This window comes from Triticum aestivum, chromosome 5A (assembly GCF_018294505.1).
Source record: "Triticum aestivum cultivar Chinese Spring chromosome 5A, IWGSC CS RefSeq v2.1, whole genome shotgun sequence".
Taxonomy (NCBI): domain Eukaryota; kingdom Viridiplantae; phylum Streptophyta; class Magnoliopsida; order Poales; family Poaceae; genus Triticum; species Triticum aestivum.
The window spans coordinates 234,989,575-235,061,663 of NC_057806.1; positions in this window are offsets into that span (position 1 = coordinate 234,989,575).

Consider the following 72,089-nt stretch of genomic DNA (forward strand, 5'->3'; position numbering starts at 1 on the left):
ATTCTCGCCGTGTGGCATGTCGTAACGTATGTTTGTGACAGCCAATAATATGAGGGCATTCCTGGCATTGGCCAATATATATGTGGAAACCATATCTCCACTATGGAGGACACAAAATTTTTGGGTGGCGCGCCAGAACGCGTCACGAGAAATGAATTTCTTTCAAGGACTGTCATATGAAGGACCGGTGTTCACTAAAACGGTAATAACTTTGTCATTTGGAGATCGTTTTGCAGCCACAAGTAATCAAAATGATCGCGACAAGCATGGGAATCTAGAAAATTCTTTCGGCTTGTGGTGGAGTCCCGAAGGACCCTCAAATTCGGCCCCTAAACAGGACTTTTTCCCCAAAAGTCAAAGAACATCATTTGTGCTACTTTTTAGACAAGTTTCTGAACCCATTGGCACACCTTTGGAAGGAAATCCGAGAGATTATGGTGAGTATAAACATTACTCCGACTGGTAAGCACAAACGTAGCATTTTGCACATGCTCTATGATCTGGGGAATCCCATTTGGTTGTAAATTCAAGAAAATAAGGTGACTACAAGCCTTATTCTCCTTGTTTTGCCATGTGGCATGCCGTAACGTATGTGTGTGAGAGCCAATAATAGGAGGGCATTCCTAGCATCGGTCAATATATATGTGGAAACAATATTTCCACTATGGAGGGCGCAAAATTTTTGGGCGGCGCGCCAGAACGCATCACGAAAAAATGAGGTTCTTTCAAGGACTGCCATATGAAGGATCGGTGTTCACTAAAACGGTCATAACTTTGTTATCCCGAGTCCGTTTTGGACCCACAAATAATCAAAATGATTGCGACGAGTGTGGGAATCTAGAAACTTCTTCCGGCTTGTGCAAGAGTCCCGGAGGACCCTCAGATTCGGCCCCTAAGGAGGACTTTTTACCCCCGAAAGTCAAAAACATCATTTCTCGCTGCTTTTCATACAAGTTTCTGAACGCATTGGCACTCCTTTGGAAGGAAATCCGTGAGATTACGGTGAATATAAACATTTTTCCGCCTGGTAAGGACAAACGTTGCATTCGGCACATGCTCTATGACCCGGGGAATCCCATTTGGTTGTAAATTCAAGAAAATAAGGCGACTATAAGCCTTATTCTCCTTGGTTTTGTCGTGTGGCATGCCATAACGTACAAGTGTGACAACCAATAATAGGAGGGCATTCTTTGCATAGGTCAATATATATGTGGAAACAATATCTCCACTATGGAGGACACAAAATTTTGGGGCGGCGCGCGAGAATGCGTCATGGGAAAATTAAGTTCTTTCAAGGACTGCCATATGATGGACTGGTGTTCACTAAAACGGGCACAACTTTGTCAGTCTAAGTCCATTTCAGACCCACAAGTAATTAAAATGCTCACGGCGAGTGTGGGGATCTAGAAAATACTTCCAGGTTGTGCGGGAGTCCTAGAGGACCCTTAAATTCATCCCCTAAGCAAGACCTTTTGCCCCTGAAAGTCAAAGCACATCATTTTTTCGCTGCTTTTAAGACAAGTTTCTGAACCCATTGGCAGTCCTTTGGAAGGAAATCCGAGATATTATGGTCAGTATAAACATTAGTCCGCCTGGTAAGGACAAATGTTACATGCTGCACATGGTCTATGATCCACGGAATCCCATTTGGTTGTAAATTTAAGAAAATAAGGTGACTGCAAGCTTTATTCTCCTTGTTTTTGCTGTGTGGCATGCCATAATGTACATGTGTGACAACCAATAATAGGAGGGCATTCTTGGCATCGACCAATATATATGTGGAGACAATGTCTCCACTATGGAGGACACCAAATTTTGGGGGACGCGCTAGAATGCGTCATGAGTAAATGAAGTTCTTTCAAGGACTGCCATATGAAGGACCTGATGTAGTGTAGAACCCTAGTGGCCTATCTTTCATGAAAGGAGCAGATCCCGCGAAGAACACGAAGAACATGAGGGGAAACATGAGGGTAAACGCGAGAGAATCACTCAAACCAACAAGATTTAGTCACACATGTGCTAGATCCTCAAAACACAGAGAGATACACAATCCAAATCCAACAAAGGACGATACATAGTGTAATCGGTTCTTCTCCGTAAGGAGGTCTTGAATCCACAAGGGGATCTTCCCGTAAAGGGGTCTTGAATCCAAGGTGGATCTTCTCCGAAGAGGGGCCGCAGTCTCTCTCAAGGAGTAGATCCGATATAGAAAGAGGGACGAGGAGGAATTTATATAGTCTAGGTGGGCGAAGGGGTATACATGCCTCGAGCCCTTACACTGTGCGCAAACAGGGGAGGCCGGACATCCGGGCATCGGGCCGAATGTCTGGGCTTTCACGCGGGGCCAGACGTCCGGGCTGGGGGCCGGATGTCCGGGCTAGAGGGGCTGGCCTTGTTGCTCTCTGGAATGGCAAGGTTCGAATTTCCAGGCTGGAGGCCGGATGTCCGGGAGCTAGGGATGCGGCGGATGTCCGGGCTGGACGACGGATGTCCGGGCCCCGTAGACTTGGCTGCTGGCTGCTTGCTGCTAGAGACACTTCCCGCTGTTAAGTATGGCCCATCCAATATGCATATGGGAAGATGGCACAAAGGGAAGGAGTTCACCTTTATGAGGATGTCAAGAATGTTGGTGTTGCACATCATATATGCCTTCACATAACCAATATGTCTCATGATGGAAATGCCTTGAGAATCCTTCAAAATGAAAGAACATGATAAACACTCGGAAAAAGAAATGAGGTTAGTGGAAATTCAAAACCTATCATTCGTGTGGTAAGATACCCAATAAGTGTATGCATCATGATCATCATCATAAGATTGGACAAAGGAACATTTCATAGTATGGAGGCATAAGATGCTAGAAGAACCAAAGTGATTAAGCTCAATCAAACAAGCATGCATCACAAGTAATATATCCAAGTCTCCATGATCAATAAGCATAGGGGATATGAGAGATGCCACTAATGGAGACAAGAGACAATGATCAAGACAAATCAAGTGAGAGGCAAGAGCATATATGTCATCAACCCAAGAAAGAGAGTAAGATTTGAACATGGGTGATAGAACAAAGCACATAATCATAGCGATCAAGTGATGTGTGCTAGTAGTGCGAAGAAGCAACATACTAGAGGTAATCATGGCAATCATGTCATGTGCGCAAATAGTATGCATGAATAATTCACATGCCATAGCAAAAGCATGAAAGCACGATATGAGAAAAAATAGCATCAATAGCATGAGGCACATGATAAACATGGCAATAGCAACAAGGATCTCCACACAGGATGCAAATACACATAGGAGTAGCATAATGGTGAATCATGGGTAGATGCAAGCAAGGGTCACAATTGCATGGTAAAGAAGCAAGCATAGCATGCAAAGTGAACATGGTAAAATGAGCATGAAGCGACAAGCGGTATATAGCCCATAGCCGTGTGAGAGTCAAGTGAGAGAGATGCGCGTAGTCATTGCGCGAAGAGAGTGGTGGGAAAGATAGTTCACGGGATCCCATGTCATCTTTGCTCTCAAGAGCTCGTTGCGTCAACTCTTGGGATTGAGAGGTTGACGAGTATACGTGAGTACCTACGAAAAACAAAGACAAAGGGAAAATTGTGTGTGCATGGTACATGTACACATCATCCATCATGATGCGCACGTGCTTGTGTTGGTTAGCACAAAATATCCAATGCTCAAATAAATGCGATGCATGATATAGAAACATGTCATCCATCATGAGAGGTTTGTTATTATGTAGAGCATAAATGGAGACTCAAATTGTGTAATGCATCACAAGAAATATATAGAGCATTGTTATTCATGGAATGCATACGGTGCAAGCAACTATGGGAATCATGCAAAGTATGGAATGCATAAAAATCTCCTAATATGTATGAGGAAACTATGAGGGTCTCCTCATGATCATTAGTGGAAACATCACATGGAGAATATTGACAACATCCAAAACAATGCATAGCTGGAACATTGTGATCATGGCACGGTATAGTAGATGAATTGTGCAAATCATGTAAAGGAAGCAGAGCAATATCATCACATGAAAACAAAAGCCAATGACCATCATCTCGTCATCTATGCCATAAGTGCAAATGGGATTTATTATAATGGGGCATGCATAGCTACTATGTTGAGATTGAAATGATGCAATATGGGATATCTCACTCATAGCATATGACAAGTTCAATGCATTGTCAAACATGATGTGACCAAAAGAATTTTCACATGATATCCTATGGAGCATAACATCACAACTAGGCAACTTGACATGCTCATCATCATATTCATCATAAATAGGTAAGTCATGACATGAGGATGTCATGCTAGCATGAAGCAAGGGAATAGGTGTGTCAACATCATGCAAGCAATCATTCGTAAAATAATCCACTAGTGGGACAAGAGAAGCACCATCACCTATGTTACCTTTGGAGCATCGCTCATGTATTGTAGGTGAGGTGTCGAAGACCAAGTCGTTGTCATCTTCATCTTGATGGAACCATGTGGGGGGTGCATCATCGTCCACCATGGCCATCGTCGCCTCCATTGGAGGTATGGACTCGTCGAGGATAAGCGTGTCTTCATGTAGGAGACCTAGCACCAAAAAAGAATACACACTCGGAGTAGATGTTAATTCGTTATAAATCATAGTGGCCTCACATGCCGTCTCAACTACCTCACTCACTAGGTGTTGTGGCTCACTCACTCCCTCAAGGATGGTGTCACTCGTATGGTTGGTGGAGTCGTTCAAATGGCGCCCAACCTCACATAGGGTGTGTGGCATGCTCTCATGTGTGGGGCTAGTGGTGGTCACACTCATCCTCTCATAGGAAACGCACTCCATGTCACGTATGGTCGAGTCACTCATCTCACTCATGGGGTGGTGTCTCTCCTTACATGTCGGGCATCTCATCATATGTGGGTGTCAGAGAGATGTAGGTGCAAATGTCTCCATGCTCAATCATCTCGTAGTCGTAGCCATGGATGAAGGCCGAAGATGGCACATCATCACTCTCCTCTAAGACCAAAGATAAGGTCTCATGTGCGGTCTCGTAGCTTGAGTCAAAGAATGAGTCCTTTTGGAGCGCCGTCTTCATGTAGATGAAGAGGTTCATGCTCGTCGCCGTGGTCGAAGGGGATGGCCCTTGCTTGATCTTCTTGTCATCGTCTTGTTGTTGGAGGTCCATATGATGTGGCACCTCGGAGCTCGTCTCCATGACTGAAGTGAAATTCCCATGTTCGACCATCTTCCTTGAGGGGCTTCCGAAGATGGAAGTGTCGCCCTCGCTCGTAGGTGGTCGCCTTGGACTTGATGAACTCAATGTAGGCGTACTCGTGGGAAGTAGGCGAAGATGCCGTACATCCAAAGGCAAAGATGCCTTGATATCACTTGGCGAAGATGCCGAAGTGGTGGTGGTAGTAGCCGTAGCATCCTCTTCATGGTGCTTGTCTCACGGTCTTCTCTTGTGCTCATGAAGTTTGGTAGTACCTTGATGTAGAGCTTGTTGGAACTTGTAGGTAGGCGCATCTCGAGCATCTTCATGTTGATGGTGTCGTTGTCGTGCTTGAGCTCGATGGCATTCATCGTCGTCGTGCACATGATGCTTGGAGGTGACTTGCCCTTCATGACGATGTGGATCAAGAACATGATGGTGGTCGCCATGGAGATGTGGACGTGGACGACTTACGCTAGCATCATTTTTGCGCTCCAAAGACTTGTGACTTGAACGTTGCCGCCTTGAGGATGATGAAGGGGAAGAACGGTTGATCAACAAGGTCCGAATCTCCTCCATCCTTGCATCTTGCTCCTCCTTTTGTTCGGAAATCTTGCTGTCGATGTAGTCCCTTTTCCTTGCTTCAGAGTGACGAATGTCATGGGGAGGTTCTCAATGCGCTCTCACAATCTTGATTGTGCGCTTTTCATTTGTCGTTGTAGATCGAAGATTGACGCTTTGGTGATGTAGTTGTTCACTCCCTCATTTTTGTGGAAGACCTGAGATGAAATGCCTTGCCTATCCATCAAAATACTCGAGCAAATATGAGTGGAGAAAGGAGAAGAACTATACCAAATGTACCTTGACCTATGTTGAAGATGGATCAATGATCACTCAATGATGTAACAAGGAAATAGCACAATTGGTACCAATTCTTGTAGATTTCTCACACCTACACAAATAAGGCTTATGGTGGAGCTCGGTGAGGATAGTGGCACAAAAATTTGATGCAAAATGTTAGCAAGAGTCAATAATGTTGAAAGAGATTCACAAATTCGCAAGTGAAACAAGTAGACCAATAGCAATGAATGGCACACGGAAACACACACACACAGATAGATAAATGGGGTCATGCAACCAAGGATGAGCACAAAATGTGGGATCCACGGAAAATGCTCGTGTTGCACAACTCAAGAGAGACTCTAGCACGATTGCTCAATAGGCAGATACGACACTTGTGCACAAACTATAAGATGCAAAAATGCAACGACTTCTATCCTGAGTATGCTATGTATATGATGTTCCGATGGTATGATCCAAGATGATCGGATATGACAATCTTATGCAATGTGGTATGATGCTATGGCACTTGCTTACAAGCTCTGTGTTCACTCTTTTGCTTTGCTTAAAATCTTATTCTCTTTTGTGTTTTATGGCCACTATGCACAAACCAATATAGCAATAATGTATATGCGGGAACAAACTTGTGGCACACAAGATGATATGATGGTACCAATAAGATATGGTATGTATGCAATGGATGGTGTAGATCACTAATGTGCACAAGTAACATTGCCAGCAATACTCAAATGGCTAGTCTCGATAGGCAAGTGACGCAAAATGGGCTTCGGGTTATCAATGCAATGGCAAAGGAATATACAATGGAGGGATACCACGATACCAAGATGATATGGAGGTTACCGTCCTTGGCAATGACGAGTGGCGGTGATCTTGATGGAGATACCAGGATGATGGATACTCATCCCTAAGTAGCCGAAACACCTTAGGAAACGTAAAAACCGCAAGCTCACAATCTCAAATGTCAAATGTCAAAATGGTGGTAGCGGGAATGCGGTGGTGGTTGTGTGGAAGCTCAAAGGAATTGTGGAATGGCAATGATGGGTTGTGGAGTACGCAATGCGGAAGTCGAGGGTAAGGTGGTAGACTATAAACAGTGTCGGAGTTGTAAGCACGGTCCCTAAGTAGCCGAAACAACTTAGGGGACACAAGTCACAACACAACAAAATTGGGTTAAGTCGGGGGGTGGAAGTGTATGGTGGGCAAGCCTATATGGGAGTTATGGTGGTGGTGGTTGATGAAGAAGCAATCGTCCCTAAGTAGCCTAAACACCTTGGGAGACTCGAATCACTACTCAAGCAAAAACAAATGCAATGGGGAACAAAATTGGTTAGGTTGCGGAAGTATATGTGGGCACCAGAACAAAACTTGGCAAAATATGGATGAAAAACGAGCGATGGAGAGGAAGTGGTGCTGCCAGGGGCCGGATGTCCGGGGTGCCGGATGTCCGGGGTGCCGGATGTCCGGGCTCTGGAACCGGGGATGAATTCAAAGATCTTCGCGAGGAGAGGTTAAATCCGGAAATACTCGGAGGAATTTGTGGATGGAAATTGGGGAAAATGGATGGAAAGCTAGATCTACCTGCAACACACGAGATCCGTGGATCAAATCCAACAAAACTTCATCACACCAACAAATCAAAAAAAAAGTTGGGGCTATTTTTATGGGGAATTTTTGAATTAGGGACAAAATCAACAAAACTAGGCTAGCAACACAATGGGGAGGCTCCGGAATCGTGATCAACGTGGCTCTGATACCAAGATGATATAGGGTAGAACCCTAGTGGCCGATCTTTCATGAAAGGAGCGGATCCTGCGAAGAACACGAAGAATACGAGGGAAATCACGAGGGGAAACACGAGAGAATCACTCAAACCAACAAGATTTAGTCACAAATGTGCTTGATCCTCGAAACACAAAGAGATACACGATCCAAATCCAAGAAAGGACGATACATAGGGTAACCGGTTCTTCTCCGTCAGGAGGTCTTGAATCCACAAGGGGATCTTCCCATAAAGGGTTCTTGAATCCAAGGTGGATCTTCTCCGAAGAGGGGCCGCGGTCTCTCTCAAGGAGTAGATCCGATATGGATGAGCGAAGCTCTATCTCACAAATGAGCTAACACAATGCTAACCCTAGAAAGAGGGACAAGGAGGAGTATATATAGTATAGGTGGGCGAAGGGGTACATGGGCCTCAAGCCCTTACACTGTGTGCAGACAGGGGAGGCCGGACGTCCGGACGTCGGGCCCGATGTCCGGGCTATCACGCGGGGCCGGACGTCCGGGATGGGGGCTGAATGTCCGGGCTGGAGGGGCTGGCCTTGTTGCTCTCTGGAATGGCGACGTCTGGATTTCCCAGCTGGAGGCCGGATGTCAGGGAGCTCTGGACGCGCCGGATGTCTGGGCTGGATGCCGGATGTCCGGGCCCTTTAGACTTGGCTGCTGGCTCCTTGCTACTAGTGACACTTCCAGGGGGCCGGATGTCCTGGGAGGTGTTCTTGACTCCTTCTGTTGGTTCTCTTCATCCGTGAACTTGGGGACTTGTCCGTCTTCACGTGCATCTTCGGGAGGTTCCTCTTGATACCTAATCATGCATAATGTTCTGTACTTAGGTAGTAGCCATGTCTCGAGTGGATCATATGTGATATCACTAAGTAAAGAAGTCACCTCGTTCTCGAGAGCTCTAGATCGTGCTCGTGTCATGGCTCCTCTTTGGCACTTGATGGGACGGTGGTAGGTCCATGGGGATGACCATAGGATTCTCCGCATCCGGACCGGTGTTAACTAAATCGGCCATAACTTTGTTATTCAAAGTCCGTTTTGGACCCCCCAAGTAATCAAAATGCTTGCGACGAGCATGAGAATCTAGAAAATCCATCTGTCTTGTGTAGGAGTCCGGGGGACCCTCAAATTCGTCCCCTAAGCAAGACTTTTTTCCCCGGAAGTCAAAGAATATCATTTGCCGCTGCCTTTTCACACAAGTTTCTGATCCCATTGGCACTCCTTTGGAAGGAAATCTGAGAGATTATGGTGAGTATAAACCTTACTCTGCCTGTTATGGAAAAACATTGCATTCTGCACATGCTCTACGATCCGGGGAATCCCATTTGGTTGTAAATTCAAGACAATAAGGTGACTGTAAGCGTTATTCTCGCCATGTGGCATGTCATAACGTACGTTTGTGACAACCAATAATAGGAGGGCATTCCTTGCATTAGCCAATATATATGTGGAAACAGTATCTCCACTATGGAGGACACTAATTTTTGGGCGGTGCGCCAGAAGGCATCACGAGAAAATGAAGTTCTTTCAAGAAATGTCATATGAAGGACCAGTGTTCACTAAAAGGCTAATAACTTTGTCATTCAGAGACTGTTTTGGACCCACAAGTAATCAAAATGATCGCGACGAGCATGGGAATCTAGAAAATTCTTCTGGCTTGTGGAGGAGTTACGGAGGACCCTCAAATTCAGACCCTAAGCAGGAATTTTTGCCCCCAAAAGTCAAAGAACATCATTTGCGCTGCTTTTTAGACAAGTTTCTGAACCCATTGGCACACCTTTGGAAGGAAATCCGAGAGATTATGCTGAGTATAAACATTACTCCTGCTGGTAAGGACAAATGTAGCATTCTACATGACACGGAGCATCCTACGATCATCCCCGTGCACACTCGAGCATATGCCATTAGACCTAAGGTGAACTCGCTCCTTTACGAATCTTCCCTTTTCGCATGTAAGACATGGATGCTACTTCAAGAGTTGTGCATACTCAGGTACACCCGAGGAGACGATGGAGAGCCCAAGGACCAAGGCCAAGCGTGTGCAGAAGCGAAGGAAGGAAAAGGAAGAAGATCTAGCTACTACAACGGCCGGACATCCGGCCCTAGCCTAGACATCCGGTCCAGGCCGGACATCTGGCCCTTGCCCCAGAAATCCGGCATCGGCTATCCACAAAACACCCGAAAGGACCAGCGTAGCCCATATATCCGGACATCCGACTCCTCCCGAAGTCCCGGACATCCGGCCCCTGCCTCGGAAATCCGGCCCCTCCATCACCGAATGCAACTAGAAGACACAGGCCAGCCCGGACATCCGGCCTCCCTGCCTAGACATCCGGCCCGTCGCGAAGCCCCGGACATTCGACCCCCGGCCCGGACATCCGGTGCCTGTCTGCGCACAGTGAACGGGCCAAGGGCCCATGTATCCCCCCTCTCACTTACCCCTTCGTGGGCTAACACTATATATAGAACCCCTCCTCCTCATAGTTAGGGTTAGCGTTGTGATAACTCATTTCAGAGATAGAGCTTCGCTCATCCATATGGATCTACTCCACGAGAGAGACTGCGGTGATGCGGAGCATCCCAAGGTTATCCCCATGGACCTACCTACGTCCCCTACGACACCACTTGGACCAATGTCAAGAGCCCGAGCGAAGGCTATCGAACATAAGGTGAACTCTCCCCTCTCCAAACTTCCACTTTCTATGCATGAGACATGGCTACTACCTAAGTCCGAGTTGTTGTGCATGATTAGGTACCATGAGGACCCTCCCGAAGATGCACATGAAGATGTACAAGTCCCCAAGTTCACGGATGAAGAGAAACGCCGAGAGAAGAAGAAGGCAGCTCCAGGACCCGGACATCCGGCCTCTGGAGACTTCGACCACAACAGCCTACCAGCCGCCGTGCATCTATAGGCCCCGGACGTCCGGCCCCAGCCCGGACATCCGGCCCTGCCCGGAAATCCGGCCTCGAGCCCGGATATCCGGACACCACCTTCCGGAGAGCAACATGGCCAGCTTCACCAGCCCGTACATCCGGCATCCGCGAACGCCCGGACATCCGGCCCCGCGTGAAAGCCCAGACATCCGACCTTGCTGTCTGCGCACACTGAAGGGCCGAGGCCCGTGTACCCCTTCTACCCCTAGACTATATATACTCCACCTCGTCCAACTTTCTAGGGTTAGCATTGGTTTAGCTCATATTTAGAGATAGAGCATTGCTCATCCACATCGGAGCTACTCCACGAGATAGACCGCGGCCCCTCTTCGGAGAAGATCCCTTTGGATTCAAGACCTCCTTGCAGAGAAGATCCCCTCGTGGATTCAGGACCTCCTCACGGAGAATACCAGTTACCTCTTGTGTTTTCTGTTGTTGACTTTGAATCTTGTATCTACCTTTGTGTTCATGGATCTAGCGCATGTGTGATCATACTTGTTGGTTTGAGTGTTCTCTTTCTGTTCCCCTTGTGATTTTCCCCTCATTTCCCTCCTCGCCTTCTTCGTGTTCATCGCGGAATCCGCTCCTTTCGTGAAAGATTGGCCGATTAGGGTCCCTACCCTACATCATCTTGGCATCAAGAGGCACGTTGATCATGATTTTGGAGCCTCCCCGTTGTGTTGCTAGCCTAGTTTTGTTGATTTTGTCCCTAATTCGAAAATTGCCCACAAAAATAGCCCCAAATTGTTTTTTGTGATTTGTTGGTGTGATGAAGTTTTGTTGGATTTGATCCGTGGATTTCGTGTGTTGCAGGTAGATCTAGCTTTCCATCCATTTTCCCAAATTTCCATCCAAAATTCCCCTGAATTTTCCCCGGATTTGACCTCTCTCTCGAAGATCTTCTCATTCATCCTCGGATCCAGAGCCCGGATATCCGGCCCGACAAGCCCGGACATTCGGCACCCCGGACATCCGGCCATCAGGCCTGGACATCCGACCCCTGGCAGCACCACTTCCTCTCCACCGCCCGTTTTCCGTCCATATTTCGCCAAATTTTGTTCCGGTGCCCACATATACTGCCGCATACCACCACCACTTCTGCATACCACCATCATCGCTTACCAACACCAACTCCGAGAATTTTGGTCCAATTTTGCTTTCAGAATTTGAGTTGCGGTACCGTGTCCTACTTGTGTTTCGGCTATTTAGGTACGGTTCGACATCAACATCACCGCCGCTCATCTTCGCCACGGACGCGTCATCAACAACAACCACCTCGACTACATCTTGGTATTCGTTATTGGATCACCGTCATCCGTTCTTGCTTACGGACGAGGAACCAAAGAAATGATAACCTCATCTTGGTATTGGACATATCACTCTTGCCATTACATTGATAGTCATCATAGCCTTACTCCTTTGTATCGCTTACCCATCGAGACTAGCCTCTGAGTATTGCCGGCAACGAGACTTGAGCACATTAGTGATTGATACGTACATTTTGCATCATGCTTTTATATCGATATTTATTGCATTATGGGCTGTTATTACACATTATGGCCCAATACTTATGCCTATTCTCTCTTATTTTACAAGGTTTACATGAAGAGGGAGAATGCCGACAGCTGGAATTCTAGGCTGGAGAAGGAGCAAATATTAGAGACCTATTCTGCACAGCTCCAAAAGTCCTGAATCTTCACGAAAGTCATTTTTGGAATTAATAAAAAATACTGAGCGAAGAAAGTACCAGAGGGGGCCCACACCCTGGCCACGAGGGTGGGGGCGTGCCCTACCCCCTGGGCGCGCCCCCTAGCTCGTGGGCCCCTTGGTAGCCCACTGATGCCCATCTTTTGCTATATGAGGTCTTTCGTCCGAGAAAAAATAATAAGCAAGCTTTGGAGAAGAAACCCCGCCGCCACGAGGCAAAATCTTGGCGGAACCAATCTAGGGCTCCGGCGGAGCTGTTCTGCAGGGGAAACTTCCCTTCGGGAGGGGGAAATCATCACGAACGATTGTCTCATCGGGAGGGGGTCAATCTCCATCAAGATCTTCACCAGCACCATCTCATCTCAAACCCTAGTTCATCTCTTGTATCTAATCTTTGTATCCCAACCTCTGATCCATTATGCATATTAATACCCCTCTGATTATGACCATGAATATGATTTGTGAGTAGTTATGTTTGTTCCTGAGGACATGGGAGAAGTCTTGCTATAAGTAGTCATGTGAATTTGGTATTCGTTCGATATTTTGATGAGATGTATGTTGTCATCCCTCTAGTGGTTTCATGTGAACGTCGACTACATGACACTTCACCATTGTTTGGGCCTAGATGGAGGCATTGGGAAGTAATAATTAGATGATGGGTTGCTAGAGTGACAGAAGCATAAACCCTAGTTTATGCGTTGCTTCGTAAGGGGCTGATTTGGATCCATATGTTTCATGCTATGGTTAGTTTTACCTTAATACTTCTGTTGTAATTGCGGATTCTTGCAATGGGGGTTAATCATAAATGCGATGCTTGTCCAAGTAAGGACAGTACCCAAGCACTGTTCCACCCACATATCAATTTATCAATGTACCAAACGCGAATCATATGAACATGATGAAAAATAGCTTGATGATAATTCCCATGTGTCCTTGGGAGCGCTTTCCTTCATATAAGAGTTTGTCCAGGCTAACCCTTTGCTACAAAAAGGATTGATCCACCTTTCTGCACCTTATTTACTTTTATTACTTGCTACTTGTTACAAATTACCTTATCACAAAACTATCTGTTACCGATAATTTCAGTGCTTGCAGAGAATACCTTACTGAATATTACTTATAATTTCCTTCTGCTCCTCGTTGGGTTCGACACTCTTACTTATCGAAAAGGCTACGATAGATCCCCTACACTTGTGGGTCATCAAGACTCTTTTCTGGCGCCGTTGCCGGGGAGTGAAGCGCCTTTGGTAGGTGGAATTTGGTAAGGAAAAAATTTATATAGTGTGCTGAAATTTACTGTCACTTGTTACTATGGAACATAATCCTTTGAGGGGTTTGTTCGGGGTATCTTCACCTTGTTCGGAACCACAATTAGCTACCCGTCAACCTACTGAACCTACTGAAAATGTTTACTTTGAAATTCCTTCGGGTATGATAGAGAAACTGCTAGCTAATCCTTTTGCAGGAGATGGAACATTGCATCCCGATTTACACTTAATCTATGTGGATGAGGTCTGTGGATTATTTAAGCTTGCAGGTATGCTCGAGGATGTCATCAAGAAGAAGGTTTTCCCTTTATCTTTGAAGGGAGATGCGTTGACATGGTATAGGCTATGTGATGATATGGGATCATGGGCCTAGAAGCGATTGAAATCGGAATTTCACCAGAAGTTTTATCCTATGCATCTTGTTCATCATGATCATATTATATACATAATTTTTGGCCTCGCGAAGGAGAAAGCATCGCTCAAGCTTGGGGGAGGCTTAAGTAAATGTTATATTGATGCCCCAATCATGAGCTCTCAAGAGAAGTGATTATTCAAAAAATTTATGCTCGACTTTCTCTCAGTAATCGCTCCATGCTCGATACTTCTTGTACTGGATATTTTATGATGAAGACTATTGAATTCAAATGGGATTTATTGGAGAGAATTAAATGCAACTCTGAAGATTGGGACCTCGACGAAGGTAAGGAGTCAGTTATAACACCTAAATTTGATTGTGTTAAATCTTTTATGGATATTGATGCTTTCCATGAATTTAGCACTAAATATGGACTTGACTCTAAGATAGTAGCTTCTTTCTGTGAATCATTTTGTACTCATGTTAATCTCCCTAAGGAGAAGTGGTTTAAATATAATCCTCCCATTGAAGTAAAAGTAGTTGCACCTATGAAAGTTGAAGAAAAGACTATCACTTATAATGATCCCGTTGTTCCTACTACTTATGTTGAGAAACCACCTTTCCCTGTTAGAATAAAGGATCATGCTAAAGTTTCAACTGTAGTCAACAAAAGTAATATTAGGACACACAAACCCCCTGAGCAAGTTGAACCAAATATTGCTATGGTTAAAGATCTCTTGGCCAATAATATTGATGGGCATGTTATTTACTTCTGTGATGAGACTGCTAGAATTGCTAGACCTGATACTAAAACTAAACATATACCTGTTGTAGGCATGCCTGTTATTTCTGTTAAAATAGGAGATCATTGCTATCATGGCTTACGTGATATGGGTGCTAGTTCAAGTGAAATACCTCATTCCTTATACAAAGAAATTATGCATGATATTGCACTTGCTGAGATAGAAGATATCGATGTTACCATTAAGCTTGCCAATAGAGATACTATTTCACCAATTGGGATTGTTAGAGATGTTGAAGTCTTGTGTGGGAAGGTTAAATATCCTGCTGATTTTCTTGTTCTTGGTTCCCCACAAGATAGCTTTTGTCCCATTATATTTGTAGACCCTTCTTGAATACTATTAATGCTAAGATAGACTGCAATAAGGATATCGTTTCTGTTGGTATTGGGGATATGTCTCATGAGTTTAATTTTGCTAAGTTTCGTAGACAACCCCGTGATGAGGAATTGCCTAGTAAAGATGAAAGTATTGGTCTTGCTTCTATTGTCGGGCCTCCTACTGATCCTTTAGAACAATATTTGCTAGACCATGAAAATGATCTGTTCATGAATGAAAGAAGGGAAATAGATGAAGTATTCTTTAAACAGGGACCTATTTTGAAACACAACTTGCGTGTTGAAATCCTAGGGGACCCCCCTCCACCTAAGGGTGATCCTGTGTTTGAGCTTAAACCTTTACCTGATACTCTCAAATATGGTTATCTTGATGAGAAAGAGATATATCATGTTATTATTAGTGCTAACCTTTCAGAGCATGAAGAAAAGAAATTATTGAAAACTCTGAAGATGCACTGTGGTGCTATTGGATATACTCTTGATGATCTTAAGGGCATTAGTCCCACTCTATGCCAGCACAAAATAAAGCTGGAGAAAGACGCTAAACCAGTTGTTGATCACCAACGACGGTTAAATCCTAAGATGAAATAAGTGGTAAGAAAAGAAATACTAAAACTTCTGGAGGCATGTATAATTTATCCCGTTGCTGATAGTCAGTGGTTAAGTCCTGTTCATTGTGTCCCTAAGAAGGGAGGTATTACTGTTGTTCCTAATGATAAAGATGAATTGATCCCACAAAGAATTGTTACGGGTTATAGAATGGTAATTGATTTCCGCAAATTAAATAAAGCTACTAAAAAGGATCATTACCCTTTACCTTTTATTGATCAAATGCTAGAAAGATTATCCAAGCATACACATTTTTGCTTAGATGGTTATTCTGGTTTCTCTCAAATACCTGTGTCAAAAGAGGATCAAGAAAAGACAACTTTTACTTGCCCTTTAGGTACCTTTTCTTATAGACGTATGCCTTTTGGTTTATGTAATGCACCTGCTACCTTTCAAAGATGTATGACTTCTATATTCTCTGACTTTTCTAAAAAGATTGTCAAGGTATTCATGGATGATTTCTCTGGTTATGGGACTTCTTTTGATGATTTCTTAAGCAATCTTGATCGAGTTTTGCAGAGATGTGAAGAAACTAATCTTGTCTTGAATTGGGAGAAGTGCCACTTTATGGTTAATGAAGGTATTGTCTTGGGGCATAAAATTTCTGAAAGAGGTATAGAAGTTGATAAAGCTAAGGTTGATGCTATTGAAAAGATGCCGTGTCCAAAGGACATTAAAGGTATAAGAAGTTTCCTTGGTCATGTTGGTTTTTATAGGAGGTTCATTAATGACTTCTCTAAATTTCTCGCCTCTGAGTAATCTCTTACAAAAAGATGTTCCTTTTGTCTTTGATGATGATTGTGTAGACGCATTTGAAATACTTAAGAAAGCTTTGGTTTCTGCACCTATTGTTCAACCTCCTGATTGGAATTTACCCTTTGAAATTATGTGTAATGCTAGTCATTATGCTGTAGGGGCTGCTCTAGGACAAAGAGTTGGTAAGAAATTAAATGTTATTCAATATGCTAGTAAAACTCTAGACAGTGCCCAAAGAAATTATGCTACTACTGAAAAATAATTTTTTGCAATTGTATTTGCTTGTGATAAGTTCAGACCTTATATTGTTGATTCTAAAGTAATTGTTCACACTGATCATGCTGCTATTAAATATCTTATGGAAAAGAAATATGCTAAACCTAGACTTATCAGATGGGTTCTCTTGCTACAAGAATTTGATTTGCATACTATTGATAGAAAGGGAGCGGAGAACTCCGTTGCAGACAACTTGTCTAGGTTAGAGGATGTTCTTGATGACCCACTACCTATTGATGATAGCTTTCCTGGTGAAAAAATAGCTGTCACAAATGCTTCTCATACTGCTCCATGGTATGCTGATTATGCTAATTACATTGTTGCTAAATTCATACCACCTAGTTTCACATACCAGCAAAAGAAAAAGTTTTTCTATGATTTGAGACATTACTTTTGGGATGACCCACATCTTTATAAAGAAGGAGTAGATGGTATTATTAGATGTTGTGTACCTGAGCATCAACAGGAACAGATCCTACGCAAGTGTCACTCCGAGGCTTATTGAGGGCACCACGCTGGAGATAGAACTGAGTATAAGGTATTGCAATCTGGTTTTTATTGGCCTACTCTCTTCAAGGATGCCCGTAAGTTTGTCTTGTCTTGTGATGAATGTCAAAAGAATCGGTAATATTAGTAGACGTCAAGAAATGCCTATGAATTATTCACTTGTTATTGAACCATTTGATGTTTGGGGCTTTGATAATATGGGACCTTTTCCTTCCTCTAATGGGTATACACATATTTTAGTTGCTGTTGATTACGCAACTAAGTGGGTAGAAGCTATACCGACTAGTAGTGCCGATCATAACACCTCTATTAAGATGCTTAAAGAAGTTATTTTTCCGAGGTTTGGAGTTCCTAGATATTTAATGACTGATGGTGGTTCACATTTTATTCATGGTGCCTTTCGTAAAATGCTTGCTAAGTATGATGTTAATCATAGAATTGCATCTCCTTATCACCCAGCGTCTAGTGGTCAAGTAGAATTGAGTAACATAGAGCTGAAATTAATTCTGCAAAAGACTGTTAATAGATCTAGAAAGAATTGGTCCAAGAAACTTGACGATGCATTATGGGCATATAGAACTTCATATAAAAACCCTATGGGTATGTCTCCGTATAAAATGGTTTATGGTAAAGCATGTCACTTACCTCTTGAACTAGAACATAAGGCATATTGGGCTATCAAAGAGCTCAACCATGACTTAAAACTTGTCGGTGAAAAGAGGCTATTTGACATTAGCTCACTTGATGAATGGAGAACCCAGGCCTATGAGAATGCCAAACTGTTTAAAGAAAAAGTTAAAAGATGGCATGAAAAAAGGATACAAAAGCATGAGTTTAATATAGGTGATTATGTATTACTATACAAATCTCATTTGAGATTTTCTGCAAGCAAACTCCTCTCTAAATGGGAAGATCCTTACGTCATCGAGGAGTTCTATCGTTCCGGTGCCATAAAAATCAACAACTTCAAAGGCACAAATCTGAGGGTGGTGAATGTTCAAAGAATCAAACATTATATCTCAGGTAATCCTATAAATGTTGAAACTAATGTTATTGAAACCGTAACCCCAGAGGGATACATAAGGGACACTTTTCGGAACGTTTCAGACTCCGAAAAGGAATAGGTATGTGGTGCGGTAAGTAAACCGGCTCGAAAATAGTTCTAATCGCAATTTTTCTCCGTTTTGGAATATTTAAGAAAATAGGAAAATAAGAAGCAGACCGAAAAGGACACGAGGCTTCCACGAGGGTGGAGGGCGTGCCCTACCCCCCTGGGCGCGCCCCCCTGCCTCGTGGGCACCTCGTGTGCTCTCCGGACTCCGTTTTCTTGCACGATACTTCTTTTGGTCGGTAAATATTCACTATATAATCTCACGAAGGTTTTGACCTTTGTATCACGCAAATATCTCATGTTCTTGTTTCGAGTTGTTTCTGCTGCAGATTCAGAGCAAGATATCTTCTCAAGAGTCATTCGGGGAGAGTCGGGTGTCTCATCCGACACCGGGACCAAGAGCAAATAGTGATGCTGACCACTTTGGGCCATCAACGGAAAAAGAGATGGAGGCCGACATGAAAAGGATAGATGCCATGGAAGAGGATCAAGAAGTTACTTCTCATTTCTGATCTGGATTCACGATGGGGGAACTACAGAGCTCAGCCATTCCAAACTCGGTCATCCCTTCCAATGTTAGATTGCTTCCTTATGAAAATATGAAAAAGAGTGTTACTTGTTCTCCCACAACTATGCAACATCCATGGGTGAAAGGAGCTTTAGCCATCACTAGCAACCTCCGAAAAGAAATAATGGGCCTCAAGCAGCAAGTCAATAAGCTTGAAGAAGAGAATCGTATCTTGAGGGGCATCATCGCCAAGAATATCACATCACCACCCCCGAAGAAGGAGACATAAACACATGGGTATGGGCACTCCCCTTGGGAACTGCCAAGCTTGCGGCAGTGCCCCGGTATCATATCACCATCACTTTTAGCTTTACCATTTGTCTTAGTTTGATCCTTTTGATAATATCTTGATCTAGTAGAATAATGTTTTAGTATGATCTAGTTGTGAGTTTTGCTTTATGATCCTTCTATGTAATCGTGTCTGTGAGCTATATATAATAAAGATTAGTGTTGAGTCAAGGGATTGATTACCTTGCTATGATCTTGAGGGAATAAAATAAAAGAGAAGAAATAAAGAGATCATATGGATCTTATGGAGAGTAATGAGCTCACATATAAAGAGTATGATGAATAAAAGTTGTTGAGAGTTGACAAACATAGTTTTGGTCATCGTTGCAATTAATAGGAAGTAATAAAGAAAGAGAGGTCTTCACATATAAATATACTATCTTGGACATCTTTTATGACTACAAGAACTCATTAAAGTATGATATGCTAAAGAGTTGACGTTGGACAAGGAAGACAACATAATGGGTAATGTTTTCTTACATCGGAGATAAATTATATTGTCATGGATCATCCAACATGTTGAGCTTGCCTTTCCCTCTCATGCTACACAAGTTCTTTGCACCAAGTAGAAATACTACTTATGCTTCCAAATATCCTTAAACCCAATTTTGCCATGAGAGTCCACCATATCTACCTATGGATTGAGTAAGATCCATCAAGTAAGTTGTCATCGGTGCAAGCAATAAAAATTTCTCTCTAAATATGTATGACTTATTAATGTGGAGAAAATAAGCTTTATACGATCTTGTGATGTGGAAGAAATAGAAGTGACATACTGCATAATAAAGGTCCATAACACAAGTGGCAATATAAAGTAACGTTCTTTTGCATTAAGATTTTGTGCATCCAACCATAAAAGTGCATGACAACCTCTGCTTCCCTCTGCGAAGGGACTATCTTTTACTTTAATCTTCTACCTTATATAAGAGTCATGGTGATCTTCACCTTTCCTTTTTACATTTTATCCTTTGGCAAGCACAATGTGTTGGAAAGATCTTGATATATATGGCTAATTAGATGTGGGTTTGCATGAACTATTATTGTTGATGTTACCCTTGAGGTAAAGAGTTGAGAGGCAAAACTATAAGCCCCTATCTTTCTCTATGTACGATTAAAACTCCATACCCATAAGTATTGCGTGAGTGTTAGAAATTGTGAAAGACTAAATGATGGTTGAGTATGTGGACTTGCTGAAAAGCTCTTATATTGACTCTTCACTATGTTATGATAAATTGCAATTGCCTCAATGACTGAGATTAGAGTTTGTTAGTTTTCAATGAAGTTTATGATTCATACTTGGAATTGTGATTGAATTGTTACTTTAGCATAAGAGACCATATGACAATATATATACATATATATATATATATATATATATATATATGGGTTGCCGTTCTAAGAATGATCATGATGCCCTCATGTCCGTATTTTATTTTTATCGACACCTCTATCTCTAAACATGTGGACATATTTTTCGATTTCGGCTTTCGCTTGAGGACAAGCAAGGTCTAAGCTTGGGGGAGTTGGTACGTCCATTTTGCATCATGCTTTTATATCGATATTTATTGCATTATGGGCTCTTATTACACATTATGGCACAATACTTATGCCTATTCTCTCTTATTTTCCAAGGTTTACATGAAGAGGGAGAATGCCGACAGCTGGAATTCTGGGCTGGAAAAGGAGCTCCAAAAAGTCCTGAAACTTCACGGAAGTTATTTTTGGAATTAATAAAAAAATAATGAGCAAAGAAAGTACTAGAGGGGGCCCACACCCTGGCCACGAGGGTGGGGGCACGCCCTACACCCCTGGGCGCGCCCCCTGCCTCGTGGCCCTCCTGGTGGCCCTCTAATGCCCATCTTCAGCTATATGAGGTCTTTCGTCCGAGAAAAAATAATAAGCAAGCTTTGGAGAAGAAACTCCGCCGCCATGAGGCGGAACCTTGGCAGAACTAATCTAGGGCTCCGGCAGAGCTGTTCTGCCGGGGAAACTTCCCTCTGGGAGGGGGAAATCATCACCATCGTCATTACCAACGATCCTCTCATTGGGAGGGGGTCAATCTCCATCAACATCTTAAACAGACCATCTCATCTCAAACCCTAGTTCTTCTCTTGTATCCAATCTTTGTATCCAAACCTCAGATTGGTACCTGTGGGTTGCTAGTAGTGTTGATTACTCCTTGTAGTTGATGCTAGTTGGTTTATTTGGTGGAAGATCATATGTTCAGATCCATTATACATATTAATACCCCTCTGATTATGAACATGAATATGCTTTGTGAGTAGTTATGTTTGTTACTGAGGACATGGGAGAAGTCTTGCTATAAGTAGTCATGTGAATTTGGTATTCGGTCAATATTTTGATGAGATGTATCTTGTCATCCCTCTAGTGGTGTCATGTGAACATCGACTACATGACACTTCACCATTGTTTGGGCCTAGAGGGAGGCATTGGGAAGTAATAATTAGATGATGGGTCGCTAGAGTGACAGAAGCATAAACCCTAGATTATGCGTTGCTTCGTAAGGGGCTGATTTAGATCCATATGTTTCATGCTATGGTTAGGTTTACCTTAATACTTCTATTGTAGTTGCGGATGCTTGCAATGGGGGTTAATCAAAAGCAGGATGCTTGTCCAAGTAAGCATAGTACCCAAGCGCCGCTCCACACACATATCAAATTATCAAAGTACCGAACGCGAATCATATGAACATGATGAAAACTAGCTTGACGATAATTCCCATGTGTCCTTGGGAGCGCTTTCCTTCATATAAGAGTTTGTCCAGGCTTATCCTTTGCTACAAAATGATTGAGCTACCTTGCTGCACCTTATTTACTTTTATTACGTGCTACTTGTTACTAATTACCTTATCACAAAACTATCTGTTACCGATAATTTCAGTGCTTGCAGAGAATACCTTACTAAAAACTGCTTATCATTTCCTTCTGCTCCTCGTTGGGTTCGACACTCTTACTTATCGAAAAGGCTACGATAGATACCCTACACTTGTGGGTCATCAGTGATCATACTTCCCATATCATACATACATCATTGTTGCATATCTTGGTATCATCTCTTGTGTCACAAGGTTGTCATCGCATACACAATTTCTATCTTGGTTCTTCAAGCATTGCATGAGAAACGAGCTCAAACAACAAAGAGCCAAACAAGCTTTTAAGCAAAAGGAAAATATAAGCAAAGAGATTTTAAGGAAGCTGAGGGAGTCCAGGATTAGGGTGTCTCCGGACAGCCGGACTCTATCCTTTGGCCGGACTGTTGGACTATGAAGATACAAGATTGAAGATTTCGTCTCGTGTCCGGATGGGACTCTACTTGGCGTCGAAGGCAGGCTAGGCAGTACGGATATGGATATCTCCTCCTTTGTAACCGACCTTGTGTAACCCTAGCCCCCTCCGGTGCCTATATAAACCGGAGGGTTTTAGTCTGTAGGACAACATACAATCATACCATAGGCTAGCTTTTAGGGTTTAGCCTCTCCAATCTCGTGGTAGATCAACTCATGTAATACCCATATCATCAAGAATAAATCAAGCAGGACATAGGGTTTTACCTCCATCAAGAGGGCCCGAACCTGGGTAAAACATTGTGTCCCCTGCCTCCTGTTACCATCCGCCTTAGATGCACAGTTCGGGACCCCCTACCCGAGATCCGCCGGTTTTGACACCGACATTGGTGCTTTCATTGAGAGTTCCTCTATGTCGTCGGCGTTAGGCTTGATGGCTCCTATGATCATCAATAGTGATGCAGTCCAGGGTGAGACTTTTCTCCCCAGACAGATCTTTGTGTTTGGTGGCTTCGCACTACGGGCCAACTCGCTTGGCCATCTGGAGCAGATCGAAAGTTACACCCCTGGCCACCAGGTCAGGTTTGGAAGCTTAAATTACACGGCCGATGCCTGCGGAGACTTGATCTTCAACGGATTCGAGCCCCGGCCTTGTGCGCCACGCGGTCACGATGGGTACGATTTAGCTCTACCATCGGACCGTATTCAGGAGATCGCATTGGCAGCCGCTCCGAGCCTCAATTTGGAGCTAGTTGCACCATCCATGGACGGGTAGATAGATCCCGTCACGGAGGCCATATCCTCAGCGGCGATCGAGCCGAATATCGACCTTACCCTTCACGAGAGCCGTGTTGTCAAATTGCCGGATCCTTCTCCAGCCACGGACTCTGAACCACCTGCGCCCGTTCCTATCGAATCCGATTGGGCGCTGATCATGGAGTTTACCTCTGCGGATATTTTTCAGCACTCGCCCTTCGGCAACGTACTGAACTCATTAAGGTCTCTCTCCCTGTCAGGAGGATCCTGGCCGAACTATGTCCGGCAGGATTGGGATGTGGATGACAAAGAAATTCGCCGCCCACCCACCACCCACTTAGTAGCCACTGTCGACGATTTAACCGACATGCTCGACTTCGACTCTGAAAACATCAACTGTATGGATGACGATGCAGGAGACGAACAGGAACCACTGCCCACAGGGCACCAGACGCCCACTTCATCACATGATGTATACATGGTGGACACACCAAAAGAAAACGACAATGAGGAACGGAATGACGCAACGAAGGGTTGTCCCCTAGAGAAGCAGTCAAAGGGGCCGCCCCAAATCCTGCCTCCGCAGAAACAACGATCATATAGACCCAATGTTAGAGCAGGGTGAACAATCGCCGGACCACGGCAACACGGAGAATTAAACGAAACAACCTGACTCTGTCAAAGATAATAATCCCAACGACATCACACCGGACAGACACCCGGGCCAACAGAATGCCCATCAAAGGCTTGTTGCCACCGCGAGGAGTCTAAAAAAGCAGAAGCAAAGGCTCAAGGCTGCGCAAGACACACTCAGAATCAGATGGAGTAAAGTACTCAACACAGCGGCGAAGTGTAACATCCCAAATTTTCAATTTGGAATGTTATACACTAGATCATCATTGCATATCATATTTTATTGCATTCTGGTTGATCCTAGAAATTCTACGCAACTCAAGGACCCTAGGAGAGAGTTGGGGATTTTGTTATTTTCATATTTGAGTTTTCTCAAATTTTGAAAATAGGATCATTTGATTTTATTTATTTTATCTTCAATTATTTCTATTACAAAAATATGAGAGAGGGAATAAAATGACTTTCCCAAAATAAAGAATTATGGAGGATTTAACAAAAAAGTCAAATAAGATTTGATTTTGGTTTTATTTGCTATTATATTTGTATTAGGGAAAAATGCGCATTTTTCAAAATTGCATTTAGGCCCCAAATAAATGTTCATCCTGTGCGGCTTGATTCTAGAAGCCGGGGAAAATTTATTTCGGGATTTTTGAAGTCCGTTTAGTATTCCTTTTGTTTTTTTCTCTGAGCATAATTATTTAAAAAAATTCCGAACTGCCTTACCAGGCCGTGTCCGACCTGGACTCCCGGCCCGGCCGGCTTTATATAGCCGGGAGGCCCAGCCGCCACACCCCCCACCGAAACCCTAGCCCCCGCCGCCCGTAGCCCGCGTCGCCGCCCGTCGCCGCAGCCTCGCCGCGGCGCCTCGCCGCCGCTGCATCACCGCCGTCGCTGGACCGCCGCCGCCGGATCCGCCGCCGCGGAGGTAGATCTCGCCGCCGGTTTTTTAGAAACTGTTCGGTTTTTCCGTCGGTTTTGTTCGGTTTTTGTTTTAGTTTCGGTTTGTTTAAATAGATCGGTTTTTCTGGTTTATTTAATTAGCGAGAGTTCGCCTGTTCGTTCGTTTTAACGAACGTTTGTCGTTTTTCTTTTTCTCGGATTAAATCCGCGATTTTTCCTGATCGTGATTCCTGATCCGATTTTCGTTTTAGTCTAATTTTTCGATCGTTTATCGGAATCAGGCGATTCAAGAGCCTGGAGTTTCGTCTTGAAACCCTATTTCTGTTTAACCAACTGAAACAAGTTTTTGCCACTGTAAAAAATTTCCCTAGATCCAGAATATAATCGAAGCCTGTTTCTTTTGCCGTTTGTCTTTCGTTGTTTCGTTCGATTTGATTTCTTTTGCCAACCAGAGTTCTTAAGTTGAACTTTAAGGTTAGATCTCTTATTTGAGTTTTACCTATGCATTAGTTGAGTACTTATTGTATGCTTGTTGTTTGCGATAGAGTATCCAGCGTGCGCCGCTTGCTACTTCGAATCGCTAGGTTTCCCAGATGATCAGCAAGGCAAGTAACACTTTGATCATAACTCCTACTACCCAGTTTTATTGCATTAGATCAATCCTCACACATTGCATTGTTTAGGATCTAATTAAATTGTGGGTTTGGGAAGTAGTTGAGGTAGTAGTTGAGGATCTCCTATTACCTGTTTATTATCAAACCTTTGGGAGTTACTTCTACGTTTGCTTATTATGCCATGCTATGCTAGTAGACGTGGATTGGGTGAGTGTATCCATGACAGATGTGAGATTGTTAATTAATGGTTTATTTAAGGTGGCAACCTAAACACACATCTGGGTGGATTGAGGCACCTGGGTATTCCAGCGATTGACTGTTTTCTTTTGGACCGCCACCCAGGCTCAAATGGATCATGAGATTATTCATGCTAGAAACTTCCGTGTGCAACCACAAGCTACTATGGGTTGTAGCATAGTTGATTAAGTTGTGCGAACTCTTACAGTCGTAGACTAGCAGATGTAGGGGAAAGTAGGTGTAATGGTCTACCCGATCGTAAGGTGCTAGCGCTTCTGAAAGACTATGTCTCGGTCATCCGTTTCTCAAACACCATGTAGTGCGAGAAACCAAACGGAGGCGATCGAGTCTTGTGGGGAAAAGTGCGCAAACCTCTGCAGAGTGTATAAACTAATCATGGTTAGCCGTGTCCCCGGTTATGGACATCTTGAGTATCTAGTACCTGGATTATCATGTGAAACTCAACATGTTACTCTAAAATTAATTTTGTTGGGTTTTGTTTAATGACGATGCTTAATTGGGATTGAGAATGCTGTCAACCATTCTCAATGTTTAACAACTACCATGATAGTTAAATAAAATCTATTCCTTTGCAGTAGGGAAAAATTGGCTTTACGCGAAATTGTAACCATAGAGCGTTGCACCAGCCATACATGCATATAGTTTAGACTATTTCATTCCATTACTCTCTATGTGTTACTTTGCCAGCATATTCCATGTGCTGGCCCATTTCGGGCTGCAATGTTAATGTTGCAAGCTTTTCATACGATGATTAAGGTGCTTTTAGGTCGTGGTTCTATACTTAGTGATGTTGTTGGAGTTGATGGACTCACTTATCTTCCAAGCCTTCCACTGTTATCGTTATTAGATGGCCTTAAGCCATATTTATTGTAATAAGTTCTCTTTTGAGACACTTGATGTAATAAGTGTGTGATTGCTATTTGTTATAAATCCTTCAAGTACTGTGTGGTGTTAGCATTACTGATCCAGGGATGACACCTGAGCACAGAGATTGGACCGTTTGAGGTCAGGTCGCTACAAGATGGTATCAGAGCACACGCTGACTATAGGACATGACCACTAAGCTAAAGACCTAGATCACTACTCACTCTCTTCTCTTTCTGACTTCTCATCTTTTCTACTCTTTTAGGATGGCGGATGGAAGGAACAAGTTCACGCAACCAGATGAAGATACACCCTTTGGACGTCACTTGAAGGAAGTCACCAGATACCTGAACATAGGAGTACCAAGCTTCACCGGAACCTACAACGTCACTTTACCTGAAGAAGAGCGCTGGATGATTCAAGTTCAAGTTCCAGAAAGGACGTTCATGCCAGTCACCGAGCCCATAGAGTTTTCTTTTGATGCACCAACTTGGAATCTAGGAAAGAGCATGGCAGCTCATATTGCCATGGGACGCATTGGAGAAGTTTACCGCAATGATCTCAAGGATACTATCTACCAGATTTGTGGGCGCCGAGATGAGCACTGGGAGATGATCAGTACCAGGAAGGATAGATCAATCGCAGCTTTTATCCAGGAGTTAAACTAACACATTCGACTTCAGGAGAACTAGATGTGCGCCGACATGATAGATCTGAAGAAGGCAAAGACAAGAATCAAGGAACTGGAGGAGGAACTCAAGGCTACACGTGAAGATTATGATGAGGAAATCGAAGTATTAGTGGAAAAGAATGACGATCTGACCAAGAAGATTGGAATATTCATGGGAGGCCCTACACCAGTGGAAGAAGACGAAGAACCCAAGGAGATTCGCCCGGAAGACTATCGACGACACCGACTCGGATCCAGACGATAGCGATGATGACTATGTTGATGAAGCTGGAGCAGATATCATGGAGTCTACAACCAAAGAATATTTCTAGTAGACCACCCCAACAGTAGTAGTAGTGCACCATGTAAATATAGTAGTCCGAGCACTTTTGCGATAGTTAGATCGATTGGATGCCCTTGTTTGATTGATTGAATGAAGTGAATTGTTTGCTTTTGCCTCATGTGCATATGGGTAGTGTTTTCTCTTTAGACCCCCCTCTATTCTTAAATCTCATCTTTTCTAAACCCTAGATGCCTCCGAGATGTGACCCCGGATTTACCTTCCCAGCGGAGCTCACTCAGTTGACCCAGCAGCAGAACACATTGATGCAGTTGCTAGTCCAGAATCAGAATCAGGGGAACAACAACAACAACCCACCACCACCACCACCTGTTGATCACTTAGCCCGTTTTCTTAGGCTGAATCCACCGGTGTTTTCCAGTAGCACCGAGCCGATAGTAGCAGATGATTGGCTCCGCAAGACGGCAAGGGAGTTGACCACGGCAGGATGTACGGATGCGAAGAAGGTGAAGTTTGCCGCACATCAGCTTGAAGGACCCGCAGCATCAAGGTGGGAGAATTTCACAGCCACTTTCCTTATCGACACTGTCACGTGGGACCAGTTTCAGCAGGCTTTTCGTACTGCCCATGTTTCAGCAGGAGCTATGGCCATGAAGAAGCGAGAGTTTTGCAACTTGCGCCAAGGAGGACGGACAGTTGGCCAGTATGTGGAGGACTTTAGTAAATTAGCACGTTATGCCCCAGATGACGTTGCTACAGATGCAGCTAAGCAGGAGAAGTATCTGGAAGGACTAAATGATGAATTGAGCATGCAATTGATGGTAGCAACCTTCAACAATTACCAGGAGTTGGTAGATCGTGCTCTCATGATTGAAGGGAAGCAACAGCAGATTGAGAATCGCAAGAGGAAGTATGGACAAGGGAAGTACAATTTAGGAGCTCAGCAGAAGCCACGTTTTACCCCTAGACCGGGAGGACATTTTTCGCATACCCATGGAGGAGGTAGCTCGCACAATCACAATGGCACCCAGAATTGTAATGGGAATGGAGGAAGCAACGGCCAGAACCGCACCAACCCATCGACCCCAACCGAGAGACCTGAGCCAAGTCACTTGTTTTAAGTGCCAGAAGACCGGACATTATGCCAATGAATGTCCTGAATCACAGAATGGTAATGACAATGGAAGCTCTGGGAAGAAGCCAAACCCTTTCAATAGGGGACAGGTGAACCACGTTAACGTGGAGGAGGTTGAAGAGCAGCCGGATGCAGTAATCGGTAAGTTTTTGGTTAAGTCATTTACTGCACTCGTTCTTTTCGATACTGGTGCATCACATTCATACATATCAAGGGGATTTGTGGATAAGTATAACCTACTCACCAAAGTTCTTAGAACAATTATGTTAGTACGCTCACCAGGAGCGGAGTACATGGCTAGCAAGGGATGTTTTCAAGTGCCATTGAGTATAGGTAGGCATGTGTTTCCCTCGGATTGGATTATTTTGGAATCACAAGGATTGGATGTAATTCTGGGTATGGACTGGTTGTCGATGTATGGAGGAAACATCGATTGCGCCAGTAAGTCGATCTTGCGTACCACCCCAGAAGGAAGACGAATCAAGTATGTATCCCGGCATGTGCCGAAAACGACTCAAGTAAATTGTTTAACAGGAGTTGTGCAGGAGGAAGTACCAGTAGTGAAGGATTTCCCTGATGTATTTCCAGAAGAGTTGCCAGGCATGCCACCGGATAGAGATATTGAGTTTTTGACTGAGCTTTTGCCAGGCACAGGGCTAATATCAAAGAGACCATATAGGATGCCCGCAAAAGATGTGGTGGAGATGAAGAAGCAGATTAAGGAGTTACTGGATAAAGGATATATTCGCCCAAGTTCTTCACCTTGGGGATCGCCTGTACTTCTAGTGGAGAAGAAGGATGGATCGTTAAGGATGGTTGTTGATTATCGAGGATTGAATGAAGTAACCATCAAGAACAAATACCCACTATCGATGATCAATGACCTGTTTGATCGATTGCAAGGAGCTAAGGTATTTTCCAAGATCGATCTGCGGTCAGGATACCACCAGATGAAGATTCGAGAACAGGATATACCTAAGACGGCTTTTACCACCAGGTATGGGCTGTACGAGTATACCGTTATGTCATTTGGTCTGACTAACGCACCTGCATATTATATGAACATGATTAACAAAGTGTTTATGGAGTTTTTGGATAAGTTTGTCGTAGTGTTCATTGATGATATCCTGGTTTACTCGAAGAATGAAGAGGAGCATAAGGAGCATTTGCGTTTGGTACTTGGAAATCTCAGAGAACATCAATTATATGCCAAATTTAGCAAATGTGAGTTTTGGTTGAAAGAAGTTGGATTTCTCGGACACGTTATATCCGGAGAAGGTATAGTAGTAGATCCCACTAAAGTTGATACTGTGACCAATTGGGAAGCCCCAACAACAGTTGGAGAGATCCGTAGTTTTCTTGGACTCGCAGGATACTACCGGAGGTTTATTGTGAATTTCTCAAAGATTGTGAAGCCTATGACGGAGTTGTTGAAAAAGGATACCACATTCATATGGACTAAGGAATGTGAGGCTAGTTTCCAGGGGTTAAAGAAACGTTTGGTTACCTCACCAGTATTGATTTTGCCAGATCAGACCAAGGATTATGAGGTGTATTGCGACGCTTCACGTCGAGGACTTGGAGCAGTGCTATGCAGGAAGGAAGAGTGGTTTCCTATGCCTCATGACAGCTTAAGCCCCATGAGTTGAATTATGCTACGCATGATTTGGAGTTTGCAGCCGTAGTGCATGCATTAAAGACTTGGAGACATTTTCTCATTGGAAACCATTGTGAGGTGTACACGGATCACAAGAGTTTGAAGTATATTTTCACACAGAAGGAGTTGAACCTCAGACAAAGGAGATGCTTGGAGCTCATCAAGGATTATGATATGAAATTGCATTATCACCCCGGAAAGGCTAACGTAGTAGCTGACACGTTGAGCCGTAAGAGCCATGTCAACACCCTAATGACGGGAGATTTACCAAGGGAGTTAGCCAAAAATCTTCGTGACCTATGTTTGGAGATAGTCGCGAGAGGCTATGTAGCAGCATTGGAGATTCAGTCTACTTTGATGGATAAGATCAGAGAAGCCCAAAAGACTGACAAGGAGATTGCCTCTATTAAGGAGAAAATGAGCAAAGGAAAAGCTAAGGGATTTCGTGAGGATGAGCACGATACCTTATGGTTTGAAGACCGTGTCTATGTACCAAATGATTCGGAGATCAGGAAATTTAATTTTACAAGAGGCCCATGATTCACCGTATTCGATTCACCTAGGAAAAACCAAGATGTATTTGGATTTGAAGGATATTTTCTGGTGGACTGGAATGAAGAAGGATATTGCGGAGTATGTAGCAGTTTGTGATGTATGTAAGAGAGTAAAGGAAGAGCATCAGAAGCCAGCCGGATTGCTACAGCCATAGCCGATACCAGAGTGGAAGTGGGATAAGGTATGCATGGATTTTATTACAGGATTGCCCAGAACACGTTCAGGCTATGACTCGATATGGGTTGTAGTTGATCGTTTGACAAAGGTAGCTCATTTAATTTTAGTGAAGACTACCTATACCAGTGCAAAGTTGGCAAAGATATACATGACCAGAATCGTTTGTCTGCATGGAGTTCCAAGGAGCATAGTATCAGATAGAGGAACCCAATTTACCTCAAAGTTCTGGAATCAGTTGCATGAAACTTTGGTACCAGACTGGAGTTTAGCACAGCTTTCCACCGCAGACAGATGGACAGACCAAGAGAGTCAATCAGATTTTGGAGGATATGTTAAGAGCTTGTGCACTAGATTACGGATCTAGTTGGGACGAGAATTTGCCATATGCAGAGTTCTCTTACAACAACAGTTATCAATCCAGTTTGAAGATGGCCCCTTTCGAAGCCTTGTACGGAAGGAGGTGCAGGACCCCATTGTCTTGGGATGATGTTGTAGACCGCCAGTTGTTTGGACCGGATCTGATAATGGAGTCTGAACAGAAAGTGAAATTGATTCGCGATAGGCTCAAGGTAGCTCAATCCAGGCAGAAGAGTTATGCAGATTCTAAACGCAAGGAGACAGTTTACGAAGTCGGAGACCAAGTTTATCTTCGAGTATCACCACTTCGAGGAGTTAAGCGCTTTGGAGTTAAGGGAAAGTTAGCACCACGTTTTGTTGGCCCATACAAAGTTTTGGAGCGTATGGGAGAAGTAGCCTATAAGTTGGTATTGCCCGAAGGATTGTCAGGAGTACACAACGTGTTCCACGTATCCCAGTTGAAGAAGTGCCACGCAGAGATGGTTGATATATACCGCTGAGAGATACAGTACCACTGGAAGCAATTCAGTTGGACAGTGATTTGACCGATGAGGAGAAACCAGTCAAGATTTTAGAGTATGCCAGTCGAGTCACCCGCAGCAAGGTTATCAAGTTTTGCAAGGTTCAGTGGAGCCACCACACGGAGGATGAAGCCACCTGGGAGCGAGAGGAGGAATTGCTGAAGGACCACCCTCACCTATTTTCTAGCCAACCCGGATCTCGAGGGCGAGATTCATCTTAAGGGGGGTAGGTTTGTAACATCCCAAATTTTCAATTTGGAATGTTATACACTAGATCATCATTGCATATCATATTTTATTGCATTCTGGTTGATCCTAGAAATTCTACGCAACTCAAGGACGCTAGGAGAGAGTTGGGGATTTTGTTATTTTCATATTTGAGTTTTCTCAAATTATGAAAATAGGATCATTTGATTTTATTTATTTTATCTTCAATTATTTCTATTACAAAAATATGAGAGAGGGAATAAAATGACTTTCCCAAAATAAAAAAATATTGAGGATTTAATAAAAAAATCAAATAAGATTTTATTTTGGTTTTATTTGCTATTCTATTTGTATTTGGGAAAAATGCGCGTTTTTCAAAATTGCATTTAGGCCCCAAATAAATGTTCATCCTGTGCGGCTTGATTTTAGAAGCCGGGGAAAATTTATTTCGCGATTTTTGGAGTCCGTTTAGTATTCCTTTTGATTTTTTCTCTGAGCGTAATTATTAAAAAAAATCCGAACCGCCTTACCGGGCCGTGTCCAACCTGGACTCCCAGCCCGGCCGGCTTTATATAGCTGGGAGGCCCAGCCGCCACCCCCCACCGAAACCCTAGCCGCCGCCGCCCCTAGCCCGCGCCGCCACCGCCCCTAGTCCGCACCGCCGCCCGCCACCGCTGCCTCGCCGCGCCACCCCGCCGCTTGCCGCGCCGCCTTGCTGCCGCTGCCGCCGGACCATCGCCGCCGCCGCTGGATCCGCCATCACGGAGGTAGATCTCGCTGCCGGTTTTTTTAGAAACCGTTCAGTTTTTCTGTCGGTTTTGTTCGGTTTTTGTTTTAGTTTCGGTTTGTTTAAATAGATCAGTGTTTCCGGTTTATTTAATTAGCGAGCGTTCGCCCGTTCGTTCATTTTAACGAACCTTCATCGTTTTTCTTTTTCTCGGATTAAATCCGCGATTTTTTCTGATCGCGATTCCTGATCTGATTTTCGTTTTAGTCTAACTTTTCGCTCGTTTATCGGAATCAGGCGATTCAAGCGCCTGGAGTTTCGTCTCGAAACCCTCTTCCATTTAACCAACTCAAACAAGTTTTTGCCACTGTTAAAAATTGCCCTAGATCCAGAAAAGTAATCGAAGCCTGTTTCTTTTGCCGTTTGTCTTTCGTTGTTTCGTTCGATTTGATTTCTTTTGCCAACCGGAGTTCTTAAGTTGAACTTTCTGGTTAGATCTCTTATTTGATTTTTACCTGTGCATTAGATGAGTACTTATTGTATGCTTGTTATTTGCGATAGAGCATCTGGAGTGCGCCGCTTGCTACTTCGAATCGCTAGGTTTTCCAGATCATCAGCAAGGCAAGTGACACTTTGATCATATCTCCTACTACCCAGTTTTATTGCATTAGATCAATCCTCACACATTGCATTGTTTAGGATCTAATTAAATTGTGGGTTTGGGAAGTAGTTGAGTTAGTACCTATTACTTGTTTAATATCAAACCTTTGGGAGTTACTTCTACGTTTGCTTATTATGCCTTGCTATGCTAGTAGACGTGGATTGGGTGAGTGTATCCATGACAGATGTGAGATTGTTAATTAATGGTTTATTTAAGGTGGCAACCTAAACACACATCTGGGTGGATTGAGGCACCTGGGTATTCCAGCGATTGCCTGTTTTCTTTTGGACCGCCACCCAGGCTCAAAGGGATCATGAGATTATTCATGCTAGAAACTTCTGTGTGCAGCCACAAGCTACTATGGGCTCTAGCATAGTTGATTAAGTTGTGTGAACTCTTACAGTGGTAGACTAGCAGATGCATGGGAAAGTAGGTGTAACGGTCTACCCAATCATAAGGTGCTAGCGCTTCCGAAAGACTATGTCTCGGTCATCCGTTTCTCAAACACCATGTAGTGCGAGAAACCAAACGGAGGCGATCGAGTCTTGTGGGGTAAAGTGCGCAAACCTCTGCAGAGTGTATAAACTAATCATGGTTAGCCATGTCCCCGGTTATGGACATCTTGAGTATCTAGTACCTGGATTATCATGTGAATCTCAACATGTTACTCTAAAATTAATTTTGTTGGGTTTTGTTTAATGATGATGCTTAATTGTGATTGAGAATGATGTCAACCATTCTCAATGTTTAACAACTACCATGATAGTTAAATAAAATATATTCCTTTGCAGTAGGGAAAAATTGGCTTTATGCAAAACTGTAACCATAGAGCTTTCCACCAGCCATACATGCATATAGTTTAGACTATTTCATTCCATTACTCTCTATGTGTTACTTTGCCATCATATTCCATGTGCTGACCCATTTCAGGCTGCAACGTTAATGTTGCAGGCTTTTCAGACGACAATTAAGGTGCTTTTAGGTCATGGTTCTATACTCAGTGATGCCGTTGGAGTTGATGGACTCACTTATCTTCCAAGCCTTCCGCTGTTATCGTTATTAGATGGCCTTAAGCCATATTTATCGTAATAAGTTCTCTTTTGAGACACTCGATGTAATAAGTGTGTGATTGCTACTCTGTTATAAATCCTTCAAGTATTGTGTGGTGTCAACATTACTGATCCAGGGATGACACCTGAGCATAGAGATTGGACTGTTTGAGGTCTGGTCGCTACACGAAGTACGGCGGTAACCGCCACACCAAGAGCTACCCGAAGCGGAAGTTGCTACCTGAATTCGATGAGGAGGCCTTAGATCCCCCGCAACCAAAAATTAAAATGGCCATCCGGCCGGATACACGACCTCACGACCAACACAGAGCGGCGAACAACGCCGCACATGAGCCAATACGCGATCCACGCGAGGGCTCGCATCAAAAGGGCGGCGCAACCAGATCCATTTATGGACCACGTGAGCGCGCTCCGGCATATGATGCAACACAACAAACATCCGAACACCACGGTACACCTAGATACAGGGGTGCCGCACACCCCCTATGTTTCACCGATGAGGTGCTGGACCATGACTTTCCAGAGGGATTCAAACCCGTAAACATAGAGGCATACGACGGAACAACAGACCCTAGGGTCTGGATTGAGGACTATATCCTCCATATCCATATGGCTCGAGGAGATGATCTCCACGCCATCAAGTACTTACCCCTCAAGCTCAAAGGGCCAGCTCGGCACTGGCTTAAAAGCCTCCCCGAAAGCTCCATTGGAAGCTGGGAAGAGCCCGAAGACGCTTTTCGGGTTAATTTTCAAGGGACTTATGTCCGACCTCTGGATGCGGACGATTTGAGTCATATAACTCAACATCCTGGAGAGTCAGCCTGAAAGCTTTGGAATAGGTTTCTTACTAAAAAGAACCAAATAGTCGACTGTACGGACGCCGAAGCCTTGGCAGCCTTTAAGCACAGCGTCCGAGACGAATGGCTTGCCAGACACCTCGGCCAAGAAAAGCCGAGAACAATGGCAGCATTGACAAGCCTCATGACCTGCTTTTGCGCGGGCGAGGACAGCTGGCTAGCCCGATGCAGCACCAGCGACCCAAGTACATCCGAAATTAGAGACGAAAACGGGAAATCACGATGCAGCAAAAATAATAAGCGCCAGAATAAAGAAGACAGCCCGAAGAGCACGGCGGTAAACGCCAGATTCAGAAGCTCTCGGCCAGGTCAGCAAAAGCCGCCCCCTAAAGGCGCTAGAGATGAACTGTCCAGCTTAAACAAAATTCTGGACCAAATATGTCAGATCCATAGCACCCCCGATAAACCTGCAAATCATACCCACAGAGAATGTTGGGTCTTCAAGCAGTCCGGCAAGCTCAACACCGAACATAAGGGGCACGATACACCAAGCGAAGACGAGGATGAGCCTCGCAAGCAAAACACTGGGGAATAGAAGAAATTTCCACCAAAAGTCAAAACAATAAATGTGTTACATGTGATTAAGGGGAGAAGCAAAGCGGCACTCCCAGATAAACATGCCCAAGGGCCTATCACCGCGGAGTTCTGCCACTGGCCGTCTCAACCAATCACCTTCGACCATCAGGATTACTTAGCAAGGATCCGGAGCGCAGGATGGGCTGCCTTGGTATTAGATCCAATAATTGACGGATACCACTTCACACGAGTCCCGATGGACGGCGGCAGCAGCTTAAACCTGATACATCAGGACACAATCCGCCAAATGGGGATAGACCCAATGAAAATTTGCCACATCAATACTACCTTTAGAGGAGTAACGCCAGGCCCAAGGGCTCATTGCACGGGCTCCCTGCTACTAGAGGTTGTATTCAGCTTCCCCGACAACTTCCTGGCAAAAATTTAACCTTCCACATTGCTCCATTCCAAAGTGGCTATCAAGCACTACTTGGACGTGAAGCTTTCACTCGCTTTAACGCAATACCGCATTACGCTTCCCTCACGCTTAATATGCCCGGTCCACATGGCATCATTACAGTAAATGGAAATATTGAGCGATCACTGTGCGCCGAAGAGATTGTGGCTGCCTTGGCAGCCGCACACTAAAAAGGCCTCACCAACTAAAGCATTCGGTAGGTCGTCAAGACCACGGACATGGTTAGACGAGTCTTGTGTAGCTATATGTAATTCATACAGGTTTGATAACCACACCCCTATTACAAATACAAGGGGCTCAATGCGCGCAGACAAGTGGCAATTTTTACTCATCTTGAACTATACATGGTTTCTTTAAAACCTACCTTTTTCACGACAACTTTTCACCTAAGTTCCTCTCTTTTACAGATGACCATCGTACTACACCCGTCTAGGATACGGCACAACGGAGACACAGGAGCAGACGTGCAGCAGGGACCCGTTCAAAGGATTCTTTTTAGATTAAGACCCTACGTCAACCTTTTTACTATCTCTTGTTGATACACATCCCTCGGATTCTCAATACAATTGAGAAGGATGCTAACATCTTGGCATGTGGCCACGCCAGAACAATGCACGTACCTGGACACCAGGGGCTTCTTACAAAGGGCACTGTTTAGGCCCGGTTTACACCATAAAGACCGAATACCTTAGGGAGTGTTCGGCGTCGCAAGTTTGGCCATATATGCATCAGCTCCGAATCATGTCTTTGGTCAAATGTTGGGTTTGCTCGGCTCCTGTGTTTTGCTGCCTTACGTTCCGCCCTATCGGCTAAGGCGGCACCAGGAGAACTACTGCGATTGTGCCATGGTTTACTCAGAAGAGCACCTCAGTAGAGAAAGCTAAAAACTGACTGTCATGATATAGCGCGAGACTAGTCAACCACTCGATGACCTATCGGAATCTTAGAATTCCTCGGCCTTAATGAAGGGCCGTTTCCCGGCCGGGCATGTACGCACCCCGAATTCGGGTGAGTGCGGAGCCACCAGGGGCTATATAGTAGCCCCACTGTCAAACTCCTATGGCTAAGTGAAAGTGTTAAAGCATTATATTCCGGTTGCCTAGTTCGCTGCGCTATCACCTCCTTATTAGTACCAAGACGTTGGATTAAGTGTGAATACGCGTCTTTTGCGAACACCCCCGCATTATATGCGTGGGGGCTGAAGCCGACGACTGCAATCTTTCAGGTTATATACATGTATACATAAACGGCCGCACAGGAGGCATCACAATACTTTCGGGCACAAGTATATATACATCCTTGATAAATTCAATAAAACATTGTTTTTACAATGGGAATACATGTCACTCAGACATAATATTCTTCGAGCACTGGGCCCCTATCAAATGAGCACCCTCAAGAACTTCTTCAAAATAGTGCTTAGCAGCCACTCGGCCTATGGCCGAACCCTGCGCCGCAACAACGGTAGCATCCATCTCCGCCCAGTATGCTTTGACACGGGCAAGGGCCATCCGCGAGCCTTCTATGCACGCCGACCTCTTCATCGCATTGATGCGCGGCACCGCACCAAGGAACTGCTGCACTAAGCTGAAATAGCTGTTCTGCTTCGGCTTTTCCGGCCACAGATGATCTACGACGGACCTCATGGCAAGTCCGGACAATATATTGAGTTCGGCCCATTCGGCAAGCTGGTCAGTTAGTGGAAACGGACGCTCTGGAATGTTAAACTGCGACCAGAATAGCTTGTCCACTTCAAGATCTGTTTGATCTCGAAAGTATTCGGCCGCATCGACAGCACTCGCCGTCAAATCCAGATATGCGTCCGCCGAACTCCACAGCCGATCCAAAGGGGCATACCGCGGATCTCCGAACTTCCTCCACAGCAAAAAGGGCTTCCCAGCCACAATATCACCGGCTTCACATAGCTCCTCCTTCTTTGCTCTCATGGCAAAGCGGGTGTCTTTGGTCGCCATCGTGGCCTTTTCGAGGTCCGTTGCCTTCGCTCGGTTTTCTTCTTCAAGGAACTGGCAACGGTCGACAGTGTCTTTTAACTTTACGGCCATCTTGGCCATCTTCTCTTTGCTCTCGCAATGCGCGGCCTTCTCGGCTCTTAACTCTTCGGCCGCCTTCAAAGCAGCCGCATTACTACTCCTTGCTTGTTCTTTGGCTCGGGCAAGTTCCGCCTGAAGGGTCTCCATGGTGGCAGCTCCATCTGTAGTCAACACATATTAAAGATACTGGCATCACGCTGCTCTTACTATGTGACATTCACCAGAAAACATCACTTACCTTGTGCCTCGTCAAGCTGCTTGTTAACAAGCTCGATGTCGGCATCCGCTGCATCCAGTTGCCGCTTTAGTTCGGCAAACTCATCAGTCCGGCTAGCCACCAGAGCTTCCACCACCTGCACATAAAAGCAGTCTGGTTATTACATTGGACTACGATCCTGTGTTTGCCGCCGCTCTCGTCAACAACCAGAGTCTCAGGGGCTACTATCTACATAGGGCACACCTAAAAATGTGCGGTACTATCACAAATGTATATCATTTTATGTACCTCAAAGCCCATTAGTAGACTCATAAAGCCGTCATGAAACCCGCTTTCGGCGGACAAAATCCTTCCCATCACCGTACCCATCAACATATGGTGTTCTTTCGAGATGGTCGCTCGCTTTAGCAGATCCCTCAGCGCGTGCGATCGCATACCAGACGGCGCACGACTCCTTTGTTTGCTCTCTTCAAGAGCTGGATGCTGGGGACTTGGGTGACTATAGGATTATCTTTTGGCCTCACCGGATCCGGAGAGACCCTCCGTGATAACACTTCAAGGTCGCCCGCTTCTTGAGCGGGGGAGTCCGGGGGAGGCGTTTCTCTCTCCATCATCTCCGGAAGAAGGTCCCCTAAAGACGAGCTCTGTTGAGAAGGGCTAAGATCCAAACTGCAAGATAAATGCTTCGGTTATTTTTCTCAGAAGTAAGGTAGAATATCCTTACTATTATGTATTTTTTGATCACTTACGGCTCGTTAGAGGGCTGATCCCCGCGCAGACTTTGTGCGGCAGGAGCACCCCCCAAGGAAAGACCCTCTGTTGGAGACTTCTTCTCCCGTTTGGAAGCCTCGGTTTCTGGATCCTCAGAGGCAGTCCTCTTCCTTCCTCGGAGCGAGAGAAGGTCAGAATCTTCCCCTTGGCTATCCTCCTTCACGGAGGCGCTCATTCCCTCGGTTGGAAGTGGTAGCGATGGCGCCCCGCTTTCGCCCTCATTATTCCCCCGTTTATCTTCCTTTGAGGGCTCCGGGCAAGGTGCTATCTCGAGCATCTTTTCTAGTACCGGATTGTCCAAACCCTCAGGAAGGGGGGCCGAACACCGAATCATCTTCTCCTTTGTTAGCCAATCCTGGTCAAAGGGCGATTTCTCAGAATGACGTCATGATAAATGAAAGACGATGTGTTCGGCTAGAGGATTACTTACTTGGTCGGCGGTGCGGTTGCTGTTCAGGCCCACATCCTCGGCAGTATCCGGACACTCTATTTGAGGTCCGAAGAATGATTTATACATCTCCTCATGCGTCAGGCCGAGGAAATTCTGAATAGCGCGCGGTCCTTCTGGGTTGAATTCCCACAAGCGGAGCGGCCGGCGTTTGCATGGCTGGACTCGACGAACCAGCATGACTTGCACTACCATAACCAAACTAAAATCTCCCTCAAAGAGATCTCGGATGCGGCTCTGCAATATGGGCACATCCTTGGCTGGACCCCAGCTCAGCCCCCTACTGATCCATGACATCGGTTGTGGTGGAGGGCCCGAGCGAAAGGCGGGGGAAGCCACCCACTTGGCACTTCTGGGAGCGGTGATGTAGAACCACTCCCGTTGCCATAATCCGGACACCTCTGGAAAGGACCCTTTTGGCCACAGAGCTCCTGCAATCTTGCTTATTAATGCGCCTCCACACGCTGCATACTGCCCCTCGACCGTCTTCGGCTTCACGTTGAAGGTCTTGAGCCACAGGCCGAAGTGAGGGGTAATGCAGAGGAAGGCCTCACATACGACAATAAATGCCGAGATGTAGAGAAATGAATCCGGGGCTAGATCGTGGAAATCAAGCCCGTAATAGAACATCAAACCCCTTACGAAGGGATCCAGAGTGAGGCCTAGTCCTCGGAGGAAGTGGGAGATAAACACGACGTCTTCTTTGGGTTCAGGAGTAGGGATGACCTGCCCTCGGGCGGGCAGCCGATGTGAGACTTTGGCGGTCAGGTATCTTGCCTCCCTCAACTTCTTGATATCCTCTTCCGTGACGGAGGAGGGCATCCACCAGCCCTAGAGGCTGGATCCGGACATGATTGAAGATCCAAAGCACCTGACCTAGGCTTTGGGTGTTAGAACTCGAGGTGGGGGAAGGATTCGATTGAGCACGGGAGGAAAAAAGTAAAAGCATTGTCCCTTTATAAAGAGCGTGAATATCAAGCGTCCTCCCCGTAGCCGTTTGGGACTTGCCTAAAATCTAGGAGTCCTAGGCATGGTTGGGTTACCCACGCCCGTATTGATGAACATGATCTCTGCTTTGACAAGATGTGTCAAGAAACCGCCTCGCGTTATGTGCGGGGCTAGTTAAAGAAAAATGGTTTGAATAATCGCCGAGCGATGGCATGATGTCACGTTGCCTAAACATGTCAGCAGATTAGATTTGTGGACATATTATTCTCTCTGCGGTGGTATGTGGGACTTATTTTGCAGGGTCGGACACTATCCTTTACTTGAACTCTTCTGTGGTATATCCGGAGGAGGAACCCGCCTTGCAATGCCGAAGACAACACTACGCGCCGGACTCGTCGTCATTGAACCCTGGTTCAGGGGCTACTGAGGGAGTCCGGGATTAGGGGGTCTCCGGACAACCGGACTCTATCCTTTGGCCGGACTGTTTGACTATGAAGATACAAGATTGAAGACTTCGTCTCGTGCCCGGATGAGAATCTACTTGGCGTGGAAGGCAAGCTAGGCAGTACGGATATGGATATCTCCTCCTTTGTAACCGACCTTGTGTAACCCTAGCCCCCTCCGGTGTCTATATAAACCGGAGGGTTTTAGTCCATAGGACAACATACAATCATACCATAGGCTAGGTTTTAGGGTTTAGCCTCTCCCATCTCGTGGTAGATCAACTCTTATAATACCCATATCATCAAGAACAAATCAAGCAGGACATAGGGTTTTACCTCCATCAAGAGGGCCCGAACCTGGGTAAAACATTGTGTCCCCTGCCTCCTGTTACCGTCCGCCTTAGACGCACAGTTCGGAACCCCGTACCCGAGATCCGCCGGTTTTGACACCGACAGAAGCACCATAGCATCATACAACATTAGGATTGTCACATTAGATCATCTTGGATCATATCATCGAAACACCTTGCATAGAACATACTTGGGATAGAAGTCGTTGCATTTTTGCTTAGTAGGTTGTGCACAAGTCTTGTATCCGCCTATTGTGCAATCATGCTAGCGTCTCTCTAGTGTTGCGCAACAAGAGCATTTTTGTGGATTCCACATTTTGGCTCAACCTTGGTTGCCCAACCCCACTTATCTCTTTGTGTGTGTGTTTCCATGTACATTACATTGCTTGGTCTACTTGTTGCATTGCAATCCTGCGAATCTTTTCCAACATTATCAAAGCTCACTTACAATCGCATTAAATTTTGTGCCACCATCCTAACCAAGCTCCACCATAAGATTTTACTTCTGTAGGTGTGAGAAACTGACAAGAATTGGTACCAATTGTGCTATTTCCTTGTCCACATTGGTGTGATCATTGATCCACTTTCAACTTCGGTCAAGGTACATTTGGTATTCGTTCTTCTCTTTCTACCACTCACATTTTTATCTCGGAATGATGGATAGGCCAAGTACTTCTACCAACCCACTCTTCATTGAGCACGACGACGACATGAACTCCTACGTCACCAAGAGCCACCTCTGTGGTGCACAACGTGCTTTGCATCAAGAGCAACAAGAAATGAGTGAACACATCGACAACCTCGCTGCCGACTTGCAACTCTCCGAGCAACGTACAAGGGACTACTTAGACCACAAGCTCGACGATCACAAGCAAGAGAACGACGCAAGAATGGACGAGTTTTGCGCTTTGTTGCTCAACCGCTCTTCTTCCACTTCGTCTTCATCAAGAAGGACTTGCTCAAGTCGACACTCCGACTTCACCCTCTCCAGCTCAAGTACGTCGACATCAAACACTCTTCGACATGCCGCGCGCAACCATCGTCCAGCAAGCCTCAATCCTCTCCGCGACACCAACTCTCAAGAGCACCGACGATGTCAAACCCAAGAGGCTTTTGCGCTAGCATGAGAATAGCAACGACAACGCCCAATATGAAGCGAAAGAGTGAGCGCGTCTACATCAAGAAGCACAAGATGTCGAGGCACAACATCAAGAGCAACAATTGTGAGATGCTCAAGCAGTTGAGGTGCAACAATCCCTCCAAGATGCAAGTCGGGCCATAGCCAACCGAGGCCAACAAGCTCATGAACATGAAGAAGCACTTAGCGAAGAAGCTCAAGAACGAAGATTTCAAGCTCGCGTGCATCGTCAAGTTCCTCAAGTTCCTCCTTGAGCTCGACAAGCTCCCCCACAAGCTCGCCAAGAACATCAATTTCATCAAGAGCATGAAGACAATGGGAAACCTCCACGACAAGAGCAAAATGTGGTCGACTACCCTTTTCTCCAAGAGCAACACGAGCTTGACAATCATCAAGAACATGGATGTCATCATCCCCGACCCGAACACAATGAAGAGAAACGCAACGGCAAGCTCAAGTTCACCATGCCAAAGTTCAATGGAAGCAACGATCCCGAAGAGTACCTTGCACGGGCATTGAAGGTCGACAAAATCTTCCGTTTGCACAACTATGATGAAGGGAAAAAGATCGCGGTGGCATCCCTTTAGTTCCAAGACTATGTCCTCATTTGCTGGGAACAATTTATCGAGCGCCGAGAGGCAAGAGGTGAACCACCCATCACTACTTGGGCGCAAATGAGGGATGTCATGAGAGCACGCTTTGTGCCTACCTACTACAACCGCGACCTCTTCAAGAAACTCCAACTACTAAAGCAAGGAACCAAGAGCATCGAAGAATACTATAAGGAGATGGAGATTGCCATGATAAGAGAAAATGTCACGAAAGATGATGAGAAAACTATGGCACGTTTCTTGAATGGACTCAACCATCCTATCAAGAAGATCGCCGACTTCCAGCCATACTCGAACCTCATCGAGCTCGTGCATCAAGCTACAAAAGCGGAACGTCAAGTGCAAGACAATTTCAAGTATGCCAAGTTCTCATCCAAGTCCCACGGCTTGTCCAACACCCAAGCTTTAACGACTCCAACACCGTCTACCAAGCCTTCTACAAGCGACACCGACAAGTCGAGTTCCAAGAAAGCTTCATCAACTCCAAGTCATCCTCCTACTACAAGCAACTTCAAGTCGAGAGCTTCATCATCATCAACCCCCACCGATGGGACCATCAAGACAAGTTCCTTCAAATGCTTCACATGCGGAGGCCGAGGCCACAAGTCCTATGAGTGCACCAACAAGCATACCATGATCCTCAATGACGACGGCACTTATGACTTAATGAGTGAAGGAGAAATGGACGCCATCGAGCAAGTCACCATGCACCGGCAAGTGAACGGTGAAGAAGAACAAGTCTTCTGCGATGAAGATTCAAGTCCCGCTCTTGTTGGCTCCAAGGTCATGACTCTCCAACGTCACCAACAAGAAGACCAATGATGCCACATCTATCATACCAAGGCCATCATCAATGGAAGCTCCGTCAAGGTCATCATCGATGGAGGGAGTTGTCATAATCTCGAAAGTGAAGAACTTTGCTCCAAGCTGCAATTGCCCAAGACGAAGCACCCACATCCATACAAAGTTCAATGGCTTAGCGACTCCGGCACTCTCCAAGTCGAGCATCGAGTACAAGTCTACTTCAAAATTGGCGCCTATGAAGAGATTTTGGAGTGCGACGTCATTCCAATGAACATTTGCCACCTTCTCCTTGGACGCCCATGGCAATTTGATAGAGGAGTCATCCATAACGACCGAACAAGGGCGAGAGGTCCTTGACATTGAAGATATCGGTCACATTGTACTTGTCGTGGGGGAGGTCAATCTTGTAAGTGTTGTCGTTGTAGCGTGCAAGCACCTTGAAGGGTGCGTTCGCTTGTGGTCGAAGTTTGGACTTGCGTTCTTGGGGAAAGTGGTCCTTGCGAAGGTGTAGCCACACGAGATCACCAAGGTTGAAGACCATGGGGTGCTTGTTGATGCTGATCCTGGTCGCAAGTCATTGTACTTGGAGCTCGATAGTATGTCTTGTGTCTTCATGCACCTTCTTGAGATGAGTCACATGTGCACTTGCGTCCAAATTGGTGCGCTCTTGGAGTGGTAGAGGAAGAATGTCCAATGGTGACAATGGGTTGAATTCATAGACGACCTCGAAGGGGGACTTGCCGATTGTTGAGTGTCTTGCTCGGTTGTAGGCCAACTCGGCGATAGGTAGGCACTCCTCCCACTCCTTGATGTTCTTCTTGATGAGTACTCGAAGTATAGAGGAGAGTGTGCGGCTGGTCACCTCAGTTTGACCGTCGGTTCGTGGATAATACGCCGTGGAGAAGAGTAGCTTGATTCTGAGCGTAGTGCATAGGGACTTCCAAAAGTAGCTAAGGAACTTGACATCGCGGTCCGAAACGATCGTCTTTGGCACTCCATGTAGACGCCGTCTATCTTGTTGCAAGGAATAAAATGTGCCATCTTAGAGAAACAGTCCACAACGACAAATACCGAATCCTTTCCATTTCTAGTCCTAGGCCATCCAAGTACGAAATCCATGCTAATGTCATCCCATGGTTGATAGGGAATTGGGAGATGCATGTAAAGGCCATGGGATTGAGCTTTAGACTTAGCTTTGCGACATGTAGAGCATCGGTTGGTGAAGCGGTTGACATCGCGAAACATCTTGGGCCAATATTAGTTCTTGGAGAGCGTGGCGAGAGTCTTGTCGTGTCCAAAATGTCCCATTAAGCCTCCTCCATGAGATTCCTACAAAAGCAACAAACGAAGAGAAGACTCGGGGATGCAAAGCTTGTTAGCTCTCCTAAGATATCCATCTTTGATGTAATAGCGTTCCCAAGATATATGCGTCAAACATTTGGCATAAGAAGTAGCAAAAGTAGGATCATGCTCATACAAGTCTTTTATGTGCTCAAAGCCAATGACATTCAACTCAAGTTGAGTAACAAGCCTGCATATGCGGAAAAGGGTGTCCGCCACAATGTTTTCCTTACCTTTGATGTACTTGATGATATAAGGAAAAGACTCAATAAATTCACTCCATTTAGCATGACTCTTGTTCAACTTGGTTTGGCCCTTAAGGTACTTGAGCGTTTCATGATCGCTTTGAATGATGAATTCATGAGGGCGAAGATAGTGTTCTTGTCGGGGATATACCCCGCGGTGTAAACCGGCCGGAAGTATAACCCGACCGGACTTGGTGTTTTACTTGAGACCCGGCTGAGACTTAACGATTCACTGATGACCCGTTTGGACCTGGCAGTTTATGATTCATTGGTAATCCGGCAGGCGGGTCAGAGGATTGACAAGACCCGATGGCCCAAAGGGCGGTTCATGAAGGCCGGTTCATACTATGGTGGGCCGGTTTAAGAGGAAAGGCATGAGGAATGTTTGTCTTACAAGGAGTTAAGACCTGGACTTGTATCCGGTTTGTATTAGAAGGTAGATTAGTCCTAGTCCTAATAGGACTCCACATGTAACCCTCCCCTCTAACTTATATAAGGAGGGGAAGGGTACTCCAAGGGGGACAGGTTCCACAAGTTGGACAAGTTAGGTTTAGATAATAGCTCTCGAGATAGAGCACTCTTGTAACCGTGATCATCATCATCAATATCAATGAAGCAGGATGTAGGCTTTTACCTCCACCGTGAGGGGCCGAACCTGGCTAAAACATCGTGCCTCTCGTCCCGCTCAACCCCTCTCAAGCTACCACATAGATGTGTTGGCCTCGCGATTAAGTCCTCACACTAAGGACATCTGTCGTGACAATTCCACGACAGTTGGCGCCCACCGTGGGGCCTGCGCACGGTGGTGTTGAGTTCTTGGAGGGATCTTTTTTTTGGATCGAGAAGTTCACAATTTTCCGGCTCAACAAGAGCCGGCGTGGAAAATCAACATCAACTATAAAGTTCATCAGTCAAGATTGACGAAGCGTTCTGCGACAGCGGATATGCAATTGAGATTGATTTTAGGGTTACATGTTGTCTTGGCGCCTCACGCGTCGTGGTAATCCGAAGAGTCCAAAAACAAAAAGTTTTTGGTGACAGCAGATTTTAGGGTTGCATGCAGTACGGCGAGGGTGATCACAAGTCGCCGAAGAAAGCTTATCACACCAGAAGTGCTGTAGTCGTCCCAAGTTATTTCACTGTTCCACTTCTGTGATTCCTAGACTTCAAGTCCTGAAGGGAATAAATTATTGCTGCTCCTACCTTTCCCTGACATGAAGATTGATCAAGTTCAAAAGTACGCGGTAGCATCTTCGTCTCGTACATGATCTAAAACCAATATTAGTTCTTTCCTTTGGTCAAGCTTTGATAGATACACGCACACAAGGAAGCTACCAGGAGACGGAGACCGAGTCAAGAAATATGGAAGAAAATTACTACTCCTCTGTTCTTTTTTACTTTGCCACATTGGATTTGCCGAAAGTCAAACTTTGCTAAATTTGACCAAATTTATATTAGAAATTATTAGCATCTATAATATCTAATAAATATAATATGAAAATATATTCCAAGATCAATCTAATGATATTGGTGTTGTTATGTGAATGTCTATAATTTTTTATATAAACTTGGTCAAAGTTGGATGAGATTGACTTCAGACAAACCTAATATGCAGAGTAAAAAGGACTGGAGGGAGTACGTGAGTCCGCCTGAGAGAGAGAGAAAAAAAGTAAAAGGACAAAGGGGCCATGACCTGGAAACAGGGCCGGCCATGACCCGGACTCCTAGACGGTTTGAGTTTCTATTGCCGAGCTGCCCGCGGCCCTGGGCCGCCGCGCCGAGCCGCCGTCGACTGTGCCAGGCTAGCATCGCCACTGCCCCGAGCCAGCCTGTTGAGCTGCGCGGCGCCTCGCGCGTCCGCCGCCGTTTTCACCCTTGCGGAAAGCCACCTCGTCTCAAGTCGTCGCTCGCGCCGGATTCTGTCTCTGAGCCGCCGGCCTTACTTCTTCCAACAAGAGCCACCACGGCCCCTGCCGAAGCAGGCCTCGGGCCACCCCTTCTTGTGGGTTGTTGCATCCAATGGCGTTGCTTCCGTAGCTGCGCCAGGTCGCTGTATGGACTCTCCTCAAGCTGCCGAGAGCCGCCTCGGCCTCACTTCTGCCCGCTTTGGATGCCATCTTCTGCCTCCGTTGTTCGACGCTACGGCGTTCGCCTCGACCTCACCAGAGAGCTGCCATAGTCGCCGCCGTGCTAAGTCGCCGTCGTCGGGCTATTTGTTGAGCCGTTCGTTGGTGAACCACTCGACCACAGTCATCGCCTGTGAGCCGCCGCTTGGCTGAGCGCCGCCACCTCCGAGTTGCCATTCCTATCGCAGCGACTTCAAGCCGGCGACATTTCCACGTCCGCGGCCTTGGTGACCCGCCGCTATGTTTCCCCTCTGCTAGCAAGTCGCCCTCGTGGCCCACGCCTATGTGGCCTGACCTGCACTGCAGCGCCACAAGCCGGCTCGACCTTGCAGCCGTCTCCACCGCGGCATCAAGTCACCGGCCTCGTTCTGAAAGTTGCCGAAGGACCTCCGCAAAGCCACCCACCAGTCCGTTCCAAGTCGCCGTTGCCTGCCTGAAGCCATGGCCTCACCTCATCTGGTCGTTTGCCAAGTCACCTCCTATGGGTCGCCACCACAACCTCATCTTCGAGTCACCGGGCTCTGCCTCCGCGCGACTCCCCTCGTGCGACCTCATCTCCGCGGCCTCCAATCGCTGTCTCGTTCGTTGGGGGCTCCAACCCGCTGCCGATCGCAGATCCCGCATGCTCATGTCCCAAGCCTTCGGGCAGTTTACCCAGCCTCAACATCAAATCCTCTGCTAACTCGCCGGGCCAGCTGCCATGGGAATAGCGGTCAAACAAGTGGCCCTCGCAGGAGATAAGAACATGCTATAAAGCTGCCAGCGAGCAGGCCCTACCAGGATGTGTGTGGTTTGACTGAGGTGTCGACGCGCAAGCTGCATCTAAAGACCTGGTGCAAATCAAAACAAAGGAGGAGCATGCGATGTTAAAATAATGGAAGATGCATACACACCAGCCACAGTTACTACTGCAAACCACAAGAGTTGGGATCAGTCCCTGACCAACATGTCATAATCTTTCAATGGCCACCTGCCATGCGATGAACAGTTGCAATCTCTGGATCGATAATACCAGAGGTCATCACGTGTGTAATAGCATAATCCGTCCGAAAAAAGATCGTAGAAACAAAGCAGTAAATCAGGCATGTAGAGGTTGTGCCAGCGCTCGCAACGCACTGGATCCCTGATGGACACACACTGAATTGTTAACCCGGGAGTCCGGTTTGCATGGACACATCAGGTTATCCGGCAGACCCGGGTAAAATTATTGTTATATGGTTCAATCAACAAATCGATGGCCGCGCCAAATGTTTGTCTGCATTGAGTTGTCCAACAGACAGTGGCAATAAGCATAAATCTTGATGCTTGATCGGTCTAGTTATCTAAACTTGGTTTGCGCCATCAGTATCATCCGACAAAAAATGCCAGGTGTTATCTATCTAAGTATATTTTGTTGGCGCATGTGATTTTCATCAAGAAACAATTGCTTTGCCGCCACCCGTGCAGATAGATCTACATCAACTCGCCGGAACCGCGTCCGCGATTGACTCGCCGTCCGCATGGGTTATCGTGCCTGCAATTGACTCGCCCGTCCGCGATGGCTTAAGATGTGAATGCATCTTGAAGCAATTGATAACAATCTCTGGTATGTTGTGGAAAATGGTGTTCCCTCAATCATACCTTCTCTGAATGCTGCTGATGTGAAGAGATTCAAGCAACTCGACTCTCAAGCGAAGAATATCATATGTGGCCATCTGAGGAAAGGACAGTATGGCAGAGTGAGTGCTTTGGAAACAACGAAGCTTATCTGGGACAGGTTGTCCAAAGTGAATGACGGAGTCTCAACTCAGCGTGACTCTCGAGTTGATGTTCTTTGCAATCTCTTCAACTGCTTCAAAAGACTCGACAATGAAAATGTTCAACAAACCTTCGATCGCCTCACTGACATCTCAAATGAGCTTCAAGCACTTGGTGCCACGGACATCACCGATCATGAGGTGGTGAAGAAATTGCTGAGATCGCTTGATTCCTCATTTGACACTCTGGCATTGATGATACAAGAACGTGCTGATTACAAGTCACTTGATCCCGCTGATATTCTCAAGAGGCTAAATACTCATGAGTTCCAACTTGCTGAAAAGAGAGATCTCTATGGTTCGAGCTATGGCAGATCACGTGCACTAAAGGCCAAGGCAGTATCTGAGTCCGAAGATGAAGACTCTGATAGCATCCTTGGTGATCCTGAAGAACTGAGCCATGATCTGGCTCTGCTCGTGAAGAAGTTCCAAAAGTTCTCAAGACGTGGTCGCCTTGGAAGACCCTCAAGGAGCAATGATTCCTCATCAAGTGACTACAAGAAGAGGCTCTGCCACAAATGCAAGAAGCCTGGACATTACATTCAAGACTGTCCTCAATGGGAAAAGGAATCAAAGAAGAAGAAATACAAGGATTACAGTTCTGATGATGCGAAGAAAAAGAAGAAATCCTCAAAATCCTCATCATCAAAATCCTCAAAGCCTTCATATCACAAGAAGAGTAGCTCCAAGATGGCCAGGGCATTCATTGGCTAGGAAATGGACTCTAAAGCTGAATCTGAAGAAAATGAGGAAGTGGAGTCATCTGAGGAGTCCGAATCCAGAGTGGCGAGCCTATCTCTCGCTACTGCATTCGTCAGTAAGTCCATCTTCAACACTGAAGAAAATAACCTCACCAACAAAGCTGATGAAGGGGATGGTGACTACGCTCCCACCTACTGCTTCATGGCAAAGGGTGCCAAGGTACTCAAATATACCTCATCTGAATCAAGTGAGAATGAATCTGATGAAAATCTTAAGCCCAGCTATTCTAAACTTGCTAAGATTGCTGTAAAACAACAAAGGGCTTTAGAAAAGGTTCAAAACATGCTAGACAAAAGTGATGATATGTCGGGTGAAGAAATGGATTGCACTAAAGCCCTGACTGAAAATCTTCAGAGATTTCAGACTTGGTTTGACAATCTTCAAAGTCATCATAACACTCTCTTATCCGATCATGAGAAGCTTTCTTATGAGTTTCTTCAAAGAAAGCAAGATCTTGAAAAGCTAAGAGTGAGTTATGAAGATCTTCAAAAGGATCACGATTCATTACTTGCTCAACAAATCAGCGCTTCTCAGGAAGAATTTGTTCCTCCATGCTTGAAGTGCATTGAACGTGAATCTGCTAATTCTTCACCTGAATGTTCAAATGCTGCTAATGTTTCAAATTCTTCACATGCCTCTGCTGTCACTAATTCCTCATCTGAGGACATTGCTAGTATCACTAACGATGCAGGGCTGAAGGAATTGTACATGACAGGCATGTACAAAAGCCTCAAAGGGCATCAGGCTCTTTGTGATGTGCTTAAAAAGCAGATCCTCAACAGGAACCCTAGGAAAGAGGGTATCGCCTTTGAGAGGAAACTCAATGCTGATGGTACATATTGGAAGCCTGAGCAGTACCCCAAAACTACATGGGTTGCTGCAAAGGGAACTTGAGTTGATCCATCTAACTTATCTGGATTTGCATGTGAATCTCCTCATTCTGATGATGAGTCAGTTGACTCCAACTATAAGCTATTCAAAAATCAGAATGGTGTAGTATTTGTTAGATATATTGGCACTAACTGCAGGAACGGCTCCCCTATGAAGAAAATCTGGGTTCCCAAATGATGCCTTGAAAATCTTTAGGTGAATGTCATCATGACGCCACCTGTGAAGAATAGGAACCCCAGATCAAATTCTTCATATGGACCAAATTCTTCATATGGATTCAAGTCCTCATACGGACCAAATTCCTCATATGGATCAAAGTCCTCATATGAACATCATCGTGCTAACCCGTCTGTTTCGCAGGGAAGATCTAAGGATTATGGATATGTGCATTATTCTTCAAATCATTATGTCCATAAGTCCTCGAAGAATTTCTCTGCATACTCTTATGCTTACTCTAACCCCTCTTATGTGAAACAAAATGGACTAACTTCTATGCCATCCTTCTCGTATGGAGCTCGCAAAATGATGAACTCTTTGCCACCCCTTCAGATGTGGGTGGAGAAGAAAAAGAACTAATCTCTTCTGTAGGGTCAGGTCTCCAGACGCACGTAATCGTCTAAATAATTTGCTGGAGACCTGAGCATGCCTGATAGGACGCAGGCTAATCATGAAGAAATGAACTTTCATTTCTCACGTCCTCATAATGCTTTATCAATCCTTTTACTTGATGAAATTGATCTGATGAATTGATGTCATATTCTTCACTGATGAAGTATATGAGTTTGTAAGCTGCACTAATTCGTCTACAGGATGATCAACCTAAAGCCACTGAGTGGGTCCTCGATAGTGGATGTACAAACCACATGACTGGTGACTAGAATCTATTGATGGACGCTCCGTTATCTCCGTCGCATCTGAAGCATATCATATTTACTGACAAAGGCAAAAGTCAGGTATTGGGTCTAGGTAAGGTTGCGATTACAAAGGATCGACACATGGACAAAGTCATGCTTGTTGAGTCCTTAGGATACAACCTTATGTCTGTCTCAATGCTTTGTGATCTTCATATGGTTGTTGTCTTTGTCAAGTACCGTTGTGTTGTGGTTATGGAAGCTGACAATTCCAAATTCTTCGAAGGCTTTAGGAGAGGAGATCTCTATATTGTTGATTTCTCTACAGGACCACAACCAGCCGTGTGCTTACTTGCAAAAGCTTCCGAAGGCTGACTCTGGCATCGACGACTTGGTCATGCAGGCATGAGGAATTTGCACACACTTGCGAAGAAGAAGCATGTCATTGGCATCGAGAATGTCAAATTCCTCAAGGATCACCTATGCGGAGCCTGTGAAGCTGGGAAGATGACGAAGGCCAAGCATCCAGCAAAGACTATCATGACCACCACTCGCCCATTTGAATTGCTTCACATGGATCTCTTTGGTCCTAATCATTATTCTGCTATTTCAAATGAAGCATCTCAATATGGCTTTGTTATTGTTGATGATTATTCTCGCTATACATGGGTACACCTTGTTACTTACAAACATGAAGTGCAGGAAGTCTTCAAACAATATTCCTCGAGGGCTTCAACCAACTTTGGTGTGAAGATCAAGCACATCAGAAGTGACAATGGCACTGAGTTCAGAATTTTGGTCTCGATGACTATCTTGATGAACTTGGTATTACTCATGAGTTATCTGCTCCCTACACTCCTCAGCAGAATGGCATCGTGGAGCGCAAGAACAGGACTCTTGCTGAGATGGCTCGCACTATGCTTGATGAATACAAAACGCCTCATCGTTTCTGGACTGAGGCAATTGATACTGCGTGCCACATCATCAACAGAGTATATCTTCACAAATTCTTCAAAAAGACTGCCTATGAACTCCTCACTGATAAGAAACCCAATGTAAGTTATTTCAAAGTCTTCGGTGCTAAATGTTGGATTAGAGATCCTCATCACAACTCAAAATTTGCACCGAAAGCACATGAAGGTTTTATGCTTGGTTACAGAAAGGACTCGCACACCTACAGAGTCTTCAACAACATTCTTCACAAAGTTGTTGAAACTGTAGATGTGCGGTTCGACGAAAGTAATGGCTTGCAAAGAGAGCACCTACCTACTCTGATGGATGAACCAGCACCTGAGGAAACTATCAAGTTCAAGGCTACTGAGGATGTCAATCCTACTGAAGAATCTGCTGAAGAATTCATTTCAGAACATGAAGAACGTCGAGCTAATGCACCTGAAGAAAATGCTGAAGAAAATGGTGCTGAAGAAAACGCTGATCAAACTCTTCAAGGACAACCAGCTCATCCTCGCATTGCAAAAGAAGTGCAAGTTGAAAAGATCATCAATGACATCAAAGCGCCAGGTCCTCTCACACGCTCAAAAGCTTCACATTTGTCTAACTTTTGTGGGCAGTATGCTTTTGTCTCTATTACAGATCCCACTAAGGTAGATGAAGCATTTCTGGAGCCTGAGTGGATTCAGGCCATGCAAGAAGAATTACATCAGTTCTTGCTCAACAATGTCTGGGAACTGGTCAAACGTCCAGATCCTCGCAAGCACAATATCATCGGCACAAAGTGGATCTACCGCAACAAGCAAGATGAAAATGGATTACCCGGATGATCCGAGGTTCGGCCGTCGTGATGTATGGATTACCCGGATGATCCGAGGGTCGGCCCGGATGATCCGTCTGAGCCCGGATGATCCGAAAAGAGGCCTGGACGTCCGGCCTGACTTCAGCAGCTGCTCCGTCTTCTTCTCATTTCTTCTGTCTTCTCTTCCACGCTTCCCTCATGGATGGTGTAGTCGTTCCTTGGCGCTTGCACTCCAATTCGACATCCGTGAAGCTCTGACAATACCTATGCATGCAAACTAGAGAAGTGTCAAGTAGTATACCATCCTCGAAGGGGTCAAGTGAGCACGTGAAAAGGAGATGATTCACCTTTGTGTATGTGAAGTAGATGTCGCACGTGTCACTTGCCAACCGGACTCTTGACATGGTGATGTCCGTTGGATACTCCGCATCAAACGTTCTGTTCACGTCATCATAGATGGAAGGAGCTGCAACAACTTGGCTAGCATGGAGATGGTGGAGAAGCTATCTCTCACCACAAGACCACATCCACACCCTTACTACATCCAATGGTTCAACAACAGCGGAAAGGTTAAGGTAACACGTACTGTTCGTGTGCATTTTAGTATATTTACATATGCTGATTATGTTGATTGTGTGATGAGGACATCAATACCATTGTTACACCCACATCCCCTGCTGCTATACATATTGGACCAATTACTAGACCTCGCGCACGCCAATTAAATTACGAGGTACTTTCGTTTCTTGGTAACGATTCTAATGTTCATGAGAATCTAATGTTGCCTAAATTGGATACATTTGTTTTGCTTACAAATGAAGGGCCTAGCTTGGACAAGAAAGATGAACCTTGGAGCAAGTTCAAGCATGGAGATGATAGAGTGCGCAAGGGGAACAAGAACGAAGTTACAAGTGATGATTTCAGGACTTTGAAGCCACCATAATGAGTGCATGAAGCCTTGGACGAAATATACAAGATGCCACTTCATAAATTTCGTCCAGAGGCTATCCTAGGTGCTGCATCACCTTATTTTTGGGTGAAGCCCATGTAATTTCGAAATAGTTGATTACAGGCTGTTTTTAGAGTCCGTATGTGTGGGGAAACAAGAGTTATGGCTGATTTCGGACCACTCCTCCAAGGGCCACGAAATTCCCCCCTCTCTCCTCCATATATACTACCCTTAGGGCATCATTTAGACCTTGGGTTTTGTTTAGATTAAAGTTCGCCATAGTTGCAACTTCGCGTACTTCATTTGTGTTCAACGACCAGACAAAGGCGTCACAGAACCCAACCTTGATCAATAAAGCTTTCCTCTTATATTCACAATATTCAGATTGTAATCTCAGTTTCTTGCTTGTTCTTTGTTTGCCTGCAGGAAACAGACCTTCGTGGTCAGGTTGATCGTGCTCCGGCGTGGTCAATAACCTCTCAGAGTTGGGTTAGCGAGTTCTAAGGCGCTACGTCCTCGCACGTTCGTAGTCGGATCGTCAAAGTCTACTCGTCCGAAACGATAATCATCATCTCATCGAAAGACGGGACACCTTTGCCTCTATCAAGTCGTATCTGATTTCCAGGTTGCTCGATGAGATTTTATAGTTTTTCATAGTTTAGGTCGAGTCTGTTCTTCATACCTATAGTCCATGATAAAGCCAAAAAAATTAGGGTTAGTTCATCATATCCGAACCAATCCGAGCCTTTGCATAGTCTTTTTAGAGTTTTGCTTTGTTGAATTTGCGGTTGCATCGTCGTGTCGAGTTGCTGGTCTTAGCGTCTAGTCCCTTAGAGTTTCGAGTTCTGTTCACAGGTTGTCATGCCGCCGCCGCACAATCGTCATCATCATTGCCATATACCACCACCCCACCATATACATTGCCGCTGCCATATACAACCATCAATCTGAGTCCACATATACCATCACCATATACAACCACCAATCCGAGTCCACATATACCATCGCCATATACCACCACCAATCCGAGTCCAGATATATCATCGCCATATACAACCACCAGTCCGAGTTCCACCAGATTCATCTCCGCCACCAGTCCTAGTCCGACTCCAGTATTTTGTTCCTCTATTTTGGATTTTTAGATCATGCCATACCCCGAGTCATGACAGAGTAGGACTCCCAAACTTTCAAGCTACCCGCAGTAGAAAAATAGTTCCAGTTTAAAAAAACCTAAGTCTGGAAAATTCCGGCTAGGCAGTTTTTAAACCATTTGTAGACTTTTTCGGAAAAAAATTGTTGCGGAGCAAAAAAAGGAAAAAAGTGAAAAAAATTCAGAGCGTGCTCCTCCCTTGTTTACGTGCAGCGCCGTGATTTTGTTAGTGTTCTAGGCTCGCGTCCCTAGCACGGTCTAGCCTAGGACCAGCACAGTACCGTCGTTGAGCGTTTATTCAACTTTGCATCTCTGAATTGATTATTGCTGACCCTTTTTGCTACCATATTATAAGCCTTCCCAGCTCCACATACATCTAGATCGTGCGTTTGACTCTCCCTGGTAATCGCTCTATCCAAGCTTTGAGAGTTTTGACTACGCCTGCTGCTGGGTAAGAACTGGTAAGAATTTGAGATTTGCTTGACGAATTTGTGACACCCACCACCACCTCTTGTTAGTAGTCTGTAGGATCATATTCTTGTGTGTTTCTATTGTTGCTGATGAGGATATGACTACCTTGCATACGATAAAAATATTGCATACATGTATATTTGTGAGGTGCTTTCTTATGCAATAATTTATTTATGTCATCCAGGACAAAAATACTTCACAAACTTTTGTGCCATGTCTAATTGTAGGTGTATGGGACATTTGTACAATCCACATATGAAGATAAGGGAAAAAGAGAAGTTTAGGTGCTGTTCAAAAAGTCCTCTCATGTACTTTTGGGCCAAGAGAAGATAGAGTCCAAGTCTCTCACGTTCACAATTCAGATTCGGACTGCACAGACATACCAGACTCAAAACGTCAACAACTTTTTAATACGGACTCTTAATTGGGTGATTCTTTTTTGTTTGAAAGTAGATTTCGTGCTCTTTCCAACACAATTGGATTCACCTTCAAATTCATCCGGAGCGTTGAGTTATGGACGAAACAATCTGATGTTGCAGTAGAATTCGAGTCAAACTACAAGCCCATAGGTGTTGCACACCTCCACTTGGGCCCATGAGCCTTGTACGACATAGGGTTACTTTAGCTGCCTTGGGACGTCCTCCCACCTCCTTGGACACCACCCCTTGCACCTATATAAGTAGATCCATCTAGTAGCTTTTTCCTTGAGATTTGTTTAGTTAAAAGTTAGCCATTGCAACTTCGTGTACTTTGTTTGTGTCCAACAACCAGACCAAGACCGCTTACGGATCCCCACCATTATCAATACTTCATATATATTCACAATATTCAGATTGTTTTATCATATTATTTCTCGTTCTTCGATTTCTTGCAGGAATAGACCTTCGTGGTCAGGCTGACCGTGCTTCCGGCATCGTCAGTAACCTCAAGAGATTGGTTTAGCGATTGCTAAGGTGCAACGTCATGCACGTTTGTAGTCGGATCGTCAAAGTCTTCTCCACCAAATCGAGAGTTATCATCTCATTGAAAGATCGGGACACCCTCGCCTCTATCAGCTGCTAACCATGGCAGGATCACAAGCCAATGAGACTGACTGGGGAACATGACGAATAAGGAGTTGCATTATAAATTTCAGCAAATGATGAGTGGACAGGTTCAAGATGTGCTAAACATATTTGAAGAGGCCATGGATAAGATAGATGGCATGGAGAAGACGTTCGAAACAAAGCTCGATAACAAGTTTAATGAATTGCTCGCGCGTCTTCCACCACCACCACCGGCTGCACCTAGCGCACCTCTACAACAACAACAACAACAACAACAATGTCACCTTCCAAATCAAGTGGGACGAGCACAGCGCATTCCCATTGATCCTAGGCAAAATTCTGGTGCCACTGTTGATGCTTCTGTAGCTCCTGCTGCTATTGTAGAGGTGGAGGACCATTACGAGCATGAGGTTGATCAAAATCAGAACTACATGCAACCACCAGCACCACCACCACCAAGTCGTCCTCAGGTATATCATTGCAACGGTAGGGCTGCACCACCACCTGAGGTACGAGATCATGACCATCTTCCTAAACTAAAATTGAATATTCCACCATTTGAGGGTAGATATGTTCCTGATATATATCTTACTTGGGAGTTAGAAACTGAACAACGATTTACATGTTTACAATATCCTGAGGGGAGACGTGTTCCTGCTGCTGTTTGTGCTTTCACTAGCATTGCATGTGTTTGGTGGACTGGACATTGTAAATTATACCATATTCCAGCTATTGGGCTGCTTCGAAAACTGATATGCGTACTCGTTGGGTTCCACCATTTTATCAACGTGAATTACTTGAAAAATTGCAGCGTTTAAGACAAGGAAATTTTTTTGTAGAAGAATATTATCAGGAATTACAAAATGGCATGATTAGATGTGGTATTGTTGAGGAGAATGAAGCTGTGCTTGCACATTTTATGGGTGGATTAAATAGAGAGATTTAGATCATTCTAGAGTATAAGGAGTATAATAATATCACTCATTTATTCCATCTTGCTGGTAAATCTGAACGTGAAGTGCAGGATCGACATGCATTGGCACGAACTAACTGTTCTGCAGGTCGATCTTCATCATGGACACCACGTGCATCCTCTACTTCCACTGCACCAGCACCTCCATCAGGTGCCACCTCCAGCCGTGATACAAGAAAGCAGGCACAACCACCACTATCTGCCAAGAGCACACCTGTCAGGCCTGCGCAGAGCTCTTCTTCCATGGCATCAACAAGGCACACAAGTGATATTATTTGTCATCGTTGTAAGGGAAGAGGACATTTTGCGAGAGAATGCAAATCTGAGTGTGTGATGATTGCTACTGAGGATGGTGCGTATGAGAATGCTAGTGACTATGATGGGGAGACTTTGGCTCTTATTACACATGAAGAACACGGTGGAGATGATTCTGATCATGAGATGCAATATATGCTGCTAAAGATGCTGACAGGTATGAATGTTTAGTTGCTCAACGTGTTTTGAGTGTGCAGGTTACACAAGCTGAGAAAAATCAGAGGCATAATTTTTTCCATACAAACGGAGTTGTGAGGGAACGTTCTGTCCGCGTCATCATAGATGGACGTAGCTGCAACAACATGGCTAGCATGGAGATGCTGGAGGAGTTATCTCTCAGCACAAGACCACATCCACATCCTTAGTACATCCAATGGTTCAAAAACAGCGGCAAGGTTAAGGTAACACGTACTGTTTGTGTGCATTTTAGTATCTCTACATATGCCGACTATGTTGACTATGATGTGGTACCCATGCAAGCATGTTCCTTATTACTTGGTAGACCATGGCAATTTGATAAAAATTATGTACACCATGGTAGAAACAATCAGTATACTCTTGTTGATAAGGACAAAAATATTACTTTGCTTTCTATGACTCCTGATTCCATTTTGAAAGATGATATTAATAGAGCTAATAAAGCAAAACAGAGCAAAATAAGAGTGAAAATCAGATTGTGACAAAAGAATTTGAGCAACAAATGAAGCCTAATAATAAACCATCTAGTGTTGCTTCTGAAATTAAATTGAAAAGTGCATGTTTACTTGCAACCAAATCTGATATTGATGATCTAGATTTTAGCAAATCTGTTTGCTATGCTTTTGTGTACAAAGAGGCATTATTTTCATTCGAGGACGTGCCTTCCTCTTTGCCTCCTGCTATCACTAACGTTTTGCAGGAGTTCGCTAACGTCTTTCCACAAGAGATGCCACCGGGATTACCACCTATTCAAGGGGTTGAGCATCAAATTGACTTAATTCCGAGTGCATCATTACCCAACCATGCACCATACCGTACCAATCTAGAGGAGACGAAGGAGATTATGTGTCAAGTACTAGAGCTGTTCGACAAAGGTTATATACACGAATCCCTTAGTCCTTGTTTTGTTCCTATCATTTTAGTGCCGAGAAAGGATGGTACGTCACGTATGTGCGTTGATTGTAGAGGCATTAATAATATTACTATTCGTTATCGTCATCCTATTCCTAGGCTAGATGATATGCTTGATGAATTGAGTGGCTCTACAATATTCTCCAAAGTGGATTTGCATAGTGGATACCATCAAATTCGTATGAAATTGGGAGATGAATGGAAAACAACATTTAAAACTAAGTTTGGTTTATATGAGTGGTTAGTCATGCCTTTTGGGTTAACTAATGCACCTAGTACTTTCATGAGACTAATGAATGAAGTTTTACGCGCTTTCACTAGATGATTTTTGGTATTCTTTTTTGATGATATACTGATTTATAGAAGATCTTTGGAGGAACATTTGGAACATTTACGTTTTGTTTTTATTGCTCTACGGGATGCACGTTTGTTTGGTAACCTTGGGAAGTGCATCTTCTTCATCGACCGAGTATCTTTTCTTGGCTATGTTGTTATCCCACAGGGAATTGAAGTTGATAAAGCCAAGATTGAAGCTATTGAGAGATGGCCGCATCCCAAAATGGTCACACAAGTGAGGAGTTTTCTTGGCCTCGCTGGATTCTATAGGTGTTCTGTGAGATATTTCAGCACCATTGCTGCACCTCTCAATGAGCTTACAAAGAAGGATGTGGCTTTTGTTTAGGGTACCGCAAAAGAAGAAGCCTTCACGTTATTGAAAGATAAGTTGACACGTGCTCCTTTACTCCAACTTCCTGATTTTAATAAGACTTTTGAGCTTGAATGTGATGCTAGTGGAATTGGATTAGGAGGTGTGGTATTACAAGATGGCAAACCTATTGCATAATTTTCTGAAAAATTGAGTGGGCCTAGTCGGAATTATTCTACTTATGATAAAGAATTATATGCTCTTGTTCGGACTTTAGAGACATGGCAACATTATTTATGGCCCAAAGAATTTGTTATACATTCTGATCATGAATCTTTGAAACATATTAAAAGTCAAGCTAAACTGAATCGTAGACATGCTAAATGGGTTGAATTCATTGAGACTTTCCCTTATGTTATTAAACACAAGAAGGGTAAAGAAAATGTTATTGCTGATGTATTGTCTCGTTGCTATAATATGCTTTCACAACTTGACTTCAAAATATTTGGTTTGGAGACCATCAAAGATCAATATGTGCATGATGCTGATTTTAAAGATGTAACACATAATTTTAATGAAGGAAGAACGTGGAACAAGTTTGTCGTTAATGATGGATTTCTGTTTAGTGCTAACAAGCTATGCATTCCAGCTAGCTTTGTTTGTCTTTTGTTGTTGCAGGAGGCGCATGGAGGAGGACTAATGGGACACTATGGCATGAAGAAGACAGAGGACGTACTTGTCACACATTTCTTTTGGCCAAAGATGAGATGGGATGTTGAGCGTTTTGTTGCTCGCTGCACTACATGTCAAAAAGCTAAGTCATGACTCAATCCTCATGGTTTATATATGCCTTTGCCTATACCTAGTGTTCCTTGGGAGGATATATCTATGGACTTTGTTTTAGGTTTACCTCGAACAAAGAAGGGAGGGATGGCATATTTGTTGTCATGGATAGGTTCTCGAAAATGGCACACTTTATACCATGTCATAAAAGAGATGATGCTGTTAATGTTGCTGATTTGTTCTTTCGTGAAATTATTCGCTTCCATGGTGTGCCAAATACTATTTTTTCAGATCATGATACTAAATTTCTTAGCCACTTTTGGAGATGTTTATGGGCTAAGTTGGGGACTAAACTGCTTTTTAGTACTACTTGTCACCCCCAAACTGATGGACAAACTGAAGTAGTCAATAGAACATTGTCTACTATGCTTAGGGCTATTTTGAAGAGTAATAAGCAAATGTGAGAAGAATGCTTTCCTCATATTGAATTTGCTTATAATCGTTCATTGCATTCTACTACTAAGATGTGCCCTTTTGAAATTGTGCATGGTTTCCTACCTCGTGCATCTATTGATTTGTTGCCTCTTCCATCTTCGGAGAAGGTTAATTTTGATGCTAAAGAACGTGCTGAATTGATTTTAAAAATGCATGAGTTAACTAAGGAAGACATTGAGCATATGAATGCTAAATATAAACTTGCTGGAGATAAGGGTAGAAAACATGTTGTGTTTGCACCTGGAGATCTTGTTTGGTTACATTTGCGTAAGGATAGATTTCCTAATTTGCGCAAATCAAAGCTAATGCCACGTGCCGATGGTCCTTTTAAGGTGTTAGAGAAAATAAATGATAATGCATATAAACTTGAGCTGCCTGTAGATTTTGGGGTTAGTCCCACTTTTAACATTGCAGATTTGAAGCCTTATTTGGGTGAGGAAGATGACCTTTCGTCGAGGACGACTTCATTTCAATAAGGGGAGGATGATGAGGACATCAATACCATTATTACACCCATAGCCCCTACTGCTATACATACTGGACCAATTACTAGAGCTCGCGCACGCTAATTAAATTACCAGGTACTTTCGTTTCTTGGTAACGATTGTAATGTTCATGAGAATATGATGCTGCCTAAATTGGATAAATTTGTTTTTCTTACAAATGAAGGGCCTAGCTTGGACAAGAAAGGTAAACCTTGGAGCAAGTTCAAGCATGGAGATGATGACGTGCGCAAGGGGAACAAGAACGGAGTTACAAGTGATGATTCTAGGAAATTGAAACCACCATAATGAGTGCATGAAGCCTTGGATGAAATATACAAGATGCCACTTCATAAATTTCATCTAGAGGCTATCCTAGGTGCTGCGTCACCTTATTTTTGGGCCAGGCCCATGTAATTTCAAAATACTTGATTATAGGCTGTTTTTAGAGTCCGTATGTGTGGGGAAACAAGAGTTAGGGTTGGTTTCGGACCACTCCTCCAAGGGCCACGAAATTTCCCCCTCTCTCCTCCATATATACAGCCCTAAGGGCATCGTTTAGACCTTGGGTTTTGTTTAGATAAAGTTCGCCATAGCTGCAACTTCGTGTACTTCATTTGTGTTCAACGACCAGACAAAGGCATGACAGAACCCCACCTTGATCAATAAAGCTTTCCTCTTATATTCGCAATATCCAGATTGCAATCTCAGTTTCTTGCCTGTTCTTCGTTTGCCTGCAGGAAATAGACCTTCGTGGTCAGGTTGATCATGCTCCGGCGTGGTCAATAACCTCTCGGAGTTGGTTTAGCGATTGCTAAGGCGCGACGTCCTCGCACGTACGTAGTCAGATCGTCAAAGTCGACTTCCTCCAAAATGATAGCCACCATCTCATCGAAAGACGAGACACCTTTGCTCTATCATTGTGATGTGGTACCTATGCAAACATGTTCCTTATTACTTGGTAGACCATGGCAATTTGATAAAAATTCTGTACACCATGGTAGAAACAATCAGTATAATCTTGTTCATAAGGATAAAAATATTACTTTGCTTCCTATGACTCGTGATTCCATTTTGAAAGATGATATTAATAGAGCTAATAAAGCAAAACAGGACAAAAAAGAGTGAAAATCAGATTGTGGCAAAAGAATTTGAGCAACACATGAAGCCTAATAATCAACCATCTAATGTTGCTTCTGAAATTAAATTGAAAAGTGCATGTTTACTTGCCACCAAATCTGATATTGATGATCTAGATTTCAGCAAATCTGTTTGCTATGCTTTTGTGTGCAAAGAGGCATTATTTTCGTTCGAGGACGTGCCTTCCTCTTTGATGCGGAGCATCCCAAGGTCATCCCAATGGACCTACCTACGTCCCCTACGACACCACTTGGACCAATGACAAGAGCCCGAGCGAAGGCTATCGAAGATAAGGTGAACTCTCTCCTCTCTCGACTTCCACTTTCTATGCATGAGACAGGGCTACTACCTAAGTCCGAGTTGTTGTGCATGATTAGGTACCAAGAGGACCCTCCCGAAGATGCGCATGAAGATATACAAGTCCCCAAGTTCACGGATGAAGAGGAACACCGAGAGAAGAAGAAGGTAGCTCCATGACCCGGACATCTGGCCCCAAGCCCGGACATCCGGCCGTTGGAGACTTCGACCACAACAGCCTACCAGCCGACGCACATCTATAGGCCTCGGACATCCGGACCCAGCCCGGACATCCGGCCCGCCCCGGAAATCCAGCCTCGAGCCCGGATATCCGGACACCACCTTCCCGAGAGCAACATGGCCAGCTTCACCAGCCTGGACATCCGGCCTCCACCGCACGGACATCCGGCCCTCCGCAAACGCCCAAAAATCGGGCCTCGCCAGCCCGGTCATCCGGCCCCGCGTGAAAGCCTAGACATCCGGCCCAACGCCCGGACGTCTGGCCTCCATGTCTGCGCACAGTGAAGGGACGAGGCCCGTGTACCCCTTCTACCCCCTAGACTATATATACTCCACCTTGTCCAACTTTCTAGGGTTAGCATTGGTTTAGCTCATATTCAGAGATAGAGCATTGCTCATACACATCGGATCTAATCCACGAGAGAGATCGCGACCCCTATTCGGAGAAGATCCCTTTGGATTCAAGACCTCCTTGCGGAGAAGATCCCCTCGTGGATTCAAGACCTCCTCATGGAGAAGACCGGTTACCTCTTGTATCGTCTGTTGTTGACTTTGGATCTTGTATCTCCCTTTGTGCTCATGGATCTAGCACATGTGTGATCATACTTGTTGGTTAGAGTGTTCTCTTGTGTTCCCCTCATGATTTTCCCCTCGTTTCCCTCCTCGTGTTCTTCGTGTTCATCGCAGGATCCGCTCCTTTCGTGAAAGATCGACCGACTAGGGTTCCTACCCTACATCATCTTGGTATCAAGAGCCACATTGATCATGATTTCGGAGCCTCTCCATTGTGTTGCTAGCCTAGTTTTCTTGATTTGTTGGTGTGATGAAGTTTTGTTGGATTTGATCCACAGATTTCGTGTGCTGCAGGTAGATCTATCTTTCCATACATTTTTTTCCCAATTTCCATACAAAAATTCCCCCGAATTTTGCCCAGATTTGACCTCTCCTCGCGAAGATCTTCACGTTCATCCTCGGATCCAGAGCCCGGACATCCAGCCCAACAAGACCGGACATCTGGCACCCCGGACATCCGGCCATCAAGCCCGGACATCCGACCCCTGGCAGCACCACTTCCTCTCCATCGCCCGTTTTTCGTCCATATTTCGCCAAATTTTGTTCCGGTGCCCACTTATACTTCCGCATACCACCACCAGTTCCTCATACCACCACCATCGCTTACCAACACAAACTCCGACAATTTTGGTCCAATTTTTCTTTGAGAATTTGAGTTGCGGTACCATGACCTACTTGTGTTTCGGCTATTTAGGTATGGTTCGACATCAACATCACCGCCGCTCATCTTCGCCATGGATGCGTCATCAACAACAACCACCTCGACTACATCTTGGTATTCGTGATTGCATCACCGTCATCCGTTCTTGCTTATGGACGAGGAACCGAACAAACGGTAACCTCATCTTGGTATTGGACATATCACTCCAGCCATTACATTGATAGTCATCATAGCCTTACTCCTTTGCGTCGCTTACCCATTGAGACTAGCCATGGAGTATTGCCAGCAACGAGACTTGTGTACATTAGTGATCATCCTTCCCATAGCATACATACATCATTGTTGCATATCTTGGTATCATCTCTTGTGTCACAAGGTTGTCATCGCATACACAATTGCTATCTTGGTTCGTCAAGAATTGCATAAGAAAAGAGCTCAAACAACAAAGAGTCAAACAAGCTTTTAAGCAAAAGGAAAAGATAAGCAAATAGCTTTTAAGCAAGCACCATAGCATCTGAACACCTTGCATAGAAAATACTTGGGATAGAAGTCATTGCATTTTTGCTTAGTAGGTTGTGCACAAGTCTTGTATCCGCCTATTGTGCAATCGTGCTAGCGTCTCTCTAGTGTTGTGCAACAAGAGCATTTTTGTGGATTCCACATTTTTTCTCATCCTTGGTTGCCCAACCCCACTTATCTCTTTGCGTGTGTCTTTCCGTGTACATTACATTGCTTGGTCTACTTGTTGCATTGCAATCTTGCAAATCTTTTCCAACATTATTGAAGCTCACTTACAATCGCATTAAATTTTGTGCCACCATCCTAACCCAGCTCCACCATAAGCTTTTACTTGTGTAGGTGTGAGAAACCAACAAGAATTGGTACCAATTGTGCTATTTCCTTGTCCACATTGGAGTGATCATTGATCCACTTTCAACTTCGGTCAAGGTACATTTGGTATTCGTTCTTCTCTTTCTACCACTCACATTTTTATCTTGGAATGATGGATAGGCCAAGTACTTCTACCAACCCACTCTTCATTGAACACGACGACGACAGGAACTCCTACGTGACCAAGAGCCACCTCTTTGGTGCACAACGTGCTTTGCATCAAGAGCAACAAGCAATGAGTGAACGCATCGAAAACCTCATCGCCGTCTTGCGACTCTTCGAGCAACGTACAAGGGACTACTTCGACCACAAGCTCGACGATCACAAGCAAGAGAACAACACAAGAATGGACAAGATTCGCGCTTTGTTGCTCAATCGCTCTTCTTCCACTTCGTCTTCATCAAGAAGGACTCGCTCAACACGACACTCTGACTTCACCCTCTCTGGCTCAAGTACACCGACATCAAACACTCTTCGACGTGCCGCGCGCAATGATTGTCAAGCAAGCCCCAATCCTCTATGCGACACCAACTCTCAAGAGCACCGACAACATCAAACCCAAGGGGATTTTGCGCTAGCACGAGAACGGCAACGACAACGCCAACATGAAGCGGAAGAGCGAGCACGTCTACATCAAGAAGCACGAGATGCCGAGACACAACATCAAGAAGCACGAGATTGCGAGATGCTCAAGCACTTGAGGCGCAACAATCCCTCCAAGATGCAAGTCGCACCATAGCCAACCGAGGCCGACAAGCTCGTGAACATGAAGAAGCATTTCGCGAAGAATCTCAAGAACAAAGATTTCAAGCTCGTGTGCATTGTCAAGTTCCTCAAGTTCCTCCTCGAGCTTGACAAGCTCCCCCACAATATCGCCAAGAACATCAAGTTCATCAAGAGCATGAAGACAATGGGAATCCTCCACGACAAGAGCAACATGAGGTCGACAACACTTTTCTCCAAGAGCAACACGAGCTTGACAATCATCAACAACATGGATGTCATCATCCCCGACCCCAACACAATGAAGAGCAACGCTACGGCAAGCTCAAGTTCACCATGCCCAAGTTCAATGGAAGCAACGATCTCGAAGAGTACCTTTCATGGGCATTGAAGATCGACAAAATCTTCCGTTTGCACAACTATGATGAAGAGAAAAAGATCGCGATGGCATCCCTTGAGTTCCAAGACTATGTCCTAATTTGGTGGGAACAAGTTATCGAGCGCCGAGAGGCAAGAGGTGAACCAGCCATCACTACTTGGGTGCAAATGAAGGATGTCATGAGAGCACGCTTTGTGCCTACCTACTACAACCGCGACCTCTTCAAGAAACTCCAACTACTAAAGCAAGGAACCAAGAGCATTGAAGAATACTACAAGGAGATGAAGATTGCCATGATAAGAGCCAATGTCATGGAAGATGATGAGAAAACTATGCCACGTTTCTTGAATGGACTCAACCATCCTATCAAGAAGACCACCGACTTCCAACCATACTCGAACCTCATCGAGCTCGTTCATCAAGCTACTAAAGCGAAACATCAAGTGCAAGACGATTTCAAGTATGCCAAGTTCTCATCCAAGTCCTACGGCTTCTGTAACATCCCAAATTTTCAATTTGGAATGTTATACACTAGATCATCATTGCATACCATATTTTATTGCATTTTGGTTGATCCTAGAAAATTCTACGCAACTCAAGGACCCTCGGAGAGAGTTGGGGATTTTGTTATTTTCATATTCGAGTTTTCTCAAATTTTGAAAATAGGATCATTTGATTTTATTTATTTTATCTTCAATAATTTCTATAACAAAAATATGAGAGAGGGAATAAAATGACTTTCCCAAAATAAAGAAATATTGAGGATTTAATAATAAAATCAAATCAGATTTTATTTTGGTTTTATTTGCTATTTTATTTGAATTTAGGAAAAATTTGTGTTTTTCAATATTGCATTTAGGCCCCAAATAAATGTTCATCGTGTGCGGCTTGATTTTAGAAGCCGGGGAAAATTTATTTCGGGATTTTTGTAGTCCATTTAGTTTTCATTTTTTTCTGAGCATAACTATTTAAAAAAACGAGAACCGACCTAACGGGTCGTGTCCGACCCGAACACCTGGCCCGTCCGGCCTTATAAGCCGGGGGAGGAGCCCAGCCGAGCCCCAAACCCTAGCGCCCCCAAACCCTAGCGGCGCCGCCGCCGCACCTCGTCACCGCCGCCCCTCGCCGCCCGCCGGAGCCGCCGCTCGCCGGAGGTTGACCCCGCCGCCGCCGGTTTTTCTCGAAAAACCATTCGGTTTTTCGTTCGTTTCTTTTTAGTTTCGTTTTTTTAATAGATCGGTTTTTCCGGTTTATTTATTTAGCGAGCGTTCGCTCATTCGTTCGCTTTAACGAACGTGTTCATCGTTTAGATCCAGATAACGAACGTTCGTTCATTAATCTGTTCGTCGTTTTTTCTTTTTCTCGGATTAAATCCGTGATTTTTTCTGATCGCGGTTCCTGATTCGTTTTTTGTTCTAGTATAACTTTTCGCTCGTTTATCGGAATCAGGCGATTCAAGTGCCTGGAGTTTCGTCTCGAAACCCTCTTTCCGTTTAACCAACTCAAACAAGTTTTTGCCATCATAAAAATTGCCCTAGATCCAGAATATTAAATGAAGCCTATTTCTTTTGCCGTTTGTCTTTCGTTGCTTCGTTCGATTTGATTCTTTTTTCCAACCGGAGTTCTTAAGTTGAACTTTCTGGTTAGATCTCTTATTCGAGTTTTACCTGTGCATTAGTTGATTACTTATTGTATGCTTGTTTGTTTGCGATAGAGTACCCAGAGTGCGCGCTTGCTACTTCGAATCGCTAGGTTTTGCGGATCATCAGCATGGCAAGTAACACTTTGATCATACTTCCTATTACCCACTTTTATTGCATTAGATCAATCCTCACACATTGCATGATTAGGATCTAATTAAATTGTGGGTTTGGGAAGTAGATGAGGTAGTACCTACGTTTGCTATTTATGCCATGCTATGCTAGTAGATGTGGATATGGTGAGTGTATCCATGACAGATGTGAGATTGTTAAATTAATGGTTTATCTAAGGTGGCAACTTAAATACACATCTAGGTGGATTGACGCACCTGGGTATTCCAGCGATTGCCTGTTTTTCTTTTGGACCGCCACCCAGGCTCAAAGGGATCATGAGATTATTCATGCTAGAAACTTCCGTGTGCAGCCACAAGCTACTACGGGCTCTAGCATAGTTGACTAAGTCGTGCGAACTCTTACAGTGGTAGACTAGCAGATATAGGGGAAAGTAGGTGTAACGGTCTACCCGATCGTAAGGTGCTAGCGCTTCTGAAAGACTATGTCTCGGTCATCCGTTTCTCAAACACCATGTAGTGCGAGAATTCCAACGGAGGAGATCGAGTCTTGTGGGGAAAAGTGCGCAAACCTCTGCAGAGTGTATAAACTAATCATGGTTAACCGTGTCCCCGGTTATGGACATCTTGAGTATCTAGTACCTGGATTCTCATGTGAATCTCATTATGTTACTCTAATTAATTTTGTTGGGTTTTGTTTAATGATGATGCTTAATTGGGATTGAGAATGCTGTCAACCATTCTCAATGTTTAACAACTACCATGATAGTTAAATAAAATTGATTCCTTTGCAGTAGGGAAAAATTGGCTTTACGCAAACCTGTAACTATAGGGCTTTCCACCAGCCAAATATGCATATAGTATAGCCTATATCTTTCATTGCTCTCTATGTGTTACATTGCCAACATATTCCATGTGCTGGCCTGTTTCGGGCTGCAACGTTCATGTTGCAGACTTTTCAGACGATGATTAAGGTGCCTTTAGGTCATGGTTCTATACTCAGTGATGCCGTTGGAGTTGATGGACTCACTTATCTTCCAAGCCTTCCACTGTTATCGTTATTAGATGGCCCTAAGCCATATTTATTGTAATAAGTTCTCTTTTGAGACACTCGATGTAATAAGTGTGTGATTGCTACTCTATTATAAATCCTTCAAGTACTGTGTGGTCTCAGCATTACTAATCCAGGGATGACACCTGAGCACAAAGATTGGACCATTTGAGGTCTGGTCGCTACAAGATGGTATCAGAGCACACGCTGACTGTAGGACACGACCACTAAGCAAAAAGACCTAGATCACTACTCACTCTTCTCATTCTGACTTCTCATCTTTTCTACTCTTTTAGGATGGCGGATGCAAGGAACAAGTTCACACAACCAGATGAAGATACACCCTTTGGACGTCACTTGAAGGAAGTCACTAGATATCTGAACATAGGAGTACCAAACTTCACCAGGACTTACAACGCCATTTTACCTGAAGAGGAGCGCTGGATGATTCAAGTTCAAGTTCTAGGAAGGACGTTCATGCCAGTCACTGAGCCCATAGAGTTTTCCCTTGATGCACCAACTTGGAATATAGGAAAGAGCATGGCAGCTCACATCGCCATGGGACGCATTGGAGAAGTTTACCGCAATGATCTCAAGGATACTATCTACTAGATTTGTGGGCACCGAGATGAGCACTGGGACATGATCAGCACCAGGAAGGATAGATCAATTGCAGCTTTTATCCAGGAGTTAAACCAGCACATTCGACGTCAGGAGAACCAGATGTGCGCCGACATGATAGATCTGAAGAAGGCGAGGACAAGAATCAAGGAACTGGAGGAAGAACTCAAGGCCACACATGAAGATTATGAAGAGGAAATCGAAGTACTAGTGGAGAAGAATGACGATCTGATTAGGAAGATTGGAATATTTATGGGAGGACCTACACCAGTAGAAGAAGACGAAGAACCCAAGGAGATTCGCCCGGAAGACTACATCATCATCGACGACACCGACTCGGATCCAAATGATAGCGATGATGACTATGTTGATGAAGCTGGAGCAGATATCATGGAGTCTGCAACCGAAGAATATTTCTAGTAGACCACCCATCAGTAGTAGTAGTCCACCATGTAAATATAGTAGTCCGAGCACTTTTGCGATAGTTAGATCGATTGTATGCCCTTGTTTGATTGATTGAATGAAGTGAATTGTTTGATTTTGCCTCATGTGCATATGGGTAGTGTTTTCTCTTTAGGCCCCTCTCTATTCCTAAATCTCATCTTTCTAAACCCTCAGATGCCTCCGAGACGTGACCCCGGATTTACCTTCCCACCGGAGCTCACTCAGTTGATCCAGTAGTAGAACACATTGATGCAGTTGCTAGTCTAGAATCAGAATCAGGGGAACAACAACAACAACCCACCACCACCACCTGTCGATCACTTAGCCCGTTTTCTTAGGCTGAATCCGCCGGTGTTTTCCAGTAGCACCGAGCCGATAGTAGCAGATGATTGGCTCTGCAACACAGCAAGGGAGTTGACCACGGCAGGATGCACATATGCGGAAAAGGTGAAGTTTGCCGCACATTAGCTTGAAGGACCCGCAACATCATGGTGGGAGAATTTCACCGCCACTTTCCCTATTGACACTGTCACATGGGACCAGTTTCAGCAGGCTTTCCATACTGCCCATGTGTTAGCAGGAGCTATGGCCATGAAGAAGCGAGAATTTCGCAACTTGCACCAAGGCGGACGGACAGTTGGCCAGTATGTGGTAGACTTTAGTAAGCTAGCACGTTATGCTCCAGATGACGTTGCTACGGATGCAGCTAAGCAGGAGAAGTTTCTGGAAGGA